Source organism: Lepisosteus platostomus, chromosome 25, assembly GCF_059453375.1.
Source record: "Lepisosteus platostomus isolate fLepPlt1 chromosome 25, fLepPlt1.hap1, whole genome shotgun sequence".
Taxonomy (NCBI): domain Eukaryota; kingdom Metazoa; phylum Chordata; class Actinopteri; order Semionotiformes; family Lepisosteidae; genus Lepisosteus; species Lepisosteus platostomus.
In genome coordinates this window covers 3,036,700-3,096,882 of record NC_142635.1, presented here as the reverse complement: position 1 = coordinate 3,096,882, position 60,183 = coordinate 3,036,700, and the positions used below count along the sequence as shown (strand labels likewise).

Here is a 60,183-nt window from a genome sequence, read left to right as displayed (position 1 = left end):
AACCCGTACGTGCGTGCACGTTCATCTGGTGCAGTATGTGATGCTCAAGTCCGCTGAATATTTAAAGGCGAGGTAAAAGCTCCGTGAAGCTGCCCCCCCTGCAGACAGCACAAACGATGAAACCCACCTCATTCGTTAGTGCTGCGTTTGTGCCCTTGAAAGTAGCATTTGTGCTGCTTTCGTTCCCGAGATATAGCGCCTTGGTTTTGTACGTAAAAGCACCGTGATTGCAAGATTTGTGGGTTTTATTTTCTAAGGCACGTTTTCCTCTTCTTTCCCTACCGTGACAGCTGATGCCAAACGCGTAACTGTGGGATACCATCGCGACAAGACCTCCGCAGCATGTCATGATAGGGACCCCATGCATATCGCATGTATATCGCGGCAGCGTATATCGCGAGTAGCGCCTTGCTTCCCTGCCACCCTGGCAACGCTCTCGCAACACAGGTCTCATATCAGGACATGAGATACCCAGATAGGGTGTTTTTAAGTCGGAATTCTTAGATGCTAAGTCGGAATTGCGAGATACCATAGCGCGTTTTTTTTTTTATTAGGGTATGTGATATTGGTGACAAATCTAATTCTCCTGCTCACACAAACGCACAGAAGACACCGATATTAAATGCAAAATCCACCGCCGCCGCCCACCCGGGCAAACAGGATCACACCTGAAGAGCTGTTCCTCTCGCACCGGTAACAGACGCTTGAACTCGGCAGACGGGTCACTGGGGGTTCAAAGTCGCCGTGCACGGTGACGTGATCACCGGGAAAACAAGGCGCTATATCTCGGCAACAAAAGCAGCACAAACGCTACTTTCAACGGCACAAACCGGCACAAGCGATGGAGACCGGTAAGGTTCCCCTACGACGTTGTAAAGGGGCTGAGAGATGTCACACACCCCAAAAAGTAGGCGCTATACCTCTGAAGCCCCGAGTGCAGTGCCAGCTGTCGGTCGCTCGGGTGGCTCCAGGGTCCTCCACCGGGACTGTGGGTGCTCACTCCACCTCGAACACAGGGCTCACTGTCCCCCTCCTCTCCCTACCTCTCTCCCCTTCGTCTCCTCTCCCTCCTGCTCTGCCCGACCCCCTCCTTTCCCTGTCCTCTTCCTCTCCCTGCTCCTTTTCCTGTCCTCCTCTCCTCTCCCTCCTGCTCTCCCTGTCCTCTTCCTCTCCCTGCTCCTTTTCCTGTCCTCCTCTCCTCTCCCTCCTCTCCCTGCTCCTCTCCCTACGCCTCCCTGTCCCTCTCCTCTCCCTCCTGCTCTGCTCGACCCCCTCCTTTCCCTGTCCCCCTCCTCTCCCTGCTCCTCTCCCTACTCCTCCCTGTCCACCTCCTCTCCCTGCTCCTCCCTGTCCCTCTTCTCTCCCCTCCCTGATCCTCTTCCTCTCCCTGCTCTTCTCCCTACTCCTCCCTGTCCACCTCCTCTCCTGTGCCCCTCCTCTCCCTGCTCCTCTCCCTGTCCCCCCCTTTCCCCTCCTCCTGCTCTCCCTTGCCCTCAGTCTCTCTCCCCTGCTGGCACTGTATCCTCTCTCCCACTGAGGTGCTGTTAATAATTGATGAGCCTCAGACTCTGAAAGGGTAACCACACCACAGTCGCTGCTATAATATCTCGCCTCTCTCCATCTGACTGTCTCCATCTGCGGCCGCTTGTCTGTCTCTCTGATAGCTCGTGCGTCTGTCTGTGATTGGTTGTGTGTGACTGTGTCGGTGTCTGTCTGATTTTTTTGTGTGTCTCTCTGCCTGATTGCTTGTGTGTGTCTGCCTGATTGCTTGTGTTAGTTTCTGGGTTTCTGTCTGCCTGATTGCTTGTGTGTGTCAGTGTGTGTCTGCCTGGTTGAGTGTATGTGTCTGCTGATTGTGTGTCAGTGTGTGTCTGCCTGGTTGAGTGTATGTGTCTGCTGATTGTGTGTCAGTGTGTGTCTGCCTGATTGATTGTGTGTGTCTGCCTGATATTGTGTGTCAGTGTGCGTCTGCCTGATTGCTGGTGTGTGTCAGTGTGCAGTGCATGTCTGCCTGATTGCTGGTGTGTGTCAGTGCGCAGTGCATGTCTGCCTGATTTCTGGTGTGTGTCAGTGTGCGTCTGCCTGATTGCCGGTGTGTGTCAGTGCGCAGTGCATGTCTGCCTGATTTCTGGTGTGTGTCAGTGTGCGTCTGCCTGATTGCCGGTGTGTGTCAGTGCGCAGTGCATGTCTGCCTGATTTCTGGTGTGTGTCAGTGTGCGTCTGCCTGATTGCTTGTGTGTCTGCCTGATTGCTGGTGTGTGTCAGTGCGCAGTGCATGTCTGCCTGATTGCCGGTGTGTGTCAGTGTGCAGTGCATGTCTGCCTGATTGCCGGTGTGTGTCAGTGCGCAGTGCATGTCTGCCTGATTGCCGGTGTGTGTCAGTGTGTGTCTGCCTGATTGCTGGTGTGTGTCAGTGTGCAGTGCATGTCTGCCTGATTGCCGGTGTGTGTCAGTGCGCAGTGCATGTCTGCCTGATTGCCGGTGTGTGTCAGTGCGCAGTGCATGTCTGCCTGATTGCCGGTGTGTGTCAGTGTGTGTCTGCCTGATTGCTGGTGTGTGTCAGTGTGCAGTGCATGTCTGCCTGATTGCCGGTGTGTGTCAGTGCGCAGTGCATGTCTGCCTGATTGCCGGTGTGTGTCAGTGTGCAGTGCATGTCTGCCTGATTGCCGGTGTGTGTCAGTGCGCAGTGCATGTCTGCCTGATTGCTGGTGTGTGTCAGTGCGCAGTGCATGTCTGCCTGATTGCTGGTGTGTGTCAGTGTGCGTCTGCCTGATTGCTGGTGTGTGTCAGTGCGCAGTGCATGTCTGCCTGATTGCTGGTGTGTGTCAGTGTGCGTCTGCCTGATTGCTGGTGTGTGTCAGTGCGCAGTGCATGTCTGCCTGATTGCTGGTGTGTGTCAGTGCGCAGTGCATGTCTGCCTGATTGCTGGTGTGTGTCAGTGTGCGTCTGCCTGATTGCTGGTGTGTGTCAGTGCGCAGTGCATGTCTGCCTGATTGCTGGTGTGTGTCAGTGTGCGTCTGCCTGATTGCTGGTGTGTGTCAGTGCGCAGTGCATGTCTGCCTGATTGCCGGTGTGTGTCAGTGCGCAGTGCATGTCTGCCTGATTGCCGGTGTGTGTCAGTGTGTGTCTGCCTGATTGCTGGTGTGTGTCAGTGTGCAGTGCATGTCTGCCTGATTGCCGGTGTGTGTCAGTGCGCAGTGCATGTCTGCCTGATTGCCGGTGTGTGTCAGTGCGCAGTGCATGTCTGCCTGATTGCCGGTGTGTGTCAGTGTGTGTCTGCCTGATTGCTGGTGTGTGTCAGTGTGCAGTGCATGTCTGCCTGATTGCCGGTGTGTGTCAGTGCGCAGTGCATGTCTGCCTGATTGCCGGTGTGTGTCAGTGTGCAGTGCATGTCTGCCTGATTGCCGGTGTGTGTCAGTGCGCAGTGCATGTCTGCCTGATTGCTGGTGTGTGTCAGTGCGCAGTGCATGTCTGCCTGATTGCTGGTGTGTGTCAGTGTGCGTCTGCCTGATTGCTGGTGTGTGTCAGTGCGCAGTGCATGTCTGCCTGATTGCTGGTGTGTGTCAGTGTGCGTCTGCCTGATTGCTGGTGTGTGTCAGTGCGCAGTGCATGTCTGCCTGATTGCTGGTGTGTGTCAGTGCGCAGTGCATGTCTGCCTGATTGCTGGTGTGTGTCAGTGTGCGTCTGCCTGATTGCTGGTGTGTGTCAGTGCGCAGTGCATGTCTGCCTGATTGCTGGTGTGTGTCAGTGTGCGTCTGCCTGATTGCTGGTGTGTGTCAGTGCGCAGTGCATGTCTGCCTGATTGCCGGTGTGTGTCAGTGCGCAGTGCATGTCTGCCTGATTGCTGGTGTGTGTCAGTGTTCGTCTGCCTGATTGCCGGTGTGTGTCAGTGCGCAGTGCATGTCTGCCTGATTGCCGGTGTGTGTCAGTGTGTGTCTGCCTGATTGCCGGTGTGTGTCAGTGCGCAGTGCATGTCTGCCTGATTGCTGGTGTGTGTCAGTGTTCGTCTGCCTGATTGCCGGTGTGTGTCAGTGCGCAGTGCATGTCTGCCTGATTGCCGGTGTGGGCCTGATTGCTGGTGGCGGCCCGTCTGTGTGTCTGTCCTCCAGCGACACCCCTCTGGCAGTGAAGGGGTTAACTCCAGCTGCTCCAGCCCCAGCATGAGGCAGGGAAGGAAATAGAAGGAGATGAAATGGCAGGGAGGCAGGGGGCAGCGCCGGGGGGAGAGCAGAGGAGAAGCGCTGAGGTTACCGGCGCAGTGACCAGCTCCGACAGCACGGCGCACACAGTGGCAGGCAGCCCCCGAGACATGGAGCAGGACAAGGCCAGAGACCAGCTCTTCTCACGGAAACGCAGCTTCACCTTCGGCGCTTATGGAGGGTGAGTCAGTTCACACAGTTCAGCTTTTTTCAGCGAAGCAAGATCACCCATCCCTCCTGTCCGGTTGAGTGTTCATTACTGGAGGATTCTCTGCAGTCTCCTCTCACTGTGTCTCCTGTCCGGTTGAGTGTTCATTACTGAAGGATTCTCTGCAGTCTCCTCTCACTGTGTCTCCTGTCCGGTTGAGTGTTCATTACTGGAGGATTCTCTGCAGTCTCCTCTCACTGTGTCTCCTGTCCGGTTGAGTGTTTATTACTGAAGGATTCTCTGCAGTCTCCTCTCACTGTGTCTCCTGTCCTGTTGAGTGTTTATTACTGAAGGATCCTCTGCAGTCTCCTCTCACTGTGTCTCCTGTCCTGTTGAGTGTTTATTACTGAAGGATCCTCTGCAGTCTCTCACTGTGTCTCCTGTCCTGTTGAGTGTTTATTACTGAAGGATCCTCTGCAGTCTCTCACTGTGTCTCCTGTCCTGTTGAGTGTTTATTACTGAAGTATTCTCTGCAGTCACCTCTCACTGTGTCTTCTGTCCGGTTGAGTGTTTATTACTGAAGGATTCTCTGCAGTCTCCTCTCACTGTGTCTCCTGTCCGGTTGAGTGTTTATTACTGAAGGATTCTCTGCAGTCTCCTCTCACTGTGTCTTCTGTCCGGTTGAGTGTTTATTACTGAAGGATTCTCTGCAGTCTCCTCTCACTGTGTCTCCTGTCCGGTTGAGTGTTTATTACTGAAGGATTCTCTGCAGTCTCATCTCACTGTGTCTCCTGTCCGGTTGAGTGTTCATTACTGAAGGATTCTCTGCAGTCTCCTCTCACTGTGTCTCCTGTCCGGTTGAGTGTTTATTACTGAAGGATCCTCTGCAGTCTCTCACTGTGTCTCCTGTCCTGTTGAGTGTTTATTACTGAAGGATTCTCTGCAGTCTCCTCTCACTGTGTCTTCTGTCCGGTTGAGTGTTTATTACTGAAGGATTCTCTGCAGTCTCCTCTCACTGTGTCTCCTGTCCGGTTGAGTGTTTATTACTGAAGGATCCTCTGCAGTCTCCTCTCACTGTGTCTCCTGTCCTGTTGAGTGTTTATTACTGAAGGATCCTCTGCAGTCTCCTCTCACTGCGTCTCCTGTCCGGTTGAGTGTTTATTACTGACGGATCCTCTGCAGTCTCCTCTCACTGTGTCTCCTGTCCGGTTGAGTGTTTATTACTGAAGGATCCTCTGTTATCTTTCTGTCTCATTGTCTCCTGTCCCGTATTATCATTATGATGCTTTATTCATTGCAATAACATAATACCAATTCACAAATCAATTACCTTACTAATTGCAGGGTTGACAAGTTCATCTGTCCAGCAGTCAACTGGTAAGACACTTATTTTATTCCATAAAGAGAGGATGACCGAGAGCATGCACGTACGTACCCATGTGTAATTAATAATGTGATATTCCGAATTTCACAGCAGACCGGAGACATTTGAACACAGTATTCTTGATATACTTGACTCCCCAACTAGTGAAAACAAATCACTACTGAGTGGAAATTTATCGCAGAAGGTAAAACAATCTCTTAACAGAATGTTGTATTTTTTATTAAAAATCTGTAACGGCACAAAGTGGTCTGACTTTCCGAGTCAGAGCGTCTGTGAGTCTGTGTCTCAGTGTGTCCAAGTCTGTGTGTCTGTCCACATCTGTGTCTCTGAGCTGTGTTTCCACCTTCCTCGATAATGTTTGAGAGGGAACTAGCTGCGTTCCCTCTCTTTTCTCCCCCTCTCTGTGAGTCCAGTATTAATGTACTGTAGCGCCTCTCCAGTCAGTCAGTCTGTCAATGTTGGTGAATTAGTGGACCTAGCGTCTCAAAAGCAGACTATATCTCTACTTTTTTCACTGATATTTCAATGCACTTTTGTTTCAGGCATCAGATCTGTTTGAGATCATTGAGAAATTACAGGTATTTTTAAAACATTTTCTTTCTCGGTGTTTTAGATGTGTCTTGAATGTCTGCATGAATCTGTGTGGATGGGGGTTCATTGAAAATTTCAAGGTAAGTGTGAGGAGTATCTCTAGGGTCTAAATTAGGGTCTGTATTAATCTCTGTGTGTGAGGAGTGTCTCTAGGGTCTGTATTAGGGTTTGTATTAATCTCAGTGTGTGAGGAGTGTCTCTAGGGTCTGTATGTCTGTGTGTGAGGAGTGTCTCTAGGGTCTATATTAGGGTCTGTATTAATCTCAGTGTGTGAGGAGTGTCTCTGGGGTCTGCATTAGGGTTTGTATTAATCTCAGTGTGTGAGGAGTGTCTCTAGGGTCTACTGTATATTAAGGCCTGTATTAATCTCTGTGTGTGAGGAGTGTCTCTGGGGTCTATATTAATCTCTGTGTGTGAGGAGTGTCTCTGGGGTCTGTATTAGGGTTTGTATTAATCTCTGTGTGTGAGGAGTGTCTCTAGGGTCTATATATGGGTCTACATTAATCTCATCATCAGTTCGTTTCGCTCTCTTAATTGATTAATCCTAATCTTCTGAAGCACACCTCCCATGAAATTGTCTCTATCCTCAGGGAAGCCGCTTAGACGAGCAGCGCTGTGAGTTTCCGCCCCCTTTCAAGGTAGCGACCCTGTCACTCCGTCGGTACCAGTACAGGCACGTCCGTCGTCACGGCTGTGTCGGCATGCACACTGCTGCCGCCCCTGTTGGTTGGTTCTGCGGGGGGCAGTAGCCCCCCCGAACACAATCTTGTGCGTGAGTGCGTGCGCGGGGCACGCGTGTCCCTCCTCCCTCTGTAACGCTCTGTGCGCGTCTGCAGTTCCTCAAGATCGGCGGCCCCCTTCCTCTGGTCTTGCCCCCCAAGGCTGGCGGATACTGGATCGAGCCACCGCCGTGCTGCGAGGGTGCGCCCCTTCCCCCGGGGCCCGAGACGGAGCCGGGCCCCTGTGACATCATGGACAGAGACCCCAGCGCCACCCTGTACAGAGACTCGTTCAGACACAAGGTCAGTGCGTGAGCCCCCAGTCCGTCTGAAAGGCTGGTTCGGGGGAACGTGAGCCAAGCTATAAAAAAACAAGAGGCGCCCGTTCGGTGGTGATCATCCAGCTGCTTCTCGAGAGAAGCCAGGGAATCGACTTCACCCACAGGGCGGGGCCAGCTTGCTGCACCCTCCCACAACCTTCTGTGGGAAGTAGTGCCCCCTGTCCCCTGATTGGAAGCGGCTCGTTCCACTCTCCCACACCTCTCTGTGTAAAGACGCGGCTCCCGTCCTCAGTTCTAAATGCACGCCGCTGGCGCTCCCTCTTCTGCCCTCTGGCTCGTGTGTCACTGTTCGTGCTGAAGAAGTCCGTCAGCACCTTTGAGGGTTCTGACTACTTCTGCATAATAACACACTTTATTTTTATATAGTGCCTTTCAGAGAGGCTTCTCAAAGCACTTTACAGAACAGCAACAAAAAAAAAAAAACACGTTGTGGTAGTAGATGGGGGTGGACTACAGTAGGAAAGCCAAGAGGCACACAGTACCAGTGAAATAAAAGCCCTTCTAAAAAAAGGGGTTTGTGTATTTGTCTCAGGTCCCCCATAATCTTCTCTGTTAAAGTCTAAACAGGCTCAGCTGTGCTAGTCTGTCAGCGCAGGGACAGTATACACACACACAGCGTTGATCTCTCTGCGTGCTGTACACTGTGCCTAGTATCTGCCTGTCAGTTTCATGATGGTTTACCCTTGTGGGCTGTGTTTATCGGACAGTGCCTCTCCGCTGTCGGCCTCTCAGGATCGCTGTGCTGATGTGCTGTCATGTGCTGCATGGCCCCGACGTTGTCCAGCTGGGTCGGTGTTAAATGCCCCCTCTGTTCCTCTTCCTCTCAGTATCATCAGTCCTTCACGGCGGTCGATCCCTCCCTCGGCTCCCTCATCCTCTCAGCGCGCGTGGACGAAGAGGACAGCGTGCACGTCATCCTGAGGTCGGCCCCCCCCCTCCTCGTCTCCCCGCCATCTGCCTGCAGTTCCCCAGCTGAGCCTGCTCCCCGTGAGGGGGCGCTCTTCTCTTCTCTTCTGTTCTTTTCTCACTGCGCGTGTGTCCATTTCTGTCTCTCCCCCTTCCCCCCCCCCCCAGGATGAAGGAGTGCAGCCTCCACGGCGTCTTCCACCTCTCCCTCTTCCCCGAGTTTCCCAGCGCGGGGCAGCTGGCCAAGGTCTCTCTCTCTCTCTGTCTCCCTCTCTCCTCAGAGTGGCAGTGGGTGCAGTAGGTGCTCATAATAAAAAAGAAAAAGAAAAATCCTGACACATCTGTAGCTCATTTCTGGACACTCCACTCAAAGTGCTTTACAGCTAATGGGGAATCCCATTCTCGCCACCAATGTGTCACCCCACCTTGGGCACAGTCAGGCACAGGGCCTTGTGAGCTTCAGCGTGCACGCAGGGTCTAACTAGGGACTGTGCAATAATAATAATTAATATTAGATTATTAGGGATTATTAGGAGGCCCTGACTGGTAAAGGCCAGGGGGAAATTTGGCCAGGACACCAGGGTTACACCCCTACTCTTTTCGAGTAGACGGCGCTATTTTGGTGCTGTAATGGCCCAGTGACCAGAAGATTAGCTGCTGGTGTACAGGTTGCTAGATCGCCTGCCACAGTAGATCAGCATGAGTAATTCCTAACGTTGGCAGCCGTCGCAGTAGTAGCAGCAGAGGGAGCTCTCGGGTCACAAGCAGTTTTCAACACGGCAGATTGTGGAGCCCGTCACAGGATCACAGTCGTGAAGTGCTGCTTTTGCTCTTTCGTATTTGCAGTTGCTTTGTGACTCAGTGACAGTATCGAAGTTCGAGGCAGTCAGTTACCCCAAGGTAAACCTCAATTTCTCTCTCCCTCATTGTCACTGTGCTGTAGTGTCCAGTCAGTCAGTGTCGCTGTGCTGTAGTGTCCAGTCAGTCAGTGTCTCTGTGCTGTAGTGTCCAGTCAGTCAGTCAGGGTCACTGTGCTGTAGTGTCCAGTCAGTCAGTCAGTGTCTCTGTGCTGTAGTGTCCAGTCAGTCAGTCAGGGTCACTGTGCTGTAGTGTCCAGTCAGTCAGTCAGTGTCGCTGTGTTGTAGTGTCCAGTCAGTCAGTGTCGCTGTGCTGTAGTGTCCAGTCAGTCAGTGTCTCTGTGCTGTAGTGTCCAGTCAGTCAGTCAGTGTCGCTGTGCTGTAGTGTCCAGTCAGTCAGTATAAATTTTCTCTTGTGCACAGCCAGCAGGTTTAATCTGCTGTATGATCCAGTCAGCTTAGGCCAGTTTTGTAGTGTCCAGTTGGTCAGGGGAGTCTGTATTAACTCCTCACTCGTCTCTCATAGGCACCAGAGCTGATTGCAGCGTTTGACGAGCACAGGATATCAGAAAACTTTAAATTCGGAGTGCTGTATCAGCGAGAGGGCCAGGTTGGGATGTTCCTCCATGCGCTTGTCTTTTCCATGACTGTGACTGTGTCTCCAGAATGCGTGGTCTGTCTGTATCTGCTTCTTTTAACAGGGGGCGCCCAACACCACAGCTCCACAGCTTTGTTAAATGTAGAGAAATATACCAGTTGGTGGGTGGCACAGTAGACCAGTAGTCTGCCTTGCTGCCTCGCAGCACTTTTTCCCTGGGGTTGATTTCTGGGGTGCTGTCTGTGTGGAGTTTGCATGTTCTCCCCATGTTTGCATGGGTTTCCTCTGAGTGCTCCAGCTTTTCCAGCTCTCTCACACAGTCCAGAAACACGCTGGTAGGGTTAATTGCCCTAAATTGGTCCTGCTGTGAGTGTGTCCGTGTGCCCTGTGATGGACTGGCATCCCTCCCAGGGTGTACCCTGCCTTGTGTGCTCGTTGCTTGCCAGGATAGGCTCCGGCTCCCCTGCGACCCGGGATTGGATGAAGCAGCTGGACAGCTCCCCACCCTGTCCAGAACGGAGCAGTCCCTCAGCGGTCCCTTAGATTGTCAGCGAGTTCAGTCTGTTGAATCTTTATTCACTCTGTCAGTATACATGTACTTGTCTGCCCACTGTGTCCGTTATACCAAATCCACTGCTAGTGGCGTTTTAAGATCGCGAGATTCTGTGATTAACGTGGCTCGTGCTCCCCGAGATCCTGGGATCTTGAATCTCGAGCAATGATAAAGACGCCGCATGTCATGTAGTTAATAATTATCTATGGGTGTATTTCCATTATGTAACACCCATACAGCCATTCCAACAAATGAACATTTTTTACACCAGAAGGCTGTAGTCTCTTGTCTGTCCACTTGCTTTTCTTTGAGCTCTGTCCTGCCCATCTGCCCCACTCCAGTTCTGCTCGTCACACTGTCCCGCTGTCTCTCTGTCTGACTCGGGTGGGATTGTGTGTTCCTCTGTGCCTCTGACTCTGCCTGCTTGTTCCCCCCTGGCTCACTGTCTCGCTGTCTTTCAGCTCTCAGAAGAGGCCATACTGGGTAACTGCGAAGAGAGTGAAGAATTCTTGGACTTTTTGTCCATTATGGGGGAGACGGTTTCCCTGTCTGGATTCACAGGGTGATGCAGTATAGTTGGATTTGTATTTCATCAGTTTTTATTGTTGCTTATATTATGTCTCTGATGTGTGACTTTAGGGTCTGTATTACAGTCTATTCATTTATGTATTTGTAAGTTTTTTTATTATTATCCATAAACTAATTAGGGTCTGCATTAATCTGTGTGTTAGGAGTTTATATTAGTGTCAATCTTAATCTTTGTGTGTGAGCAGTGTCTCTAGGGTCTGTATTAGGGTCTGTATTAATCTCTGTGTGTGAGGTGTGTCTCTGGGGTCTGTATTAGGGTCTGTATTAATCTCTGTGTGTGAGGTGTGTCTCTGGGGTCTGTATTAATCTCTGTGTGTGAGGAGTGTCTCTGGGGTCTGTATTAGGGTCTGTATTAATCTCTGTGTGTGAGGTGTGTCTCTGGGGTCTGTATTAGGGTCTATATTAATCTCTGTGTGTGAGGAGTGTCTCTAGGGTCTGTATTAGGGTCTGTATTAATCTCTAGAGTCTAAATTAACTCTCATCTCTCTTTTTCAGGTTTCGAGGTGGGCTTGACGTGAGCTATGGACAAACTGGAAGTCAATCTGTCTTCACATCCTTTCACGGCAGACAAGTTATGTTTCATGTGTCAACAAAACTTCCATTTACTGAGGGTGACTGTCAACAGGTCTGTACTTTTTCTTGTTTTTTTTCCTTTTTCTCTGTTTTATTTTTCTCATATTGCAATGTTTAATCTACAGAAGTGCCCAGGCAGGGAGTACATTTCCATTTCTCATTATCTCGTCTTCTTTTCCAGTTGCAGAGGAAGAGACATATTGGAAATGACATTGTCTCATTGGTCTACCAGGAAGGAGAAACTCCTTTCCTCCCTGACATCATCACGTCTCACTTCCTGCATGCTTTTGTTGTTGTCAGGAGAGTAGTGAGAAATAATGAGGAGATGTACCAGGTAAAGGGGTTGGGGTGTTAATATATGCCCAATATAAAGATTAAGTAAGACAACAACATTAATGCAATACTGCTGACTCAGAGGGAAAATGGTGTACCCTTGTATAGACCCCAGAGACACTCCTCACACACAGAGATTAATACAGACTCTAATACAGACCCTAGAGGCACACCTCACACATAAAGATGAATACAGTTCCTAATATAGACCCTAGAGACACTCCTCACACACAGAGATTAATATAGACCCTAATATAGACCCTAGAGACACTCCTCACACACAGAGATTAATACAGACCCTAATACAGACCCCAGAGACACTCCTCACACACAGAGATTAATACAGACCCTAGAGACACACCTCACACATAAAGATGAATACAGTTCCTAATATAGACACTAGAGACACTCCTCACACACAGAAAGTACTACAAACCCTAATATCGACCCTAACTGCTAACTGTACCGGCAAAACATTCCTAAGTGATTGAAAAGCCTTAGAGGAAGAAGGACAAGAAGGAGTTGCAATATTTTCTAGATTCTGACCTGTTTCTCCTGCCTCAGTGTGAATCACAGTGTGCACGGTGCTGTCTTGTTTCCGCAGGTGTCGGTGACCGCCCGAGAGGACGTGCCTCTCTTCGGGCCCCCCCTCCCCGACCCTCCCGTTTTCAAAGAGGTAGGGAGGTGGTTTAAAATGCAGATGAGCAATTGGAACAGAGCAATGGGTGGGGGGAGATGGACCAGCCTGGCAGCTTGTCCTGCCGCAATGAATAAGATGTTTAGGACAAGTGAAATTAACAGCAGAAAATGGCACAACAGTGAGGTTCAAGGGGAATAGGAGCAGGAGCCGGCTGACTGTTGTATGTCTCCGCTCTGGTGTAGAAATACTGTAGCATCAGCAGACAAAGCATGTACGCAGTTCACAGAGACCCTCACAACAGTAGATACCTACCGAGTGCACGACTCCGATCAGCACCTTTCCTGGGGGAAGAGTATTATCACGATCGCTGGAAAACGCTGCGGCTATTACTGGAGACTGGTACTGAAAATCAGCCGCAGAGGGGAAAGCAAGGAAAAGGCCAGGGATCCAGGAGTTCATCCTTCCTATTCTGACGAACAGGACATTGGTCCTGTACTGCTCTGCAGACTAGATATTGGCGCAGATGCTTTTCCTATCCATCAGACAGATGTGTGGGAAATGAGCTGGGCAGTCGAAGCCTTCTTGCCTTTCCTGGGAGGGGGAAAAGGCTAGGGACCCTCCTGAAAATCCCTCTTTCTGTCTCTCTCTGCAGCGCCACCGGCTGCGGGAGTTCCTCTTGATCAAACTCATCAACGCTGAGATCAGCTGCTACAGAGCCGAGCGGTTCCGCAGGCTGGAGGTCTGCCTGCATCTCTCTGTTTCTCTGTGTGTCTGCCTGTCCGTCCGGGTTTGGAAAAGTGTCTCTGTGTGTTTGTGCACGTGTCTGTTTATCTGTGTGTGTGTGTGTGTGTGTGTGTTATGTGTTTGTGTGCCTGCATCAGCACCGCTTAATCAGGGCAGTGTAACCATATGTTTTCTCATCCCTGTGTCGCCCCCCGTTACCCCTCTCTCAGGTTCGTACGCGCTCTTCTCTGCTCGAGAGCTTACAGTCTGATCTGTCAGCCAGATCCTGCTGCATGCTGGGAGCAGCCCCACCCTCTGCCTCCAATGGAGGGCCAGGAAGGGGAGAGAGTGGGGGGAGTGGAGGGGGGTTCATTGAAAACTTCAAGGTAAGTGTGAGGAGTGTCTCTAGGGTCTATATTAGGGTCTGTATTAATCTCTGTGTGTGAGGAGTGTCTCTAGGGTCTATATTAGGGTCTGTATTGATCTCTGTGTGTGAGGTGTGTCTCTAGGGTCTGTATTAGGGTCTGTATTAATCTCTGTGTGTGAGGTGTGTCTCTAGGGTCTGTATTAGGGTCTGTATTAATCTCTGTGTGTGAGGAGTGTCTCTAGGGTCTGTATTAGGGTCTGTATTAATCTCTGTGTGTGAGGTGTGTCTCTAGGGTCTGTATTAGGGTCTGTATTAATCTCTGTGTGTGAGGTGTGTCTCTGGGGTCTGTATTAGGGTCTATATTAATCTCTGTGTGTGAGGAGTGTCTCTAGGGTCTGTATTAGGGTCTGTATTAATCTCTGTGTGTGAGGTGTGTCTCTAGGGTCTATATTAGGGTCTGTATTGATCTCTGTGTGTGAGGTGTGTCTCTAGGGTCTATATTAGGGTCTGTATTAAAGTACACCATTTTCTCTCTTAGCCAGCAGTATTGTATTAGCATTATGGTCTATCTCAATCACCATTTTTCTCTGCCTCTTCCCATCAGAGAGCAATCAGGGTGCGCAGCCACTCATTTGATACTTTGGGGGGTCCCAGGAAGGTGTCAGGAGGGTCTCCCCAGAAACAGAAAGGACCCCAGATTTCTGTGAGAACCCATCTGTCTAACTTTGCTCACGCTTCGCTCATCTCATTCTGGCTGCCTCCTCCTCAGCAGGGCCCAGACTATACTGCCTGCTTCTGGCTCGGGTTTGTCAGACCCCTTCGCTCAGTTTTAATACACCTCGATACCTTGATTCTAGCTCCCTCAGACTTTCTGCTTTTTTCAGACAGTTTCAGCCTCTTTGGCCCTGGTAGACGAGGATTTAGGTTCGGGGCTGCTTCTGATTTAATCACAGACTGGGGCATCTCTGTCCCCAGGGGCCTCCTAAACACATAGGGAGCACTGGAGCGTCCTTGGGGTTTGTACATGAGGTGCTTCCCTCACTGAATTCTCAAGCGGGACCGTATGAAAAGGAGACTGGAGCCCAGGTCTGTGGAGGAGCTGGCGTCCTCTTGTGGCCAAGACAGGACCACCAGCTTCTTCCTGATACCATCTGGGTACAAGAGGGTTTCCACCACGTTAGGCCATCTCTCTCTCCCTCCATCTCTCCTTCCCAACTCGCTGCCGCCCTGTCGGTGTAAGATGAACGTGCTGAAAGTGTTCGGAAGGTCAGTCTGTATGGGTGTTAATCCCTCCCTCTCCTTTCCCTCTCTCCCCAGGCCTCGTCGGCTGCAGAGAAGGAGCTGGAAAGGTAAAAGGCAGGGAGACGCACTAACACTTGCTCCGAAGGACATGGACACACCCAGACTCCTGACACTGACTCCCGGACACCAAGATACACGCAGACTCACTCATGCAGACACATAGTGGCAGAACACCTCACGCCTCTGGCCAATCAAGCTGGAGACTTCTTGATTGGAGTTAAGAACATGAGTCTCTCTCTCTCTTTCTCAAGCACAGCCACAGGCTTTTATCTTTGGATATGAGCAACATGTCAATACAAAAACATACCTTGTTGTATGGGAGGTTAGTAACGGTTTGTGGCCATATATACAATACAAAATCAGACAGTTTAGCCAGTTTAACTGGGGTCAGCCTTGGCACTCCAAAGTCCCTGTTCCCACCCTATGTAGCCAAATCAGACACAAGATACAAAAACCCACACCACCGTTCATGAGACCCTGGCTGTCTGGAGCACAGAAACAAATCTTGCAGAGTTCCTGCAGAATAACGGTGAGACACAACATCATACTGTAACAAGCATGAATGCCCTCAAAGGACATCCTTGTAATGCGCCGACTTCTGTTTTTGCCCCTTCAGCGAACCGTCCAATCAGCAGCCAGGTCCCGGCGCCCCTGCGTCAACCCCACTGTCCAATGAGAGCAGCAGTCTCGAAGAGGTCAAAGGTCAAGGGGGCCCAGAGGAGGCAGTGTAGGCAGATTTGGACTGATCAACAGACAGTCAAATCCGGGTGGTGACATGCAGACAGGCTCTCTCTCGGACTTGGGCTGTGCTGGAGTGTGGGTAGTGTCCACGCACAGCTCTCCATTGACAGAAGCAATTTGTTTTATCACTGTCGGCTATATCTATATAAGGTTCCCAGGATGTTGCTAGATTTGAGCTAGATGTAAGTTTTAAGAGCTGCTGTTTCAGCAAAGTTGGTCTGCTTCGCCTTTTGTAGGTCTGCTAGTGTGAAATAATGCTTCGTCAGCTCCAATAAACACGGTCTGATCAATTCCACAGCAGTCCTGTTTCGACAACATTCTGTGTTTCGGAAGTTGTAATGGCTCTCAATTTTGCCTGCAAATAGTTCAGCCGCTCCAAAGTGACCGATGGCATCCTTTTGAAACTCTGTGGCCTGGTCAGCGGGAGTCTGCCTGCTGCCAGTTGGCTCTGGGATACTGGGCAGAGGGCAAGTTAACTGGGGGCACTGGAGCGCGCTCTTCAGGCACGATCGGTTGCTCCTGATCGCTCTGCAGCCCACTGTACAGTACAGCGTGAGAGTGCGACACCAGCACAGGGCAGGAGGCTGGAGGGCAGGCCAGAGGAGCATGATACAGGGCCGAGTATTTCATTACAGCACAGTGCAGGGACATTGCAGGGGCGGAGTGGTGGCTCTGTGGCTCAGGATCTGCGCCTGTGGCTGGAAGGTTGCCGGTTCAAATCCTGCGGCCAGCAGAGGAATCCTACTCTGTTGGGCCCCTGAGCAAGGCCCTGAACCCCAACTGCTGCAGGGGCGCTGTATAAATGGCCGACCATGCGCTCTGACCCCCAGCTTCTCTCTTCCTGTCTGTGTGTCCCATGGAGGTCAAGCTGGGGTCAGCGAAAAGACAAATTCCTCATAGAATAAATAGTTTTTGGCCAATAAAGTGATAAACAAAACTGCAGTAAAGTACAGTGTAACAGGGCAATAGGGCAGGCCAGTACAGTGCTACACAGTGTGCAAGAGTGTATTACAGAACGTCCTACCACACCCACACCATAGAGAGTACAGAACTCTGCCAGGGCGGAGCTCTTGGGCTGCTGAGCAGGGGAGTTCAGCCCTCTCCAGGGAGTGGATCTGGCTGAGAGGGTGCTGAGCCTGCGAGCAGGCAGGATAGATTCCCAGGAAACGGCAGTGTAGTGCTGCACCCTTTACACTGAATGACAACACAGTGTAAAATGTGGATTATACTGTGGAGCGGGAGTGTAATCAGTACATGGCAGTGTATTATACTGTAGTGCTGAAGAATCATAGGGAAGAGCATGGAACACAGTACACACACAGAACTCCAGTATAATACAGTACAGGACAGGCCTGTTCATTACACTACAATCGAGTACAGGACACTTCATGGTAGTATAATTCAATACACAGGATGTGTCAATCCAGAGTAGCATAGTTAAGGGGTTGCGGGTTCCAGTCCAGGCTGTGACTGAGATTACCTAAACAGTGGCACACCGCTGGTTGAGCCTGTTCATGCAGGGGAATTAGGGGCAGCTTTAGGGAGGCCTGCAATCTACTGTACTGTCAGAACTCACAGAACTGATTAAACCCGGTTTAGTAATTAAAAACAAAATCCAGGTAGATTCATCGATACTAGAAAGTATCCATTTTTATGACAGGATACGTAACTGAAGCAACCTGAACAGATTACCTTGAAGGTACAACAGCATTGTGCCATTTAAAAAATGTTTAAGAAATATTCTGTGTATTTCATATGGTGTAGTATTATAAATAGAACCTTGAGCACATAAAATATTATCTTAATTAAAGGTACAGTTACTAATAAGCACCCTGGGTCCTGGTTAGAAATATTGCATATTTAACACTTATGCAGTTGTTTAAATAATTAAACCAACTATGTATCTGAGATACTGAACACGTCAGGAGTTTGTGATCCCTTTGTGAAACTCAAAATAAAGCGCACAGTAATAAAACTTAGTTTTTTTTATTTACTGTAATAGATGGAACAACAGAATGTGAATGAGGTTGCAGTTGAGAGTTCCCTTTCAGCTGGTGGTCCATGATCTTCATCAATTACACCGGCCCCGGACGGAACCACACGCATTCCGGTGTGACTTCTCTTCGGAACGATAATACGAGTGCAACGGCGTCTGACGTAATGAAAAAGCGAAACTGCGGCTGGTGCCGCGCCATTTTGGCTCCGACATGCCCCTTATGTCCAAGGTTGACGGGGACGTTGCTTTTGAGCCGAAATGACGTCAGTTTTTACTTTTCGATAGGTGAAGGCATCTGAAATCGCGGTCGGACTCGGCAAGGAACTGATTTAAAGGGAAGAAAAGGCGGCACCACATAGTACGTTTCAACGGTAAAAATAACACATGACAGCAACAGTATAGTGTCAGTAGTCAAACAGCAACAGGGGGCTGGGACACAAGAGGCGGGGGGCGGGTCAGAAACTGGCTGAACTTGAACTCCGATGTTTCAATAACTTGTCAACCCGAGAGCCGCAGCAGAAGCGTGTGTCCGAGGGCCCGTCCGAAGGGTAAGTCAAGTCTCCGTCACCCTTCCCCCGGGTGAGTCCAGAGAAAGGCGGGGAGAGCGGGTTCGCTTGGCGCCTGCGGTGTTACGAACTCCGGATCCGTGGCGCCGGCTCGCCGTGAGACCCGACAGCCGCACCACCGCGGGCCGTGGAATCTCATTTCTGCACCGCCACACGGCCGCTTTGCAATAAAACCCCTGAACCCCCCCACCTCAAGGTGAAATAACAGAAGAGCCCATGTCCGCCCACTTTGCCTCTGCTCCAGGTCGGGGGGGTGGCCCCTTCAGGGGGGTCCTGGAGTTGGGAGCCCCAGTTCAGCGCGGGGGAGCGGGCGGGCCGCTGAACTGCGCAGCTCACGGGCGGCTCGAAGCCTCTTGAGGAGTCTCGGGGTGTCCGCTTCGAGTGGGCCCTGTCCATGGGGGAGGAGCGCCGTGTGAGCTGCAGATGCAGGTTAGACACCCCCAGGGCACCTTCAAGAACACATTCGGGGAAACTCCTGTACGTAATAATAATTGCTTACACTTATATAGCGCTTTTCTGGACACTCCACTCAAAGCGCTTTATAGGTAATGGGGATCCCCTCCACCCCCACCACCATAGTCCACAGATGTCCTGGATAGACTCAGCAGACTCCCTTTCTGTTTCAATGTCATGGGTAGATTTAAGGTAGGAAGAGAATATATATATATAATTAATCTGTTGGTAGTGGAGCGTTGATATCATATTCACAAAACTGTCTATCGCTGCTCCTTGCTTTAAAGCTAATAAAGAGGGAGATGCTGCATCATTCAGACTCCATTAAAAAAAAAAACAACAACTGAAAGAGAACAGGGCCAAAAGCAATTGATGTTATTTAAAAAAAATATATATATCTTTAACTTGTTGTGTTGTGATTTGTGATAACCCCTGGCAGTCTATTGTCGAGTGTTGTTCTTCTGTTCACTTGTCCTTTTTTTCCGGATTCCTTTCCTTCTCTGTATTTTTCTGATGTTCAATAAAAACTCGGATGAAAAACCAGCTCATTTAGGGGAAATCGGGGATCGTCTCCACAGCTCTGGGGGAAGTATTACAAGAACTGGTTGTTATTATCCTGATGGTTAATTTATTATGTTTGCAATGTCCTGTCTGCATCAGGCGGTGTTGTCTGTAGTACTGTGGATGTCCCGAGAGATCAGGGCGAATAATAATTCCAATGCTCATGTGCGGACGGCAATAAACTCTTCTCCTCTCAAGGCCAAGAGAAGTGCGGCCTTGTATCGGGGGCAAGTAACACTCCAAGAGGGGGTTTTCTGCGCAATGATTATGCTCAAATCAACATGCAGAACAAATCTGGCTGGCGTTCATGTCCCCTGAAAGGGTCAGCTGTGTTTTGGGCAAGCCATTGCATCAGCTACAACAGCATTGCTGGCCAGCCTGTTCCACACCTCCACCACCCTTTGTGTAAATGCTCTCGGGTTTAAACGCTCTTCCACGCCATCCCCACTTGTGGCCCCCCTGGTTTGAGTTCCACTGCTCGCCCTGAAGTAGCCCACTTCTTTGAACTGCTCCATCATTAGTGCTGCACTAGGAGATGGCTTTGGAGCAGGAAATGCATTTGCAGTAGCAGGTCTGCTGTGACAACTGTTAGGATCATTATGTTACAGTATTGAAGTTTAAAAAAAATAATAATGGTTTACAGACCTATAGGTGAGCATGAGGATTTTGAGGTCGACATGAAACCGGACGGGAAGCCAGTGCAGGGACTCCAGGATAGGAGTAATGTGATCACTTGCACTGGCCCTGGTCAGGATTCTGGCTGGCTGCCGAGATCTGGACGTACTGGAGTTTGTTAAAGCTGTTCTGTTCTCAACTTTCAGATGTCCAAAACCAAGAAGGTGGTCGAGTTGTTCTACGATGTTGTGTCGCCTTACTCCTGGCTAGGATTTGAGGTGAGTTAGTCTGCCCACCCGTCTGTCGTCTCAGTGTGTTTCCTTGAGCTGCAGTTGCCCGGACTGACTGTAGCGTTTGGTCTACCAGTGTTAATGTTTTGTAGTGATTGTACAGTCAGTGGTAATTCTTTAGCCAGTCAGTCAGTGTCGCTGTGCTGTAGTGTCCAGTCAGCCAGGGTCTCTGTGCTGTAGTGTCCAGTCAGTCAGCCAGGGTCTCTGTGCTGTAGTGTCCAGTCAGTCAGTCAGGGTCTCTGTGCTGTAGTGTCCAGTCAGTCAGTGTCTCTGTGCTGTAGTGTCCAGTCAGTCAGTCAGTGTCTCTGTGCTGTAGTGTCCAGTCAGTCAGGATCTCTGTGCTGTAGTGTCCAGTCAGTCAGTGTCCATACTAAATGCTTTCCCTCTCTGCAGGTTCTCTGTCGCTACAGAAATGTCTGGAATATTGACCTCAAGCTGCGGCCTGCTTATCTTGGAGGTGTTATGCAGGGATCAGGCAAGTAAAAGATCACCCCCAGTGACATTTCTGACACAAAACACGTACTCGATCCTGCCTCAGAGCTCCTGCACCTCAAAGAGCTGCTGGGGTGAGGTTGGGTGGGTTTCATTACTGGGGGGGGTTCTCAGCAAAATCAATTCGAAGAGGTAAGATCTGAGCTGGAGTGAAAGCCGAGACCTGGATCACACAGGCCTGTTTTAGGTGAATGCCAGGAAATAGCGAACAAAAGCTGTAGGGCAGCGATGGTCAGCCCAGGTCCTGGAGAGCCCCGGTCCATCAAGGTTTGTAGGTCACTATTGAAACAACAGATTCTAAAGACTGGCAGCAATTTCACTGTGATCAGCGAAATAGCGATTTGTCAAGTGATGTCATTTATAGATTATGTAGGTGTAACATACTCTTCAGCCCATACATACATCCATTTTCTAACATGACCCGACCCAGTTCAGGGGTCGTGGGGGAGACGAACCCTATCCCCGTAAGCAATGGGCACTAGGCAGGATACACCTTGGACGGGACACCAGTCCTTTCAGGGCAGACAGACACACACACACTCACACAAGGGCCAAATTACCCAGAACCAGCCTGTTCTTTGGACCGTGGGAGGACACCCACACCCAGTCTCTAGGATTGGAGCCCCCTGCTATAGAGAAATTGAACCATATGTTCCAGACGGACTTCACTTATCTGTAGTGTATCCGATGTTCTGATGTACTACATTTCCCATGTTGCTTTCAGAAGGATGCTGTTGATTTTGGGTGCTGCATTTTGGGTAATGTAGTTTCTCTCTCTCTTCAGGAAATAAGCCGCCAGGTGTGGTGGCCAATAAGTTCCTGTACATGACAAAGGATCTCAGTCGACTGGCTGAGTATTTTGAGATCCCCCTGCGGGCCCCAAGCGACCCCTTTGAGGCCATGTTCAAGAAAGGTCTGTTTCTCTTTTATCTTGTCCCTCCTCAATTATAGTAATAAAATAGTATTTAGGTAGTGTCTTTCATGACCGATTGAAGAGAGCTTTGGTTGGTCTGTCAGAATGTCAGGGAGTGTTCATTGTGAAGTGTTTGTTTTTCTTCCATGCGTTATTTCTGCACAGATCACAATCAGACTCGCTTTTATTCGCCAGTTCGTGCCAGGTACAGGCACATGCCTCAGCACGATTGGAACCTGCTCCACACAAAACTCACGCAGGTGCAAGAGAAGTATTAACATTACTGGAATCATTACATCAGACGACACACAAAAGATAGGGAGACGCAAAAACACAGGTCGCAATGTGTGCTCACAGTACAGTACCGATGTAATAATAATACCATCACTTTATTAACCCTTTACAATTTCTTGCGTGAGGAATTTGTCTTTTCGCACACCCCAGCTTGCTCTCCAGGAGACACACAGACAGGGAGAGAAGCTGGGGGTCAGAGCGCAGGGTCAGCCATTGTACAGCACCCCTGGAGCAGTTGGGGTTCAGGGCCTTGCTCAGGGGCCCAACGGAGTAGGATTCCTCTGCCGGCCGCGGGATTTGAACCGGCAACCTTCCAGCCACAGGCGCAGATCCTGAGCCACAGAGCCACCGCTCCGCCCAGATGTGCAGAACATGTAGACGTTACGGCATATATAAGACACAAGCACATTCAGATTTTACAGTACAGTGCAGATGTTCAAACAGTAGACATGACAGTACATGCAGGACACATGGCAAGTTGAGAGCATTGCGGAAGTACGGTCTGAGGAGTAAGGTGCAACTGTGTAAATATGTTGGGAAAATGTTCTTGTGCAACATGTATGAGCCAAGTTGGCAATAATACTAAGTCAGAGTTTCCCGGCTGAAATGGGGGGTTGTAGAGGGAGGACGCTGGTTAAGCAGAGTTGTCCCCGTGCCTGTGGGTTTTGGTTTTGATTGCCTGGAAGCGTTTTCCGGAGGGGAGCTTTTGAAGTCAGTGCTCTCCCGGGTGCCGGGTGGAAGGGATCTGCCGCGGTCTCGGCGCAGATACCAGTTCCCGAGCGCCAGTGATGGGATGTGTTTCCCCCCCGCCCCAGGCTCGCTCTCCGCCATGCGCTTCGTGACGGCGGTCTCTCGGACTCGCGCCACCTCGGTGGAGCCGGTGTCTCGCGAGCTGTGGCAGCGCATCTGGAGCCGGGACGAAGACATCACGGAGGCCGCCTCCCTGACCGAGGTTGGCGCTCGCCCTGTCTCCGCCTCCCTCGGATTTAACACAGCTGATCGCACCCAGGAACTCCAGCCCCTGCCTGAATCAGAACAGCTCCCAGTCCTACTGGGGGGGGAACCTCAATAGAGCTGCAGCCCAGTGTGTGATCTCAATAATAATCCAGTGTGTGATCTCCTGTCCCAGCCTGAGGAACAGACAGTGAGCCTGTCTCTCAATAATAATAATACAGTGTGTGATCTCCTGTCCCAGCCTGAGGAACAGACAGTGAGCCTGTCTCTCAATAATAATAATACAGTGTGTGATCTCCTGTCCCAGCCTGAGGAACAGACAGTGAGCCTGTCTCTCAATAATAATAATACAGTGTGTGATCTCCTGTCCCAGCCTGAGGAACAGACAGTGAGCCTGTCTCTCAATAATAATAATACAGTGTGTGATCTCCTGTCCCAGCCTGAGGAACAGACAGTGAGCCTGTCTCTCAATAATAATAATACAGTGTGTGATCTCCTGTCCCAGCCTGAGGAACAGTGAGCCTGTCTCCCAATAATAATAATACAGTGTGTGATCTCCTGTCCCAGCCTGAGGAACAGTGAGTCTGTCTCTCAATAATAATAATCCAGTGTGTGATCTCCTGTCCCAGCCTGAGGAACAGACAGTGAGCCTGTCTCTCAATAATAATAATACAGTGTGGGATCTCCTGTCACAGCCTGAGGAACAGACAGTGAGCCTGTCTCCCAATAATAATAATACAGTGTGTGATCTCCTGTCCCAGCCTGAGGAACAGACAGTGAGCCTGTCTCTCAATAATAATAATACAGTGTGTGATCTCCTGTCCCAGCCTGAGGAACAGTGAGTCTGTCTCTCAATAATAATAATCCAGTGTGTGATCTCCTGTCCCAGCCTGAGGAACAGACAGTGAGCCTGTCTCTCAATAATAATAATACAGTGTGGGATCTCCTGTCACAGCCTGAGGAACAGACAGTGAGCCTGTCTCTCAATAATAATAATACAGTGTGTGATCTCCTGTCCCAGCCTGAGGAACAGTGAGTCTGTCTCTCAATAATAATAATCCAGTATGTGACCTCCTGTCCCAGCCTGAGGAACAGTGAGCCTGTCTCTCAATAATAATAATACAGTGTGTGATCTCCTGTCCCAGCCTGAGGAACAATGAGAGTGAGACTCTAATTGAAAATAATAATAATGATGTTATTGTTCTGATTGTTCACTAATTGGTTATTGCTTTTGCAGTACTGTAATTCTCCAGCCACACTGAGAAATCTCTTTGAATTTGACCTTGCGTTTTACTGCCAGGCAGGGCTGAAGGCTGGGCTTTCTCCCAGAGCTGTGGAGGAGCTGCTACAGCTTGCCCGCACGCAGGAAGTGAAAGACGGGTTGAAGGCCGCGACACAGGAAGCACTTGATCACGGAGTGAGTTTGTCTCCTTCCCATTGGCTCATAAGTTGTCTTATGCAGAAGAGGGATGGGAAATGTAGTCATCCCTTGCCTTTCTTTCCCTCTCCTAGGCCTTTGGCTTCCCTCTGGCAGTGTGTCACGTTGAGGGGAAACCAGAGATTTTCTTCGGCTCCGATCGATTTGAGCTGATGGCGCACTGCATTGGTCAGCAATGACTTCTTTTCTGTCCCTTATCAGTTCCCATGCAGAGCTGGTGACGCTTGATCTTACTAGATTAATAATAATAATAATAATAATAATAATAATAATTGCTTACACTTATATAGCGCTTTTCTGGACACTCCACTCAAAGCGCTTTACAGGTAATGGGGACTCCCCTCCACAACCCCCAGTGTGCAGCCCCACCTAATTGAGGCTCCAGTCCTCTCCCCACACACCAGCTCTCAGTGGGGAGGAGAGCAGAGTGATGTAGCCAATTCACAGAGGGGGATTGTTAGGAGGCCATGATTGATAAAGGCCGCTGGGAAATATGGCCAGGACGCCGGGGTTACACCCCTACTCTTTTCGAGAAACGCCCTGGGATTTTTAATGACCACAGAGAGTCAGGACCTCGGTTTTACGTCTCATCCAAAGGACGGCGCCTGTTTAGAGTCTAGTGTCCCCGTCACTATACTGGGGCATTAGGACCCACATGGACCACAGGGTGAGCGCCCCCTGCTGGTCCCACTCACACCTCTTCCAGCAGCAACCTTAGTTTTTCCCAGGAGTCTCCCATCCAGGTACTGGCCAGGCTCACACCTGCTGAGCTTCAGTGGGGCTGCCAGTTGTGAGCTGCAGGGTGATATGGCTGCTGGAACGTTGCAGATTAGATTAGGGTTCTTTTTGGTATATGCTGCTCATAATCCTAGTGTTAAAGGGGAACTGCTGTCCCAGTTTCTCAGACTGGTTGTTACATCTCAGTAACAAAAGCTAATAAGCTCATTGACAGTATTCGGGAAGGTTTACCAATTCCCAATTAAGCCCGAAACCGTGAACTGTGTAAAAGTACTGTAACCCGCCAAGTTGTTGCCAAAACCCTTGTCCTGCCACGGGCGAGAGTGAGAGTCTGCGAGAATTGTGCCGTGAAGCGGCCCTTCCTGCTCACTAGTCCCTGTGCTGACTGATGTCTTGTGATGGACGAGCAGACAAGTGCAGGTGGTGCAGCAGATATTCCCCCTCAGACGTGTTCCCACGTGATCTGCGTGCAGAGTCAACAAGGCAGGAGTATCTGCCTGCAGAACCGTCTGGAGGGCGAGAGCAGTATTTCTCCTGGGTGAAAAGAGCTGGACTCACAAGCCTGCTTGTCTACAGTGTCACAGGGCCGCTTCACCTCACTGGAAGTCCTGTTGCCTCGTTCCGAATCACAGAACATGGCGCTGCGCCGACCTGGAAATGTAGTCTGTTTTGTGATGTCAATTGGGGGTTTTACAAGTTACTGTGTGCGTTTTACTTTCATTGCGGTCGGAAATGCGCTCATCTCAGCCCCGAAATGTAAAGAGCAGCCCTGCAGTTCCTCTTGAAGGAGTTTGCTGGTGGCGGGGGGAGTGTGGGAGAACCTGGTAACCATCGTTACCAGGACCCTGAGGGCAGTGCAGGAGGGACGAGGGTGGGGAGGGAAGGGTCTCTGCAGTGTATGAGGCTGTACTGTTGCCACGGCAGGTGTTGCGCGCGGCGTAGGGCCTGAGCTCAGCGGCCTGCTATCCCTCTCTGTTCCAGGTGAGGAGTGGATGGGCCCCAACCCCAGCAAGCTCGCAGCGAAGATGTGAGGACAGAGCGCTGACCCCCCGAGCCCCCGAAAGACACAATAAAAGTGCCCGATCTGCCCGACCCGTGCTGTCGTCATTTCTCTCGCCCCTGTCTGGGGGGGGGGGGCAGTCCTGCCTGGGAGGGCCGGAGAAAGGCCCAGAGAGGGGGAGAGACACGGGCCGAGTGCTCCTTCAGAGAGAGGGGGGAGATCTGTCCTTCCTGAGAGAGAGAGGGAGGGCGACAGAAGAGGAGGGCGGGGTGGGGAAAGAGGAGGAAGAAGAGAGAGGAAGCGCAGGCAGGAGGGGATCGCGGGAGGAAGGGCCAGGAAGACCTAGCGCCGAATGAAAAGCCAGGGACGGGCCAAGAAAGGAACGTCAAGCTCGCCGACCTCCAGTGAGCTGGACTGTGAAGTGAAGGTCTTCCGAAAGGGGAAAAAGGAGCACCTGGAGCTGGTAGGGACTCGTTGGGCGGGCGCCCGCAAAGTCGGGGGCTTTTCTCCAGGATACATTGCTTGCAGGGACAGATCACTTCCTGCTGAAGGGAGCGTGGGAATTGTAGTCTTTTTCGGGGCCTCGTGTAACTCTTAACTCTATGAGTGAAACCTCTGGGGAGTTTGGGGGGAGTTTGTACAAATGCAGAGGGGGTAGTACAGGACTCTACACACCAGAGAAAGATGGGGGAGGGTTACTTTAGAAGTACTGAGCGACTGACAGTGCAGTCCTCCACTTGCTGTATAGAGAGATGCTTGTGACAAAATGGACAGTGCAGTATCTTATAATGTACAGAGAGGGGGATATCAATACAGAGGCACGGAGTGGCTGCACAGAGCAGTACTCTAACACTAACAGGCGGAGCTGTGGCTCTGTGGCTCAAGATCTGCGCCTGTGGCTGGAAGGTTGCTGGTTCAAATCCCGCGGCCGGCAGAGGAATCCTACTCTGTTGGGCCCCTGAGCAGGGCCCTGAACCCCCAGCTGCTCCAGGGGCGCCGTATAATTGGCTGACCCTGCGCTCTGACCCCCAGCCTCTCTCCCTGTCTGTGTGTCTCCTGGAGAGCAAGCTGGGGTCTGTGAAAAGACAAATTCCTAATGCAAGAAATTGTATCTGGCCAATAAAGTGAGCTTATCTTATCTTACACTGAGGAAGCAGGAGGGAGGGGACCGGAGAACGAGTCTGGCAGCTAGTCTTTCTGGTCTAGTCACAAATGGAGACCCATGCTTTGGTGAGAAACACGGGGCCAAAATATCAGGGATTCTTGGCATAGAGGAAGAAAGAGACAAAAATAGAGTGGATAGACCAGTTCTGCTTTTCAGACAGAGAGAGGAGTGGGGTTTGTGTGTGTGTGGAGTTAATACACACTGCATAGAGAAAAACAGTGCACCGAGAGAGAGGGGTTCATACAGACACACTGACTGGACACTCCAGTACATGAACACTGCACTGAGAGAGAGAGGGGTTCATACACACACACTGACTGGACACTCCAGTACATGAACACTGCACTGAGAGAGAGAGGGGTTCATACACACACACTGACTGGACACTCCAGTACATGAACACTGCACTGAGAGAGAGAGGGGTTAATACAGACACACTGACTGGACACTCCAGTACATGAACACTGCACTGAGAGAGAGAGGGGTTAATACAGACACACTGACTGGACACTCCAGTACATGAACACTGCACTGAGAGAGAGAGGTTCATACAGACACACTGACTGGAGACTCCAGTACATGAACACTGCACCGAGAGAGAGGGGTTCATACACACACACTGACTGGACACTCCAGTACATGAACACTGCACTGAGAGAGAGGGGTTCATACAGACACACTGACTGGACACTCCAGTACATGAACACTGCACTGAGAGAGAGAGGGGTTCATACACACACACTGACTGGACACTCCAGTACATGAACACTGCACTGAGAGAGAGGGGTTCATACAGACACACTGACTGGACACTCCAGTACATGAACACTGCACTGAGAGAGAGAGGGGTTCATACAGACACACTGACTGGACACTCCAGCACATGAACACTGCACCGAGAGAGAGAGGGGTTCATACAGACACACTGACTGGACACTCCAGTACATGAACACTGCACTGAGAGAGAGAGGGGTTAATACAGACACACTGACTGGACACTCCAGTACATGAACACTGCACTGAGAGAGAGAGGGGTTCATACAGACACACTGACTGGACACTCCAGTACATTAACACTGCACTGAGAGAGAGGGGTTAATACAGACACACTGACTGGACACTCCAGTACATGAACACTGCACTGAGAGAGAGAGGGGTTAATACAGACACACTGACTGACTGGACACTCCAGTACATTAACACTGCACTGAGAGAGAGAGGGGTTAATACAGACACACTGACTGGACACTCCAGTACATGAACACTGCACTGAGACCGGGAAGGAGAGGGATATGAGCAGGTGGAAGGTGGGGCTCTTGAAGGAGGGGTGTGACAACAGCAGACAGAGAGCTCTGTTCTCACCGCAGGGACGCAGAAAGAGCCTTGTCAGTGCTGACGGGGCAGCAGCACAGCCGGCAGGAGCGGGCAGATCGAGAGACTGCCACGCCTGGAGGACAGCGGGACGGCTCCCTAGAGGGGTGGGCATCAGCTGGGCAGGTCCACCGGGCCCCCGACGGCGCGGATCGCGGGTAACTTGTGAAGAAGTGGTGGCCTGAGGAAGCACAGGGCAGGCGAGCGCTCCTGCGTGTGTGTGTGTGCGTAGGCGTGTGTGTCCAGAGTCCAGTGGGGCTCGCTGTCTCTCTGTGTTGCTCTTTGATGAGCCTGCGTGTCTCCGACTTTGCGATTGGCTTTCGGCTATGCTAGCCTGTCCCTGACTGCCTGTCTCCTGGTGAGTCTGTCCCTGACTGTCTCCTGGTGAGTCTGTCCCTGACTGTCTGTCTCCTGGTGAGTCTGTCCCTGACTGTCTGTCTCCTGGTGAGTCTGTCCCTGACTGTCTGTCTAGCCTGTCCCTGACTGCCTGTCTCCTGGTGAGTCTGTCCCTGACTGCCTGTCTCCTGGTGAGTCTGTCCCTGACTGCCTGTCTAGTCTGTCCCTGACTGTCTGTCTCCTGGTGAGTCTGTCCCTGACTGTCTGTTTCCTGGTGAGTCTGTCCCTGACTGCCTGTCTCCTGGTGAGTCTGTCCCTGACTGTCTGTCTCCTGGGGAGTCTGTCCCTGACTGCCTGTCTCCTAGTGAGTCTGTCCCTGACTGCCTGTCTCCTGGTGAGTCTGTCCCTGACTGTCTGTCTCCTGGTGAGTCTGTCCCTGACTGCCTCTCTCCTAGTGAGTCTGTGCCTGATTGTCTGTCTCCTGGTGAGTCTCTCCTTGTGTGTCTGTGTCTCTGTGAGTCTGTCCCTGACTGCCTGTCCCTGTCTGTCTCTCAGTGACCTGGTCTGCGGCTCTGCTCTGTCCTCAGTGCCAGCACTGCGCGTGCGGGGCAGTGTGTTTGCTAATTAGAGCTAATCAGGTCTGTCAGTTTGTGGCGTGAGCACAGAGCCTGTATTTGTACAGTGTGTGTGTTTGTGTACCGTTCCTGTGTTAATGGCTGTGTGGGTCGGTGAGCTATGCTGTCAGACTTGTTCAGTCGCCACCACTGACGCAACCGGCCTGAAAAACACCTTGACCGACTGGTTTACCCAGAGAGGCAGGGAGCAGGAGGGAGGAGAGGGTTGGCACAGCACAGGACGGACACCCTGACAGACTGTAACCCACTTTCTCTATTGTAGTTGGAACCCGAGCTGCGGAGGTCGGCAGCGTTGCTAATAACAGACACACCCCGATATCACCTGACAGTCCCCCATCTGGACTGAGAGGGAGAGTGGCTCTGTGTCTGTCTGCAACACCAGTGTATCCTGTACCTGTGTGTACCTGTCTCTCTGCATGACCGTAAGCCTGTGTGTGTCTGTACCTGTCTCTCTGTATCTCCGTACAGCCTGTGTGTGTGTGTACCTGTCTCTCTGTATCTCCGTACAGCCTGTGTGTGTGTGTACCTGTCTCTCTGTATGTCCGTACAGCCTGTGTGTGTGTGTAGTTGTCTCTCTGTATGTCCGTACAGCCTGTGTGTGTGTGTAGTTGTCTCTCTGTATGTCCGTACAGTCTGTGTGTGTGTGTAGTTGTCTCTCTGCACGACCATAAGCCTGTGTGTGTACCTGTCTCTCTGTATGTCCGTACAGCCTGTGTGTGTACCTGTCTCTCTGTATGTCCGTACAGCCTGTGTGTGTGTGTGTCTGTCTCTGTTTTTTTTTTACTGCCTGTCGGTATGTGTGCAACTCTTACATTGGCTTGGGTGTGATCACTGTGTGCAGAAGGTGTAAGTTTGCTCAGTGTGTTTGATAGTGTGTGTATCTCCAACAACCTTTATTTTATATTTAATACAGTGTGTGTATCTCCAGCAACCTCATTAAGTCACTGGCAAGGAGAAGCAGCTAATCAATGTAAAAGCTGCATTAGCACAGCAGTGACATCATTTGACATCACAAAAGCTGTCTTAAAACATATTTTGAGCATTGCCTCGCATAAACCGACCTATTTAATTGGACTGTACTTTTTCTGTACTTCAGTTTAGTATAATTGTTTTCTGTTTATTGTGCTCTTGTTGCGCAAGTCATTTGAAGTGTGTCCCAGCCTAAAAGAAATGTCGCAGTTATTACTCATCTCAGTAGTAATATTGTCGACACCGACAGTTCAGTCCTAACGATATATAACACAAAGTCTTGATTCCGCAGAAATGTCGTCGCTGTCTGAAGCCGACAATCAGTGCAAGCCAGGAGATGCCATCTGCAGTAAGTCACGCCAGTCAGAGAGTTCTGAGAGCCTCACCCTGTTATTCTGGGTTCGGGCTCTGTCACCGCCTCGGGGCGGTGGTGATGAACTACAATTACCACAATGCACTGCGGCGCACGGCAGAGGGTCCCGGCCCGCTCGGTTCTCGGGCCCTCTCTGGGCCAGCGGGTGGTGAATGTGGCCATGCCTGGGCCGCAGTGTCCCTGCCCAGCCCTGACAGAGACCGCGCCGAACCCGGCGTCTCTCCCCCGTCCTGACGGAGCATCAGAGCTCCGACCCGAGAGGACGCGGATTCAGATCCCGGAAGGGGCCCAGCATGCATGGCCGTCTCCATGGACTTTACATTTGCTGTTCTTTTGCACTTGTTCGTTGGGCCTCCTCCGGTCAAGAGCAGGTAGCGGCACACTCAAGCCCCAGAAAGCAGGGCCGCCCTGATGGCGTGCTGTGATGTTGGTGCTGCTTGGCAGGAGATCGTGATCAAAGAGCAGACAGGCAGTGACCCCAGAGACATGGTCAGTCAGTGTCTCTGTGCTGTAGTGTCCAGTCAGTCAGTGTCTCTGTGCTGTAGTGTCCAGTCAGTCAGTGTCTCTGTGCTGTAGTGTCCAGTCAGTCAGTCAGTGTCACTGTGCTGTAGTGTCCAGTCAGTCAGGGTCTCTGTGCTGTAGTGTCCAGTCAGTCAGTCAGTGTCTCTGTGCTGTAGTGTCCAGTCAGTCAACATGTACATTTTCACTGCCCCTGCAGATATCCGGGTCTACGAGCAGGAGGTGATTATAGTGCCGGTTCTCCTGCTGGCCAGCTTCCTGGTGACCTTCGTGTTCATCCTTCTGATGAAGTACTGCCCCGAGCGAGTGGACCGTCTGCGGCCGCAGGGGGGCCTGTCGCACCGGTCCCGCCCCCGGAGCCGGGCGACCCTGCGCGGCATCGAGGGTGACCGGCCTCTCCTCCGCTTTCCTCCCCCCTTCCTGTCCCTCCCGTCCCCTTCCCTGTCCTCCTCCGCGCCGCAGTCCGTGACGTTGCGCCGGGGGACTGAGAGTGGCTGTTCTGCCCCCCCTCTCTGCAGCGCCCCCTGGCCTGGACCCCCTGGAGAACGAGTACATCGCCCTTGGGGGCTACTCCTCCCCGGTGTCCCCCTCGCACGCCTCGGACTCTGCTTCCTCTTCCGCTGCATCCCAACTCACCGAGCTGCCCGCCCAGCGCCTGCCAGAGTCCTTCCACGAGATATCCGCTCTCCCGCTCTCCTTCTGTCTGAAGACGAGCCTGGTCTCCCTCTACCGGGCCCGCATGGACAACAGGGACGTGGTGCTCCGAGTGCTGAAAGGTAGGAAGTGGACTCCGTTTCCCATGCCCCCCTCGACGCCCCTCCCGCCATCCGTCGTCCCGGTGCAGCGTGGGATTTGTAGTGTTGCTCTCAGGATGCTACGGTGGGGTCTTGACGTCTGTGAATTTCACGTTTGCGGATTCGCTTGTTGGCGATGAGGTCTGGCCAGCGGGGTCTTGCATGGAAGAAGAGCAGGGCTGGATGAAGCCGAGCTGCAGGTGAATTACAGCTTTCAAATTAGTGGCACAATAGACCGGGATCTAGCGAGTGAGTGAGCCTCTCCAATGCCACCTGCCCAGCTGCCCACTACCCGGCATCTGCATCTCAGCCTGGTCTTGTGTCTGTATTGTAATGAAGGCTCCTGGTTATGTTGGCGGCGTGGGGAAGGACAGGCTGGAGACAACTTTACAGGCTCACCGACAACTCCATAGCCCTTATTATTACAGTGGGGCATGTTAATCGAGGAGGCAGAGAGGGAAAGTGCAGGCATCCGCTAGACCCAGAGGAGGGATTCATGTTGTTTATTTTAACATTGCTATAGGTTCATGGCTGCTGTTCTTTTCTTATAGTTCATTCTTGTTATTTAAATTAACTTAAAGCCAATGCGTTATTCCCTTTATTATCATATAAGGGAGGGATACTTATGCCTTTAACCATACATACTATATACTCGGTTGTATGTGAATTTGGTTGTTCAAGTCAGTTCTCTGTACCTAACCCTGGCAAACGTCAAGACCCTACTGTACACGAGCGAGTGTTGCATTTGAGGCGTCAGTGTTGGGGTTTTTAGGACTACATTACCCATGAGCGCCTGCTCCTCCCTTTATTTTCATAGACGGCTGCTGGCTAACTGTGCAGTATGGGCTTTTTTTACTGGCCGAGTTTATTTTAGCCCTTCAACAAAAGGCGGTAGTCGTGTCCCTCGATTCAACAGCATGTAGCGGCACCTCCTTAAAATCGATCCAACGTTCCTAGATGTCGCTGTTTAGTGTTTGCAGCGTCCACCAGCACAATTTGTTTCTGAACACCAGGTGAGTTTACCGCTCTGGGGCTGAAACTCCTGTTGTGCGGTGCTAAAAAGAGCCGTTGAGATTTTGTCAGGCGCCCAGTGTTATGGTGGGGTGGTCCGCGCTGGTTGACGTCGCAAAGGTGGATTGTGGGATGTTTCTGAACGGTGAGAGGTCTCTCCTTCTGTTAGACTCGGCCAGTCCCTCGGAGTCCCATAACTTCATCGAGTTTGCCCGGTTCCTGTCCCGCCTGGGGAAGCACCCCAATCTGGTGGAGCTCCTGGGGGTGGTGTCTCTGCGTGTCCCCCTCATCACCGTCACCGAAGAGCTGGAGCACAGGGACCTGCTGGGCTTCCTGTGGAGGTGCAGACAGGTACTGCTCGACTACATTTCCCATCAACACCTGCTGTTGTGGATAAAGGACACTTTTGCATTATAGTAGAATTGGCATAACTAGTTAGTGTGGACTTACTGTAAGAGGCTTATTGTGAAATGAAGTTTATTTTGATAGAATAAAAAGTGCCATGATGCGTGATGGGATATGCATTGTTTTCTCAGACAGCTGGCTGGGGGGTGTTTGTTACCGGTGTCGACAATAGCAAAGACATTCTGGACTACATTTCCCATGATCACTCACCCATTGTTCTCAGCCTTACTATTGATACCTGTGAAACAGTTTTTATTGTATTTCTAGGATAATCTGAGTCTGGATAAGCCCTGTGATCTGACTGAGAAAAGACTCTTTATCATGGCCAGACAAGTAGCATCTGCACTGGTGAGTCCAACTGTGTGCTTGTCCCTGTGCAGTTTGTGTCTTTCAGCCTTAACCGTCTGACTTTCTCATCAATCAGTGTGTCTGTTTGAACCCCTTTTTTTCTCAGTGCAGTGTTCATGTACTGGAGTGTCCAGTCAGTGTGTCTGTAAGAACCCCTTTTTTTCTCAGTGCAGTGTTCATGTACTGGAGTGTCCAGTCAGTGTGTCTGTAAGAACCCCTTTTTTTCTCAGTGCAGTGTTCATGTACTGGAGTGTCCAGTCAGTGTGTCTGTATGAACCCCTCTCTCTCTCAGTGCAGTGTTCATGTACTGGAGTGTCCAGTCAGTGTGTCTGTATGAACCCCTCTCTCTCTCAGTGCAGTGTTCATGTACTGGAGTGTCCAGCCAGTGTGTCTGTATGAACCCCTCTCTCTCTCTCAGTGCAGTGTTCATGTACTGGAGTGTCCAGTCAGTGTGTCTGTATGAACCCCTCTCTCTCAGTGCAGTGTTCATGTACTGGAGTGTCCAGTCAGTCAGTGTGTCTGTATGAACCCCTCTCTCTCAGTGCAGTGTTAATGTACTGGAGTGTCCAGTCAGTCAGTGTGTCTGTATGAACCCCTCTCTCTCAGTGCAGTGTTAGTGTACTGGAGTGTCCAGTTAGTGTGTCTGTATTAACCCCTCTCTCTCGGTGCAGTGTTAGTGTACTGGAGTGTCCAGTCAGTCATGGTGCGTGTCTCCATTGTCTCTTAGGAGTTTCTGCACAACAAGGGCTATCTCCACGGTAATGTGGCAGCTCACAGCATCCTGATTGGAGGAGATCTCACCGCCAAGCTGTGGGGTCTGGGTACCTCTTTCAGAGCATCCATGAAGGGCGCCATGCCAACGGGAGACGAGGCGGGGCTGAGGAAGTGGCAGGCCCCCGAACGTTTGGCCAAGAGGCCCGCCAGCACAAGCAGCGATGTGTGAGTGTGGTGCTTTTCCATCACCCTCCAGAGTCAGACACTCTGCAGGCCCTTGTATCATTAACAGAGCCCTGTAGTACAGTACAGAGTGGTCTGTAGGGAATAGAGCCCTGTAGTACAGTACAGAGTGGTCTGTAGGGAATAGAGCCCTGTAGTACAGTACAGAGTGGTCTGTAGGTAATAGAGCCCTGTAGTACAGTACAGAGTGGTCTGTAGGGAATAGAGCCCTGTAGTACAGTACAGAGTGGTCTGTAGGTAATAGAGCCCTGTAGTACAGTACAGAGTGGTCTGTAGGTAATAGAGCCCTATATACTACAGTACAGAGTGATCTATATGTAATAGAGTCCTATAGTACAGTAAGGAGTTGTCTGTAGGTAATAAGAGCCCTATACTACAGTACAGAGTGGTCTGTAGGTAATAGAGCCCTATATACTACAGTACAGAGTAATCTATTGGTAATAGAGCCTTATATACTACGGTACAGAGTGGTCCGAACAGGTATAGGATGAGACTAAAATATTTCTTCATTTATTACTGTAAGAAGATTTTATACTGCTGTGCTTTACTGTTTCAGGTGGTCGTTCGGTATTCTTCTTTTCGAGATGATCACACTGGGTGAGTTTGGCATTCTTGCCCACTATCTCTTCATGTCTCCCCTTTTTACCCTTAATGTCACTTTTTCACATGTCTGATCAGTGTCACTGTGCTGTAGTGTCCAGTCAGTCAGGGTCTCTGTGCTGTAGTGTCCAGTCAGTCAGTCAGTGTCTCTGTGCTGTAGTGTCCAGTCTGTCAGTGTCTCTGTGCTGTAGTGTCCAGTCAGTCAGTCAGTGTCTCTGTGCTGTAGTGTCCAGTCTGTCAGTGTCTCTGTGCTGTAGTGTCCAGTCAGTCAGTCAGTGTCTCTGTTTCTCTCTCAGGTGATCCTCCCTTCCCTGAGGTTCCTGTCTCAGAGCTGCTTCAGTTCCTGCAGTGAGATAAAACCCTGAAGAAACCAGTCAACTGCAGCAGCTCCCTGTAAGACCACTGACCGCCTCCCCTCCCGAGGAGGGGCTTGATGATGCCAGGCTTGTGTCCCCAAACAGGGAGGGGTACGTGTACCTGCTCGCTGTCACAAAACTTCCCCTCTCTCTCACCCAGGTATTCCATCATGAAGTCGTGTTGCCAGTGGCGACAGCAGGATCGGCCACAATTGGCCGAAGTTCTCCGCAGGCTCCAGTCGGGAGAGAAGCAGGCCAACGACAGGACGGTGCTTAGGGTGCCCGAGCCAATCAGCATCTCGAAATACCTCCGGGAGGCGGGATATGGGGATTCCGACAACTACACTGTCTTTTGATTGGCAGCTGGGCTGTGCTGTCCAGTCAGTAGCCAAGGCACGAAAGCCGGACAGACAGAAAGACAGATGCGCCGCACACCTCGAGCTCTGTAGCGCTACAGTGATGTCACTGCTGTCAGAGACAGGCGGCTCCATACGGACGAGGACTGTTTGTGCCCGTTACTCAGCGCTGTGCCTGCCCATGGCTCGACAGCATACTTCACCTCTGTCTCTTCTCTCGTTTGCTGTACTGTACAGCTCTTCTGCTGTCTGATACATCCCAGTGTCCAGCTGTTGGCCGTTTTTCACTGGATTTCCCAGAGCTCTCAACCTGTTCCCTGTGCAGGAAGACTGTACTGTTTCACTGCACTTTACACTGTGTGGCTGCTCCCTTTATTGTGTAAAACTTCCCTGTTCTGTATATATTTACTGTATGACTATTCACTAAATGACTGTTCACTGTGCCTGTTCACGGTCTGTTTCCTGTAGTTTCCTGGACTATATGATCGTAACCATTTCCAATACCACTCTTCACTGTATTACAGTGTATTCTGTACACTGTTGTTCACTGCACTGTATTACAGCATCGTTCAGTTCATCGTTCTTCGTGCCCTGGGTCTGTCCAGTATGTCCCAGTCTCAGTGCTGTGAGTCTGTCCAGTATGTCCCAGTCTCAGTGCTGTGAGTCTGTCCAGTATGTCCCAGCCTCAGTGACGTGGGTCTGTCCAGTAAGTCCCAGCCTCAGTGACGTGGGTCTGTCCAGTATGTCCCAGTCTCAGTGCTGTGAGTCTGTCCAGTATGTCCCAGCCTCAGTGCTGTGAGTCTGTCCAGTATGTCCCAACCTCAGTGCTGTGAGTCTGTCCAGTATGTCCCAGTCTCAGTGCCCTGGGTCTGTCCAGTAAGTCTGGGTGTGCTCAGCTCCCATGTCTGTCAGGCTGTTGTCTCCGGCCTGTCTCTGTGGCCAGCTCGTCCTGGCACCGCCCAGTCCTCAAACCCCCCCCCCCCTCCAGAACAGGGCATCCTGGGAGTCCCGGGGCGAGCGTTGGCGTCAGTGTTGGTGCAGCTCGGATCCGGCCGGGCGCACCACAGACGTTCAGCAACCAGACGCGGTACAAGAACTCGACGGCCTGTTTATTGGCCTCTGTGGCGTTGCGTTACAAAATCCGCTCGCGTACATATTCACAGTATTTACAGACGCCCGGCCCGCCCCCGCCGGGGAACGGCCTGGCCGCGTGCCTCCGGCGCCGTCTCGCCGGCTGCCCCTGTGCGCCCCGGCCCGGCCTCCGGGTCTCTCTCCTCTGCCCCGGCCCGCGGCCCTCAGGCTCCATACACGCTCTCGTCGCTGTAAGCCACGTACAGGAAGAGGTCCTCAGCGCGGTGGTCCTGCGGGGGGGGGAGGACAGAGGGTCAGCGCAGGGCCACGGCTGGGGAGTTGGGGTACAATCAACCCGATCCTCCAGCTCCTCCCTGGAACGTGACAGCTGCCAGTGGGGAGAAGGTGCACCCCAGTGGGACAGGCAGACCCAGTCCCCCCCTTTATCTGCTGGAATACTGATGAATAATTCCCCACACGGACACAGCTCTTCTCTGGACACCCCACTCCAAGCACAGGGCCTTGTGAGCTTCAGCGTGCACGCTGGGACTACCTAGGGCCTGCGCAATAATAATAATTCAGAATTGCTGACACTTATGTAGCTATGAATTGGCTCCATCACTCTGCTCTCCTCCCCACTGAGAGCTGCTGTGTGGGGAGAGGACTGGAGCATCATCCAGGTGGGGCTGCACACTGGTGGTGGTGGAGGGGATCCCCATTACCTGTACAGCGCTTTGAGTGGAGTGTCCAGAAAAGCGCTATATAAGTGTAAGCAATTATTATTATTATTATTATTATTATGTAGCGCTTTTCTAGACACTCCACTCAAAGCGCTTTACAGGTAATAGTACCAGTGTGCAGCCCCACCTGGATGATGCTCCAGTCCTCTCACACACACCAGCTCTCAGTGGGGAGGAGAGCAGAGAGATGGAGCCAGTTCAGAGAGGGGGGTTATTAGGAGGCCGTGACTGGTAAAGGCCAGGGGGGAATTTGGCCAGGATGCCGGGGTAACACCCCTACTCTTCTTGATAGACGCCCCAAGATTTTTAATGACCACAGACAGTCAGGACCTCGGTTTTACGTCTCATCTGAAGGACAGCGCCTGTTTACAGTCTAGTGTCCCCGTCACTATATTGGGGCATTAGGACCCACATGGACTGCAGGGTGAGCGCCCCCTGCTGGCCCCACTAACACCTCTTCCAGCAGCAGCCTTAGTTGACCACCCATCCAGGCAGTGAGCAGGCTCACACCTGCCCAGCGTGGCGGAGAGAGAGCTGTCGGGACGTCGGACCGACCCGGGAGCGGACTGACCTGGTAGATCTGGGCCAGCGTGGCGCCGGAGGGGGGCAGGGCGTTGTCGACGAAGAAGAACAGCGCCTCCTCCGGCCGCAGGGAGATCCGCTGCCGGATCAGGAAGCAGAACTGCCCCACTGCGGGAGAGACGGACAGGGGGTGGGCCGGCTGTCGCGGGACAGGAGGCTGCTGGGGCCTCTTTCCCTTGTTAAACCCCCGCCCCCCCCGCCCTCCCTCCTGGTCTACCTGTCAAGTCGCTGGGGACGAGGTATTTCTTCTTCTGCAGATCGGGAACCCGCGCCCTGGCCACTCGCTCCACGATGATCTGCAAAGGCACCATTGGCGCGCCGTTACCCACGGGCCAACGCCCATCACCCGCAACAAGCGCCGCAGGGAAAGGACACAGAATAACGAATCATTCCCTTTCCAGCTCATGGGGAATCCCACTGCTGCCACCAATGTGTCACCCCACCTGCATGAGGCTCCAGTCCTCTCCCCACACACCAGCTCTCAGTGGGGAGGAGAGCAGGGTGATGGAGCCAGTTCAGAGAGGGGGGTAATTAGGAGGCCATGATGGGTAAAGGCCAGGGGGCAATTGGGCCTGTAACACCCCTAGAGAAATCTGGCAAAAGCAGGGTGCTGCACAGACACTGACGTGCGCAGGTGTGACGGGGGGGTTGCGTGTTCAGAGCCCCCCGAGGAACGCTGCTGCTGTAGAGGAGCAGGATCTGTCACCCAGATCAAATCTCGCTCAAAGGACCGGGCTGTGCAGACAATACCCGCGCTCGTCGGTACGGATCGGGAGAAAGGCAGCGCTGACAGACAAGACGGACAGACTCACCGGTATTTTGTCCGGGTGTTTTTCTCTGATCCTCTGTCCCTCTGCTCTCCTGACCGGCAGGGGCACGGACCGCTGGTAGCGACTGCCCATCTGCCGAGGGGGGAGCGTGGGCGTGGGAGAGAGAGAGAGGATAAACTCCATCAACACACACACGCACCGGCGCAGACCGCAGCTCCGCTTGTTGGCGTTCGCGTTTGAGCGCCTCGCTGCCGCCAAGGGAAAAAAAAACCCTCGCCCTGGTCTCGTAATCACACAAAATGTTACGTGGTCAACTTCATCGCTCAGTGCACAGCGTGACAGGTTGCGCAGTACAGCCGGTGACGTAAGCGCTGCTTCGTTAGGCGAGTGTGTTCCCCCGTGGCGGCAGCAATGCGCTTCCGTACCCCTGGGGGGACCCTTCCGCCCGATGGCGCTGTCCGGGAGGACTGAGAGGTGAAACGGACGCGCACCCGTGTGAACTCCCAGCTGGAACTGCGATACAAACGAGGCTGGAGCAGCTGGCAGATTTAAACCGGGTTGGCGGGGGAGCATCGTTCTGAAACACCGGATCGTCACAGTCAGGCGTTTCGATAGAAATGCTCCCTTGACCACAGTCTACGGCAATACTAACGGATGAGCGTCCGTGATGGTGATTAAGAGTTACCTACATGGTTGCGGTCCCTCACACGGCGAGCAACGGCGCGTTATAATGACCCGAGGTAAGGGGATATCTTCCCTGCACTTGCGGACAGAACGGTATACGGCACGGTACGGTATAGCAAGCTATGGAGAGCCGTGATCAGCTGGAATAAACCCGAGAGCGTACACTTCACCGCCGTACAGGGGGGGCTCGGAGCGAGGCAGCAGCGTGGGACAGGAGTCAGGGGTCCCGGACTCCCAATCGGAGTGGGTCGGGGGGTCAGATCCCGGGTAGGACCCCCTTTTTTTTCGGGGTCTGTAAGAAGCCTGCCAGCGTTCAGGCGCCGGGATCGCCACTAGGGGGCGCGCCGTGCCACTGGTGAGAGCCACAGTCACGGGTTTGAGCCCCGCAGACACCCGGGCGTGAGCGCTCAGCCTCTCGGCCCTCCACATCGCCCCGATCGACGGGCACGCAGGGCGCACGGCCGACAGGCTGACGGGTCCAGACTCCGCTGGGAGTGAAGAGCAGACGCCAGGCGCCCGATGGAGCCGACATCGCATCACGGCACCGATCACTACAGCGCTTAGGGAAACGCTCTTACCTTGCAAACAGAACTGCAGAGTCCCGCAAATAGCCGAAAAGCGGTGTTATTAGTACTAACAGCGATAACGCTGACAGATGAGAAGATCCACACGCCTACCACACACCCTGTCAAATCCGTGCTAAAAGATGTCGACCTGCCTGCGTTTTACACAACAAGCTCTGATCCCGCCCTTTCCTTGGGCTTGTAACCAATAACCGGACCGGGCCGCAACATGACAGCGCAGCAGCCAATCGGAATGGGCAGGGGCCGTGGCCGACGTTTGTTGACAATGCTTCTACTGGCTAAGGGCGTTCGACTTCCCACCTCCCCGACGACGCTCCAGCCAATCGCGGTGCCGTTCGATGTCCTTTGGGGGCGGAGGGGCAGTCTTCCAATCAGAGGGAAACGGGAGGAGGGGCCGGTAATTGACAGGCCGGCCGGGCAATGGCGATGCGGACACGTCGACAGGGGGCGGGGCGAGGAGTCCTGCAGTACGTGCGGAGTGTGTCTGATTGTGGGCCGACGGCAGACCCGTGAACTCGCCCTTTTGGGACTGTCTGTGCGCCAGCGGTGTCCTGCGCTGAACTGCACGCCTGGGCCAGCGTGAATGAGTCAGGGACAGACGCTGCGTTTCAGGAGACCGGACTGTTTTATGCTGCGCTAAGGTTCTGCACTGTATTATGCTGCGTGGGAGTGGACTGGGCTAGATTGCATTACACTGGGTCAGCGGGGGCTCAGAATCACGATTTAATTTATTGTCCACCTATAGTGCAAAGTTTCCTGTGGCTTCAATTAAACAACAATAAAACGTTTTATATACAGAGTACATTAAGTGGATGTCATATGAATAAAACCCCACACAACGCAGTACGAACCCCTGAGATCCACGCGTGTGGAGCTGCATTCATACTGGACATGCACGGTGAGAGCAGCGCTGAAGGGGCTCAGTTTGACAGATACACAGGCTCGGTGTTGAGGAACAATTATTTTGAAAAAAGGTTTACTAGGTGCTTTAAAAATGAAAGGGTTGTGGAAACGGCTTTAAAGAAGTAACGTGTGTAGTAACTATATATTACGTGGTTTCCTTTCAACGTATTACCGATCGCAAAAACGCGACCCCCTGCACCACCTCGTCTTGTATCTGTCACGGGATCACCTTTTTAAAGCGGCTTCCCCCCGCTCTGTGGCTCAGGATCTGCGCCTGTGGCTGGAAGGTTGCCGGTTCAAATCCCACAGCCGGCAGAAGAATCCTACTCCGTTGGGCCCCTGAGCAGGGCCCTGAACCCCAACTGCTCCAGGGGCGCCGTACAATGGCCGACCCTGCGCTCTGACCCCCCAGCTTCTCTCCCTGTCTGTGTGTCTCCTGGAGAGCAAGCTGGGGTCTGTGAAAAGACACATTCCTAATGCAAGAAGTGATTATCCCGTTTATATACTGTAACGCCCTCGCCTGGTGGTGAGGAGGAAGCGCTCGTAGTATCGCTGGGCATGCTGGGAGTGGTAGCCGGGGAGAGTCTGAGGGTCAGCACGATGACCAGCGGCTGACCCTACCTGTGTAAATAATGTCCTAGTAGTTCTAGTGCCCTGTGTAGTCTTATAAGAGTATAGCGTGTTAAGTAATTACCACCCTAAAGATGTGGCTAATTGTTTGTTCTGAAAAGAACTTGTAAACGCTGCTATAATATACATGCTATATCACACTCCCACGAAGGCTCCACAGCGGGAACAGTGTTTGTTCTCTTCTCTTTTCAGCTTTAAATAAACATTTACTTCTTCCTTTCGTATAGATATATTTCTTTAGAGATAGATAAGACTTTATTGATCCCGAGGGGACACTGAGGTGTGGGACGGGTTTAGTCATGCTTTAAGATATAGATGATACTGTATTAATCCCGTAGGGAAATTGATGAAAGCTCGTAGCGATTGCTGGATTTGAACACCCCACCTCACGCTTACACAGTCCTGTAAATCGGTCGCTTAAGCCGTGACGCCACCAAGGCAAGTTTAATGGTCAGAGGACGGAAGAAAGTTCGCCCGGACCGCGATCGGCTGTTAAGCGTGCGTTTCATCCGTTAGGAAAAAACGGCAGCCATAGTGCACCAGAACGCTCCCCACACACCAGCCAGTTCAGAGAGGGGGGTTATTAGGAGGCCATGATTGGTAAGGGCCAATGGGAAATTTGGCCAGGACGCCGGGGTTACACCCCAACTCTTTTTGAGAAACGCCCTGGGATTTTTAATGACCACAGGGAGTCAGGACCTCAGTTTTACGTCTCATCTGAAGGACAGCACCTGTTTACAGTATAGTGTCCCTGTCACTATACTGGGGCATTAGGACCCACATGAGCCGCAGGGTGAGCGCCCCCTGCTGGCCCCACTAACACCTCTTCCAGCAGCAACCTTAGTTTTTCCCAGGAGTCTCCCATCCAGGTACTGACCAGGCTCACACCTGCTGAGCTCCAGTGGGCTGCTAGTTGTGAGCTGCAGGGTGATATGGCTGCTGGTTGGTCTGGACTCCATAAGAGTCTGGACTCCAGGTGTGTGTCTGTATACAGTGTGTCCAGTAAGAGTCAGGACTCCAGGTGTGTGTGTGTGTGTATACAGTGTGTCCAGTAAGAGTCTGGACTCCAGGTGTGTGTGTGTGTATACAGTGTGTCCAGTAAGAGTCTGGACTCCAGGTGTGTGTGTGTGTATACAGTGTGTCCAGTAAGAGTCTGGACTCCAGGTGTGTGTGTGTATATACAGTGTGTCCAGTAAGAGTCTGGACTCCAGGTGTGTGTGTGTGTATACAGTGTGTCCAGTAAGAATCTGGACTCCAGGTGTGTGTGTGTATACAGTGTGTCCAGTAAAAGTCTGGACTCCAGGTGTGTGTGTGTATACAGTGTGTCCAGTAAGAGTCTGGACTCCAGGTGTGTGTGTGTGTATACAGTGTGTTCAGTAAGAGTCTGGACTCCAGGTGTGTGTGTGTGTATACAGTGTGTTCAGTAAGAGTCTGGACTCCAGGTGTGTGTGTATACAGTGTGTCCAGTAAGAGTCTGGACTCCAGGTGTGTGTGTGTATACAGTGTGTCCAGTAAAAGTCTGGACTCCAGGTGTGTGTGTGTATACAGTGTGTCCAGTAAGAGTCTAGACTCCAGGTGTGTGTGTGTATGCAGTGTGTCCAGTAAGAGTCTGGACTCCAGGTGTGTGTGTGTGTATACAGTGTGTCCCATAAGGGTCTGAGGGCGTGTCCCTCACCAATAGAACCATACCTGCCAGCAGGGATCTCTGACAGCCAAGAAAACTACACAGTGAGTGTTTGGGGAGTCTTGGTTACATTCAGCTGGTGACCTTTCTGGTGGAGCTATTTGGGAACCTGAAGACGAGACCTACTAACTTAACATTTTTATTAGCCCTTGAAAAAATACAGCCCACAGGGAAAATAAAAAAAAAGGACAGCCTAAACATACATAGCTGTTAATCCACACTTTAGAAGATACATTATAGACAGTCGCAGTTCATTACAGACCAAGGAATATACATTAATACTAATATAGGCTTCCCACATAATATATTATTTCAGGTATTGCACTAGAATTCTTATACTGCTTCACCCTGCGCTCTCCTTTCTTTCTTCTTAACTGCTCAGGGATTCTCTGTGATCTCCTCTCCTCTCCCTGTGTCTCCTGTTCTGTGTGTTTATTACTGAGGGATTCTCTGTGATTTCCTCTCCTCTCGCCGTGTCTCCTGTTCTGTGGTGTGTCTTTATTACTGAGGGATTCTCTGTGATCTCTCCTCTCACTGTGTCTCCTGTTCTGTGGTCGCTTTACTGCTGAGGGATTCTCTGTGATCTCCTCTCCTCTCGCTGTGTCTCCTGTTCTGTGGTGTGTCTTTACTGCTGAGGGATTCTCTGTGATCTCCTCTCCTCTCACTGTGTCTCCTGTTCTGTGGTGTGTCTTTATTGCTGAGGGATTCTCTTTGATCTCTCCTCTCACTGTGTCTCCTGTTCTGTGGTGTGTCTTTATTGCTGAGGGATTCTCTGTGATCTCTCCTCTCGCTGTGTCTCCTGTTCTGTGGTGTGTCTTTATTGCTGAGGGATTCTCTGTGATCTCTCCTCTCGCTGTGTCTCCTGTCCTGTGATGTGTCTCACTGCTGAGGGGTTGTCCTTTGCCACTGTGAGCCGGCTGGCCTGGCCTGGGTCAGGGCCTGGTGCCCTTGCAGGTTGCCGTGGTGACCTTCTGTGTGTCCAGCAGGTTGAGCTCCCGGGCGTGGCGGCTGGAGATCAGCTCCACGTGCGACAGGGGGAACCAGCCGCGCTCGCAGTCCGACAGCCTGGTGCCCTCCACCCACCCTGGAACGACAGGGACAGAAGTTCAGACGCAATCCTTAACTCTAAGGGTGGTTGGTGTCTGGAGCAGGCTGACAGAGAAACCCGCCCATCATAAGCAGACAGACAGGTTTAATGGGCGAAATGTTCTCGTAGTCCCCTCTTAGGTTCCTATGCTGTCTTCTCCTGCATCGTTGCCTCACTGCCTCACCCCCTCATGCCCTGCCTCACCCCATGTCTCACGCCCTGCCTCACCATCGCTGCTCTGTTGGTGCACCAGAAGCACGTCGGCCTTCTCCAGCGTCAGTTCATCTGGCTGCTGAGAGACGTAGGACCTAAGGCACTGCACCTGGGGAGAGTCTGGAAAGCGCAGAGAGACCTTTACGCGCTGGGAATGCAAACTGTGCTTCAGCCAGGAAGAAAAAACAAACAGTGCACAGCTTCCAGGTACCACCACCAGATTCCAGATCATCACCACCGCCAGGGAGAGAGCACTCCAACAACACAGACCGTACAACACTGCCTCATCCACTGGGACAAACTGGGATGCTACCAGAGGAGAGCACATACTGCCCCAGTCTCTGTATCTGAGCAGGGCGAGAACAAGGAGATGCAAAATACAGACTTAGTGGCCCCAGCCTGGACGTAGAAATTGGACACAGGCTGACATGGCTGTCCAGAGAGGACAGGCTCAGTGCCGATAAAGCTGGAGAGGAAGAGAGGGAGGCTATTAGAGACCCGGACTGTTGGGGTGCAGTGTCCATTAACGCTGCACCAGGAGACAAACCTTGTGCTGTGGTGAAGTCGATCTCGGGGTGGGGCTGAGAAAGGGCTGAGATCCAGCGCAGTTTATTGCTCCTGAGAAGAAATTGTGTCACTTTGAAATGTAAAGCCTAATAGCAATCGATAGATTTACAGTTCGTGGTGACTTTCACTAATGTCTCCTTCCCCCTCTTTCTCTCCTGCCCCTTTTCCCCCTTTCCCTGATCTCTCTCATCGTGTTGCCTTTCTCTCCTACTCTTGCCCCTGTTCCCTTTATCTTGCCAACTCCACCCCTTGCACTTATGCCATCTCTCTTCTCATCTCTCTCCATCTTTGTCCTCTTCTCTTGACAGCAGTGCTCTGCTCTGTCTCACTGTCTCTCTGGGGTCTTTCCTCAGCAGCAGTGCTCTGCTCTGTCTCTCTGTCTCACTGAGGGTCGTTCCTCAGCAGCAGTGCTTTGCTCCGTCCCTCTGTCTCACTGGGGATTGGTCCTGAGCAGGAGTGCTCAGCTCTGTCCCTCTGTCTTACTGTGTGTCGGTCCTGAGCAGCAGGGCCTTGCTGTGGCCCTCGCTGGTCTGCGCCAGGTGAAGTCTGAACAGGTTCTTCTGCAGCGAGTGCAGCTTCACTCTGCAGTTCTCCACTCGCACCTGGGACACCGGGGCGTACTCAAACACCAAGAGCCTGCCCCCTCTGAGGAAGGAAGAGAGAGAGAGAGGCAGGAGACAATCAGTGTGCGTATGATGCCAGATCGCGAATTAGCAGTGCTGTGAGCAACACTATTTTTATATTTTTCAGGATTAGAAATTATCAGCATTGATGAGTGCATTTCAAACCACAGTAAAGGTAAAATGCACACAGCAACTTGTAATACCTTCGATTTACATAATAAAATAGTGGACATTTCCAGGTCGGCACAGCGCCATGTTCAGTGATTCTGAACAAGGCAGCAAGTCTTCTGGTGAAGTGAGGCAGCTCTATCACTCTGTAAACAAGCAGGCTTGTGACTCCAGCTCATTTAATCCAGGAGAAATACTGCTCATGACTTCTCTGCTGCACAACCTGTACTTATTTGCTTGCACATCACAGTACACCAGTTATTACAGGGACTAGTGAGCAGGAAGGGCTGATTCATGTCACAATTCTCACAAGCGCTCGCTGGTGAGACCAGGGGTTTGTGACAAACGCGGCCATGTTCAGTACTTTCACAAGGTTCGCGAGTTAGTACGAGCATGCCCTGTGAACTGGGTGGCCCGCTGGCACAGGGGTTCGGATTGCTGGCGTGCAGTGCTGGGGCCCTGGGTGTGATCCTGGCCCTGAGAGGCTGTGTCTGTGGCATGGTTGGGCGGTCGCGCCGGTCACTCACTCGCGGGGATGGGACAGCAGGATGTAGTCGTTGAAGAGGTGCAGGTACACATCCCTCTCCGTCTCCTTCAGGGCAAAGTCCCTCAGCTCTGTCACCAAGCCCTCGCGCACCAGCTGGCGGGACTGCGACACCAGAGGGAGAGTCTGACAGAGAGAGTCAGATTAGTGTATAACTCACTACAGCACAGTGACCCTGACTGACTGACTGGACACTACAGCACAGAGACACTGACTGACTGACTGGACACTACAGCACAGAGACACTGACTGACTGACTGGACACTACAGCACAGTGACCCTGACTGACTGACTGGACACTGCAGCTCAGAGACACTGACTGACTGACTGGACACTGCAGCACAGTGACCCTGACTGACTGACTGGACACTACAGCACAGAGACACTGACTGACTGACTGGACACTACAGCACAGTGACCCTGACTGACTGACTGGACACTGCAGCACAGTGACCCTGACTGACTGACTGGACACTACAGCACAGAGACACTGACTGACTGACTGGACACTACAGCACAGTGACCCTGACTGACTGACTGGACACTACAGCACAGAGACACTGACTGACTGACTGGACACTACAGCACAGAGACACTGGCTGCTTTCTATTAGTATCTGTAATAATATTCAAAGGCACATCAGAGATTAATGGAAATTCCAGAACAGAAATTGTATGGATTGCTGGCTGAACAATTTTTGCTAGACATTTCAGAATGCCTGGAAATCGGGCAAATGTAAAACCCAGGGTCTCTGAAGGAAGAAAAAAGCACCATATCCCATTTCTCCTTGCAGTGTGGCACTACAATGAGAGGAAATAGGGTTTTTGTATCTTTTTGTTGTGTCTGGGAATTGTAGTTCCAGCAGTCCTTGTGGTCCTGCACTGTCACAACGGGGAGCTGGCGGGCTTCGTACCCGGCACTCGAACTCCACCCTGGCGCTGAGGGACACCAGGTTCTCGATGCTCTTCATCTGCCTGATGCTGTTGTTGCTCTCCTGGATGAGCTGAGAGAGAGGGAGAAAGGGCGAAATTAAACCCCGGTGCTCACTGGGCTGGCAGCGCGTTACACGCATGGCTGGCTTCTTTCAGGAAACAAACGGGGGAGACACTTGGGTCAGTTGGTGTAGTATCGGCTTGGTGGACCCCGCGACCCCATGACCTCTTCTCGTTTGTACCCCTTTCGTGTGCTGTTATGTGGACCTTGCACGCAGACTGACCTTCTCCAAAGACTTCAGGGCCCTGCTGGCCTGGAACTCTTCGGCAGAGTTGTGCGGCGTCCTCTTCAGGATATTCTGAATAAGAGGGGAAGTAAAGCAGACCTTCATACTGTACGTCTGACGGGGGATTCATGGCCACAAAATGCGGTAATTTCCAATGATTTCAAGTCCTGGAATCAGCCTTAAAAGTTACATTTAGGGCAGTCGGTTGTGCTCAGATGCAGTCTTGCCAGGAAAGGTTTTTCTTATAAAAGCTCCAAGCGGGGAATAAAAAACGGAAAAACCAGAGTAAACCATGGACACTACTTATACTGAAAGCATATACTTTGCCTATAGTTCAGGTGGGGAGCTGCATCAGAATGCTTAGGCTGAAAAGGAACAAGTAATAGGTTTATTCCGAAGACCCAAGAGTCCCAGGGATGAGGGAGAGAGGTGAAGAGATCAAAGACCCAAGACTCTCAGGGATGAGGGAGGGATGTGTAGAGATCAAAGACCCAAGACTCCCAGGGATGAGGGAGGGAGGTGTAGAGACCAAAGACCCAAGACTCCCAGGGATGAGGGAGGGAGGTGTAGAGACCGAAGACTCGAGAGTCCCCACAGATGAGGGAGAAGGTGGGATAATGACCTGTGACTCAAGAATCACAACCACAAAAAGAGATGGCGATGTACTTTGGCTCTTGTCTCCAAGAGGAGGACCATAACAGAGTGCCAGTGCCACCCTGGCCTGGAGTAACTGGAGCCCATTAGTCCAGTAGGCGTAATATTGGTCAAGCAGCTGGCTGTGGCTGGTGACTGACTGAATTCACCCCCGGCACTGAGCGAAAAACACTCATACCTGCACCAGCAGCTTGAGCCGGGTGATTCTCTGGAAAGGGAGGATGAGGAAGGAGCGAAGAGGGAGTCTCTGGCACATCGGATTTCTCTCCAGCTTCTCCACAACGCGCTGAAATCCCGGGCACGACTCCCTGAGAGGAAGGGGAGGGGAATCAGACAGGGGCACTAACGTAGTTTTTTTGCCAAGGCTTCTGGGTAACCGTCGAGACGCAAGGGGTGCCGGTACAGAGGGAGAGGAGGGTGGGCCGAGGGGCAAAGGGATGACTGGGCGGGGGAAGGGCAGAGACAGCGGCACAGAAGAAGGGTTCGAGAGCCTGAAACACTGACATGAGCCTCTGGAAGGTCTTCTCCTGGTAGGACTGGTTGGTGAGGTACGGCACGTACACCTGCCGGAACCACGGGCAGTGGCGCTCGATGATGTCGCAGACCGTGAAGTTGAGAATGTCCTGCTCCACCCGCTCCTCCAGCTCGGCAAGGAACCTGAGGCGGAGGAAGAGCAGAGCGAGAGGGAGGGAGATTTCAGGACTCGGGAACAACACGTCCCATGACACTCTGCACTGTGAATGCCAACAGTCAGGATGTCCACCTGCGACAATGTAGGTGTCGTTACCGCCAGCGTTCAGTAAATATGTCCATTGGTATATACAATTAGTAACTGGTAAAGTGCTTTAAAAGGATTTAATAGTCTTAAATACAGTATGTTTCAATCTACCAAGTAAGATTAAATGAGGAAAAAAAGACGTGTTTTCCTCACCCTGCAGGTACAGTATAAGTAGCGAAGGTTTCTCACCTTTTCACTTTCTGTAAGTCAGTCTTTATTGCTAAAACTGTCATGAATGGACAAACATAAAACTGCTTTTACCACAGGGCTGTATATCAGAAGAGTCTTTTACAAATGGGGCTCCCTCCTCTCTAAAGAGTTAAAACGCTTCATTCCCTGCTGGTGACTGAGCGCGGGCTGCTGTGTGCTGTGAACCGTCTAGACCCTCATCTCCCCCTGACACCCACCTGTGGCTGACCGCCCGGACTTCACTCAGCCTGGAGAACAGCCAGTTCCTGTCCTGCGCGCTCAGCAGGGCCCCCAGCTGGCTAGAGTGCTGGAAGTGGTCAACGGCGATGTCCAGACTGCGGGCGTAGGAGGCCTCCGAGCTCACCACCTCAAATTGCACCTGGGCGAGAGAGGGGACAGGAGTGGGTGACCGCCGCCCGGCCATGGAGACGGGCCCCGCGGTGGGGACAGGCTCCGGGGGCCACATCCTGGCCTTTGAGATTGACTGAAGCGGGCAGACCCAGCTTCCCAGAGAGCAGTCTCTGGCAGGTCCCCCTAATGTGGGATCTCCCATGATGCCGGCATGAGGCTCATGGGCGTCGCCAGGAAAGCTCTCCCGCCTTGTGGGCAACTGAAATGACGAGAGACCTAGAGCGGTAGCCCAGGTGATGCATTTTGTCTCCATAGCATCAAGATGGGGATGCTGGGTGCACCGGTTTTACACACCCCGGTTCTCGAGAACAGAAGAGGAAGGGGGGCGACGCCAAGCCTGCCATCGCAAAGCACGACGGCCGCCATTCGGTTGAAGGAGCGGGCTTCGCGCCGCGCGCCGCAGGAACGGAGAGACTCGGCCGCTCACCTCCTGCAGCCTGCGGCGGTCCTGGCCGAAGCCACTCAGGGCCGCGCTGTCCCGCACCCCGGGCAGCTCCTGCCACAGAGACGGGGAGCTGGCGAAGGAGAGCGACAGGCGGGGCGAGGGGGACGGGGAGCGGGCCGCGGACGCGGAGGGAGAGGGAGCCAGGGGCAGGGCGAGGAAGTGCGTTGGCGGCGGCAGGGGCAGGGGCCGGCTCTGGATCCGCTGCACCTCCTGGGGGGTGTGCTCCTCGGAGAGCGTGTCCGAACGAGACTGGCGCTGGATCTCCCTGTCCAGGACCACTTCTCTGTACTGCTGGTAGAGCTGGGAGTCTGGCAGAGAGGGAGGGGGTGAGAGGAATGGAGAAGGATGAGGGAGGGGGTGAAAGGAATGGAGAAGGATGAGGGAGGGGTTGAGAGGAATAGAGAAGGATGAGGAAGGGGGTGAGAGGAATCGGGAGGGATGAGGGAGGGGGTGAGAGGAATCGGGAGGGATGAGGGAGGGGGTGAGAGGAATGGGGAAGGATGAGGGAGGGGTGAGAGGAATGGGGAAGGATGAGGGAGGGGGTGAGAGGAATGGAGAAGGATGAGGGAGGGGGTGTGAGGAATGGGGAAGGATGAGGGAGGGGGTGAGAGGAATAGAGAAGGATGAGGGAGGGGGTGAGAGGAATGGGGAAGGATGAGGGAGGGGGTGAGAGGAATGGGGAAGGATGAGGGAGGGGGTGAGAGGAATGGGGAAGGATGAGGGAGGGGGTGAGAGGAATGGGGAAGGATGAGGGAGGGGGTGAGAGGAATAGAGAAGGATGAGGGAGGGGGATGATCAGAGAGAAGTTTTAGTACAGGCGAAACACATCTTCAGATGTAGTGAATATGACCAGTGTCAGACTGGACAGCACAGGGTACTGATGCTTCAGTGAGAGCCGGTATGATGGACAGAGGAACAACAGTCTAGATGCTGAAGCGACTTACAGGACTGGAAGAATTTAGAATTCCTCTTCCGCAAATGTCCAGCCACATGTTTCAAAGCCATTTGCCTGGCAGACAGAGAGATGGATCAAACCACAGTTCCTCTGGAAAATGTCAGTTTACTAATCTGCTCTGTTGTTGGGTGTCTTAGCGTAACTGGCAGTTAAAAAAATTAGTGTCAGTTAGTGCAGTCAGTCAGTCTTGTATTGTCCCTCCTGACTCACCGTAGATCCACCTCTGACAAGCTGATGCTTAACTCGTCGTCATCATCTGAACACAAAATCACAGAAATGAGTTAATATTGAGATTGACCCACTGGTATGAATTTTCACAAACTCTAAAAACCATAGAAGTGCATCATTATTCTTTCCAAATCTCCACTGAACGGCGCTGTGACTTGCATCCCGTGCAGTGACCCTTGTAGTAGTAATAGTGAAAAAGATGTCGTAGTGATGGTCACAGTGGAGGTGTTAGTAATGTTTGGAGGAGCAGCGGTTTAGCTGCTTCTGTGAACTACAGGTTGTGGGTGGCCTGTACAGGGGAGAGGGTCCCACATGATCACATCACTGTTGTCATTTCTGTGCCATGTCTGGTCAGGTCCGGGCAGGGATTCGACACAGCGTCCTCTCTCTCACCTGACGTGTTGAACACCCGGGTCCTGCGATCCCGTCTTCGGTTCTCCCCCTCCTCCTCGTCCCTCCCCTCGCTGCTCTCCGTGATGCTCCACCTCTCTCGGTCCCGCTCCGTCGTCTTCCGGAAGCCCCTCCGCCTCACCCGGGCTTGCTGTCCCTGGTCCCTGAAGCTGCCGTTCTCCCCCTCGGCCCGCTCCGCCGCCCAGGGGTGCTGCTCGTTGCTGGGGCTCTCTAAGGAGTTGGGGCAGCTGTTGGCCTTGACGAGGGGCGTCTTGGAGAGGCACAGGTTGGTCTCCGACTCGCTTTCGCTGTCGGCCCTTACGACCATGTCTCTGTCGTTCTCGATCTCCACCCGTAATGGTGCTCCCGTCTGTGGCTCTCTCTCTGTCCGTCTCTCCGCATTTCCCGACATTTCGCCATCCGTGCCCGACTCTTGCTCATGCTGTGTGTCTCTCTGTCCTATTTCTCGTATCTCCCCATCATTCCCTGCTGGGATCTGTCTTCCTGTCCCTCCCTCTGGCCCCTCCTCACCCTGTACCCCCCATCCTCCTTCTGTCCCCTCATTTCCCTCTCTCTCCCCTCTGTCTCTTAATGGCTGGTATTCCAGAGAGATTCTCCTTCCCCTCCCGTCTTCAGTCTCTCCTGGTCCTCTGACCTCCTGCTCCTCTCCTCCCGTGCTCTTCCCACTCTGCAAGGTCTCTCCCCCTTCCTCTCCTGTTCCGCCACCTCCACCAGTTTCTTCACCCTGAGAGATGATAGCAAAGTCCTCCAGACTGCTCGAGTCCGGCAGCTGGGAATTCGCTTCAGTGTCTCTCTCGCTCTGTTCTGCAGAAGAGGCAGAATCCACACCGGTATCGTGTCCATTTTTCGGGTCGGGCAGCCGGGAATTAGCCTCTCCCTCCCCTGTAGATGCCTCTCCCTGCAACTCAGAATCTCTCCGTTTCTGCTCCTCGGTCTGTGAAAGTCTGTGATAACCAGAGTCAGACCCCTCATAGTCATCGCCACTCTCGCTGTCCCTGCCAGCCTGCAGGTTTTGGGTAGGAGTTCCCAAATTTTCTACATTCGGACTAAGACTGGCAACGCTTGGTTCAGCATTTCTGGAAAGAGTTTCACTATCCCCCTCCTCGTTTTGGGGGTTATTGTCGTTCCATCCTTCAGACCCATTCTCTGCACTGGGTGGATCCATTTCTATGGGCTTTTCAGCAGCAGGGATTAGAGTCTGAAAATGAGTCTCACTCTCTCCATCTGCGTTGCTGGCTGCTGAGTTTTCATAGTTGATCTCAGTCTCTGCCGTGGGCTCTGAACTTTCTGTGCTGCTCTCCGTCTCCCTGCTAGGTTCCAAACTTCTAACATGTGCATCTTCCTTGCTATTTCTGGAAAGTTGCGAAATGTCTGAATTAATTTCCGTATCTGTATCTCCGCCTCCTAACTCAGTGTGTGGGAGATCAGTGTGCGTTTCCTTCCACATGTTGGTGGAGTAGTTTTCACTCTCATTTTGTCTGATTAATTCAACATTTTCTGAATATATTTCAGCCTCTCTCTCTTGGGTGGGCTCTGTGTATTCGTCACAAAGGTGATCCTCTGTCTCTCTCTTAGACTCAGTATTTTCTGAGTAAATGTCATGCTCCCTCTGTCTCTCAGAGTCAGAATAAAGTTCTGTCTCTGTGGTTGTGTCAATGGTTTCAGAATATGTTCCATAGTTTTTGGTAAGATGCAAATCTTGTGTTGATGTTTCAATCCCACTTCCCACACCAATTTCCCCCTGTAATTCATTACTGTGCTTGTCATCCAAAAGTTCTGGGTGCAAATGAACATTTTCCATTATTGCCCTTCTTGTTGTGGACGTTTGTCTAACATTCTCAGTATCCCAGGATTCCTCTACTTCTCCCTGGCTGCCTGAGCCGAGGGCAACTGCAAGGAAAAAAGACATCAGTGACACTTAAACTCTCCTGTTTTATGATATACGTATATACATTTGTTATGTTTTCGGTCATCAAACAGATTAAACAGCCTTAAATTGATTAAATGTAATTTAATGACATAATGCAAGGGGTTAATCTGAAATGAAATGTACAGTTTATGGTACTTGGATTAATTTAAATGGTTAAGATCTAGTCCAGTCCAGCTGTATGCATGAAAGAATTACCAGTAGCTTAAGAAAACTACATTGCTTACTCCATTTCCAAGTGTTTTCATGTGTAATTTGTTCATGGTGAAGTAGTTTTTCAGTGTCAGTCAGTGTTCCTGTGCTGTAGTGTTCAGGCAGTGTGTCTGTATTAACACCACCTTCTCTCTCACCCTCTGCATCAGTCGGCGGTCGATGCTCCCTCTCCAGCCCTGTGCCTTGGGGCAGGTTCTGTCCAATCACACAGAACACCCTGACTCTGGGGCGACGTGTATCTCCCACTTGATCCACGTTCTCTTTCTCTCCCTCCCCCCCCTCTCTCTCCTGCCACCCCTGCTGCACTGTGTCTGTCTCACCCCAAGGCCAGCCTTCCTCCCTGCCCTCGCCCTCTCCCCCCTCCTCGGGTCCTCTCTCTGTGTGCCGCCGCCTTCTCTCGTTCTCGGTCCCCCCCTTGTGGGCTGTCTCTACCTCCCTCGGCCTCTCTTCCTCCCTCTCCTCGGTCTGCTCTCTCTCAGAGAGGCAATCCCAGTATTCGGTAGGCTGTCTCATCACGTGACTGGCTGCCCCGTCACCTCCCTGAGCTCTGGCCACTTCCAGGAATTCCTTGCAGTCCTCGAACTCCTCCCCCTCTCCCCCGCTGGAGACGGTGACGAAGCCGTCCTCCCCAGACAGCTGGTCTCTGGGGGTCCGGACTCTCTCGCCTTCGCTTTCCTGCTCCCTCTCTCCCCAGCTCCCTCTGTCGCTCTCTCCCCCTCTCCCTTCTTCCTCCCAGCCCTCTCCCACACTCTCTCCGTCCCCCTCCCCCTCGGGCTCTCGGACGACATCCCCCTCGCTCCTCCAGCCTCTTGGGATCTCCTCCCCCCTGCGCCGTTCTCCTTCGCTGTCTCCCTCACTCCTGCTGTGTCTCCCTCCCGCTCTCTGCCTCCCCCTTTCGACCTCTCCCTCCCGCGCCCCCCCGCGCTCCTCCTCCGGTTCTCGCTCCTCTCTCCTCCTCGCCCTCCCCTCCCCTCCCCTCTCCCCCGCTGTCACTCGCTCCCTCGGCGGGAGCTCAGCCCGGTCCTCCAGCAGCCAGGTCTGCCTCTTCCTCTCCCAGTCTCCCCTGTGTCTCTCCCAGTCGGCCCTCTCCCTCTCCCGCCCGACGTGATCCGCCTCCTTCCCTTTCTCCCTGTTCCTCCTCCTCTCCTCCTCGCGGTACTCCCGGTCTCGCTCTCGCCTCCTCTCCCTTTCCCTCAGCCGGCGCTCGTATTCCGCTTCCGCCTCCCCCAGCCTCACCCCTCTCTCTCGTTCCCTGCGGCGCTCTGCCTCTCCCCCCGTCTCTCTTTCGCCCGGTGCCAAGCGGTCCTTTCTCTCTCTGCGTCTCTCCCCCTGTTTCTCGTCCTCCCTCTCTCCGTCTCGTGGCTGGTCCTTCACCCCCTCTCTGTCCCTCGCGTAGAGTTCCGACCCTCGGTCTCTGTCCCTCGCTCTCTGTGGCTCCCGAGGAGGCCTCCCTCCCTCCCCCTGCCTCAGCCTCTCCCTTATTCCCTCCGTCCCTTTCTGTCTCGCTGTCTCTTCCCCCCGCTGTCTTCCTGCCTCGCTGTTCCTCTCTCGCCTCCTCTCCCCCTCTCTCCCACTGTCTCTCCCCTCTTCCTCCATCCTCCCCTGTCTCTCCAGTCGCCTCTCGCCCTCCCTTCCCTTGTCTGCTCTCCTTTTCTCTGCCCGCGGATAGGTGCCTGCCTGCCTTGCCTCCCTCTGCCCCTCCGTCTCCCTGTCTCGCAGCCCCTCTCTGTCCATGGTGGTGGCCCCTCTTCCGTTCCAGCTCATCGCGTCTGCTCTCTCTCTCTCTGCCTGCCTCCTCCCCTCTCTCCACGACTCCTTTCCCCTGGCCTGCAGATCAGCCGCCCTCTCCTTCTCTCTCTGTCTCCTCCGCTTCTCCCTCTCTCTCTCATCGTCCGCCATCCCTCCTCTGTCTCTCGTGCGATGGGAAGTCTCTCCCTTCCTGTCTCCTGGTCTGCCCGCCTCTCTCTCTCTCTGGCCCTCTCCCACTCTTTCTACCTCCCTCTCCTTCCTCCTCTGCCACTCCCGGTCTCTCTGTCTCTCTGTCGAAAGCTGTAGCTCTCTTTGCAGCTCCTCCTTTCTGAGCTTGGCCCCTCCTCTGGGGCTCGGTTCTCGGCTGGTGGACTTCTGGGTGTCATCCTTGGCAGCATCCTGGTTGGTGGACAACCTGGGTATGAGCCACATGAGCCTTCTGGTACCCATAATGACATCCTTTAGCATACCTGCAGGATAAGGGAGAAAACTTATTTCCTGTCCTTACATGGATCATAGGGCACAGCTAAGATGGATTTATATAGATGCTACAACACCTAAAACAGGGAGATTAATACAGACCCTAATATAGACCCTAGAGACACACCTCACACACAGAGATCAATACAGTTCCTAATACAGACCCTAGAGACACTTCTCACACACACAGATTAATATAGACTCTTATTATAGATCATACATTAGATTTGTATTTATATTGAGCTTTTCATGTCAGAGCAGTTTTAACCCTCCACTGAAGGGCAGCTCCCCCTGGGTGACACAGAGCAGACCCACTCCACAGCCGATCAGAGGGAGTAGTGAGAAATCCGATCCAATTAATTGAGCAAACAACATTTCAGAGTCAAATGTATATGAAACAGGAAAAAGGACATTTTTCCTTTATGCAATCCTTCACCTCACATCGTAATATGCGAAATGTTAGCAACTTTCCCCTTAAATTGTTTGTTCTTCTGTGATCGATTTAGCTAAAGTGGTGCAATATAATCTTGTTATTTTTATTTATTCTTCTATGATCTATTTAGCTATAATGGCACGTCAGAGTTCTTTCCTCCTCTTGAAATGTGAAATGTAAAAGCACGTCTCTCGTGCGTTGTGTGTTCTTAAAATGCTGATTTAGTCCCGAGTTCCCTCTCCCACCTCCCCCTGGAAGAGCAGAAGTCCCTCTGCACCTGGAGGATTGATCTGAAAGCAGGGTGGAGGAGGGATAGACTCGTTCAGGGATGCCACTGAGCAGCCTGACTCTTCTGGGGGCTTCTCCTTTTCCCTCCACACTTATGTGCACATCCTAGAAACTGAACCCCAGCCTCCTGCAGAAAGCCCATAACAAATTCTCGAAAGTTCTTCAATTGCATTTTAGGGATTTGCAGCTGTATTGCATTGCAGCTAGATGGGCAGCTGTATATTTCAGTTGCGTACAAGCAAATTTTTGATCACATGCTTATACACCTAAGTTGTCTATCGGACACCCATAGACTTCATGCACCAACGCTGTTTCTTGTGCACTGATGCTGCCCAGTACTGGTCACCTGACAACACGACCTGTCTCTTGTGCACTGATGCTGTCCAGTACTGGTCACCTGACAACACGACCTGTCTCTTGTGCACTGATGCTGTCCTGTACTGATCACCTGACAACATCACCTGTCTCTTGTGCACTGATGCTGTCCAGTACTGGTCACCTGACAACACGACCTGTCTCTTGTGCACTAATGCTGTCCTGTACTGGTCACCTGACAACACGACCTTTCTCTTGTGCACTGATGCTGTCCAGTACTGGTCACCTGACAACACGACCTGTCTCTTGTGCACTGAAGCTGTCCAGTACTGGTCACCTGACAACACGATCTGTCTCTTGTGCACTGATGCTGTCCTGTACTGGTCACCTGACAACACGACCTGTCTCTTGTGCACTGATGCTGTCCTGTACTGGTAACCTGACAACACGACCTGTCTCTTGTGCACTGAAGCTGTCCAGTACTGGTCACCTGACAACACGACCTGTCTCTTGTGCACTGATGCTTTGCAGTGGTGGGCACATGATAATGTGGTCTCAGGCTCATACACCTAAGATGCCCAGTGCCAGCTGTTGGCCATCTGCCACAATAGCACGATCACACACTCACACAGCATGTATATTGTTCATATTGTTGTAGTTTTTCTCACAGTTCCTGGATTAATCACTCCACTTGCCTCCACTAACCATTCAGCTTGTTAATTAGTGGAATACCTCCATGGATTAGTTTGACAGGTGTGTCTTCAAAACAAGGCCCTTCTTGCAATGCAGAACTGTAATATAAAGGTTGTATGGCCTCTTTATAGACAAACTGGAATGTGCTAAAATATTGGAGGAATATATTCCCCAGGTAAATATATCCCAAGCCACTTTTCGGCAATCTTAACGACTCACAAATGTGCACATCTGTGAGTCCCCGCTGAGCTGAATACTTCAGTAAATTCACTTGTTAATATGGACCCTAGAGACACACCTAACACAGAGAAATACAGACCCTAATGTAGGCCCTAAGGCACACAGCCAAAAGAGAGCAATACAGACCCAAAAGTCACATCTACCAAATGCAGTTTAATAACAACAGTAATACAGACCATAGAGACACATCTAATAACTGCAGTTTAATAACAACAGTAACATAGACCATAGAGACACATCTAATAACTGCGGTTTAATAACAACAGTAACATAGACCATAGAGACACATCTAATAACTGCAGTTTATTAAACAACAGTAACATAGATCATAGAGACACATCTAATAAGTATGGTTTCGTAACAACAGTAATACAGGCCCCAGAGACACATCTAATAGCTGCAGTTTAATAACAACAGGAGCTTAGATCATGGAGACACATCTAGTAGCTGCAGTTTAATATCACTAGTAATGCAGACCCCAGAGACACATCTGACAGATCGGAGACCCTAAAATAACCCATGAACGTAGTACACGTGAGCCTGTCATGATCACTGCGCCGTGGGGAAGGCGAGTGTGTGCGGTCCGAGCGGTGTGGAGGGTAAGCAGACCTTGTTGTTCAGCCGGCCTCTCGGCCCCGGGTGAGGCGCGGGCTGGGCTCACCTGAGCAAGAAGCGTCGGGAGGCCTGTGTCCCTCTCTGCCCTCTCCTCCCGTCCGGGACGGCGCGGCGCGGCCCCCCCCCCCTCGCTATCCGCGGCCGGCCCGCGCCCAGCGCCGGCGCATCCCTGTCCGGGAGCCCCCAGGAAGACGGCAGCAGCAACAGAAACGGCCTTGCGGTGGGCTCTCAGGGCATGGAGTCCACCTCCCCGTCTCTTCTCCCTGCCTCTCCTCTGGCGCTCTCTCTCTGCGGGTTTGTGTGCGCAGACACACCCTCCTCCTCCTCCCCCTCCCTCCTGGTGTTTGTTCTTCCAAATTCCCCAACAAGCCTGGACTTACATATCCACTCACCTCTCCGGCTGTCACCCTCCCCCGCGCCTCTCGAGCTCCCTGTTTGTGTCTTTGCTCCAGGGCTGGGGGTGGGAGCGGGGGGGTGGGGGGGAGGGAGGGCTTCGCTCCCTTTTTCTCGGTCTCTGCCTCTCGTACTCCCTCTTGGCGTTGGGCGTCCCGTGTGCCACTGCCTCCGTCTTGACCTCCCCTGGCCAAACTCTCTCTCTCTCTCTCCCCTTGCTACCTCATTCCGCGTCTCTCTCTCTCTTCCTCTATCTTCGCATTCCTCTCTCTCCCCCCCACCCCCGGTCCTGCACAGGAAGTGTACCTGCCTGCTGGGCTCTGATTGGCCAACGGAGACACGCAGACAGGTACAGACTGGCCCCTCGTTGTGTGTATGTCTGTGTGTGTGTGAGAGAGAGAGAGAGAGGCGTGGAGATGGACCGAGATACATCAACCGCAGCAGTTAGAAAATTTGCCTGGAGAGGATGAGGGCGATGCAGCGGATGCAAAGTAGCCGAGCAGGAGAAACCGCGGGCGCGGGGAGAAGAAAATGCGGTTTCGCCACAATCGCTAGGCAAAGAGGGGGGCCAATGGCCTCTACTGCAGCCTTAATGTTCTCACCACAGACTAGGATTCAGGCAGCTCAAG

General features: G+C 52.2%; 5 protein-coding genes across 9 annotated transcripts; 3 read left to right on the top strand and 2 right to left on the bottom strand.

The window, feature by feature from the left end:
• Positions 1-580: 580 nt before the first annotated feature.
• On the top strand, positions 581-17,538 carry rap1gapl (RAP1 GTPase activating protein-like). The gene is made up of 20 exons (XM_088619404.1): positions 581-851; positions 4,110-4,380; positions 5,692-5,724; positions 5,822-5,915; positions 6,274-6,309; positions 6,913-6,960; positions 7,159-7,344; positions 8,210-8,304; positions 8,457-8,535; positions 9,135-9,188; positions 9,672-9,755; positions 10,758-10,858; positions 11,380-11,509; positions 11,639-11,791; positions 12,395-12,466; positions 13,083-13,169; positions 13,384-13,539; positions 14,125-14,223; positions 14,838-14,869; positions 15,439-17,538. The coding sequence occupies exons 2-20, from the start codon at positions 4,193-4,195 to the stop codon at positions 15,551-15,553; spliced, it is 1,842 nt and encodes a 613-aa protein (XP_088475530.1). The 5' UTR covers positions 581-851; positions 4,110-4,192; the 3' UTR covers positions 15,554-17,538.
• Positions 17,539-17,763: 225 nt separating this feature from the next.
• LOC148640625 (glutathione S-transferase kappa 1-like) lies at positions 17,764-25,965 on the top strand. 3 transcript variants are annotated; one of them, XM_088619409.1, is made up of 8 exons: positions 17,764-17,917; positions 19,961-20,032; positions 20,438-20,519; positions 21,321-21,449; positions 22,559-22,695; positions 23,998-24,114; positions 24,210-24,303; positions 25,855-25,965. In XM_088619409.1, exons 2-8 carry the CDS (start codon positions 19,961-19,963, stop codon positions 25,902-25,904), a joined length of 681 nt encoding a protein of 226 aa, XP_088475535.1. In that variant the 5' UTR covers positions 17,764-17,917; the 3' UTR covers positions 25,905-25,965. The 3 variants fall into 3 exon arrangements, with proteins under 3 accessions (XP_088475535.1, XP_088475536.1, XP_088475534.1); XM_088619410.1 differs by having other exon boundaries at positions 17,773-17,930; XM_088619408.1 differs by lacking the exon at positions 17,764-17,917 and adding an exon at positions 17,937-18,107.
• A 1,697-nt stretch (positions 25,966-27,662) lies between these two features.
• styk1b (STY kinase 1b) lies at positions 27,663-36,511 on the top strand. Its single transcript, XM_088619407.1, has 10 exons — positions 27,663-28,567; positions 30,642-30,698; positions 31,441-31,626; positions 31,760-32,017; positions 33,216-33,397; positions 33,719-33,799; positions 34,527-34,738; positions 35,313-35,353; positions 35,653-35,749; positions 35,873-36,511. Exons 2-9 carry the CDS (start codon positions 30,644-30,646, stop codon positions 35,706-35,708), a joined length of 1,071 nt encoding a protein of 356 aa, XP_088475533.1. The 5' UTR covers positions 27,663-28,567; positions 30,642-30,643; the 3' UTR covers positions 35,709-35,749; positions 35,873-36,511.
• A 645-nt stretch (positions 36,512-37,156) lies between these two features.
• LOC148640623 (gamma-aminobutyric acid receptor-associated protein-like 1) lies at positions 37,157-40,665 on the bottom strand. Its single transcript, XM_088619411.1, has 5 exons — positions 40,494-40,665; positions 39,274-39,363; positions 38,679-38,757; positions 38,451-38,569; positions 37,157-37,429 (listed from the first exon to the last, which is right to left on the bottom strand). The coding sequence occupies exons 2-5, from the start codon at positions 39,361-39,363 to the stop codon at positions 37,364-37,366; spliced, it is 354 nt and encodes a 117-aa protein (XP_088475537.1). The 5' UTR covers positions 40,494-40,665; the 3' UTR covers positions 37,157-37,363.
• A 3,174-nt stretch (positions 40,666-43,839) lies between these two features.
• Positions 43,840-59,846, bottom strand: arhgef5 (Rho guanine nucleotide exchange factor 5). Of its 3 annotated transcripts, none has more exons than XM_088619902.1 (16): positions 59,208-59,845; positions 54,486-56,567; positions 52,191-54,098; positions 51,780-51,825; positions 51,559-51,623; positions 50,597-50,922; positions 49,977-50,137; positions 49,296-49,448; positions 48,970-49,099; positions 48,135-48,209; positions 47,832-47,921; positions 46,902-47,044; positions 46,067-46,228; positions 45,564-45,634; positions 45,032-45,136; positions 43,840-44,800 (listed from the first exon to the last, which is right to left on the bottom strand). In XM_088619902.1, exons 2-16 carry the CDS (start codon positions 56,563-56,565, stop codon positions 44,649-44,651), a joined length of 5,667 nt encoding a protein of 1,888 aa, XP_088476028.1. In that variant the 5' UTR covers positions 56,566-56,567; positions 59,208-59,845; the 3' UTR covers positions 43,840-44,648. The 3 variants fall into 3 exon arrangements, 2 of the variants coding, with proteins under 2 accessions (XP_088476028.1, XP_088476029.1); XM_088619903.1 differs by having other exon boundaries at positions 59,554-59,839; XR_015930385.1 differs by lacking the exon at positions 45,564-45,634 and having other exon boundaries at positions 44,660-44,800; positions 59,208-59,846.
• Positions 59,847-60,183: the final 337 nt, after the last annotated feature.

What these genes read in the sequence shown, in the direction of transcription:
- rap1gapl (XM_088619404.1), top strand. Translation starts at nt 4,193, where the DNA reads ATGGCAGGGAGGCAGGGGGCAGCGCCGGGGGGAGAGCAGAGGAGAAGC. An exon ending in AGATCATTGAGAAATTACAG is followed by an intron (nt 6,310 to 6,912) that starts GTATTTTTAAAA and finishes CTCTATCCTCAG; the next exon opens with GGAAGCCGCTTAGACGAGCA. An exon ending in GCGCGGGGCAGCTGGCCAAG is followed by an intron (nt 8,536 to 9,134) that starts GTCTCTCTCTCT and finishes TCGTATTTGCAG; the next exon opens with TTGCTTTGTGACTCAGTGAC.
- arhgef5 (XM_088619902.1), bottom strand. Translation starts at nt 56,565, where the DNA reads ATGCTAAAGGATGTCATTATGGGTACCAGAAGGCTCATGTGGCTCATA. An exon ending in ACCGCCGACTGATGCAGAGG is followed by an intron (nt 54,099 to 54,485) that starts GTGAGAGAGAAG and finishes TTTTCCTTGCAG; the next exon opens with TTGCCCTCGGCTCAGGCAGC. An exon ending in CTGCTGTCCCATCCCCGCGA is followed by an intron (nt 46,229 to 46,901) that starts GTGAGTGACCGG and finishes TTCCTTCCTCAG; the next exon opens with AGGGGGCAGGCTCTTGGTGT.
- styk1b (XM_088619407.1), top strand. Translation starts at nt 30,644, where the DNA reads ATGTCGTCGCTGTCTGAAGCCGACAATCAGTGCAAGCCAGGAGATGCC. An exon ending in TCCTGTGGAGGTGCAGACAG is followed by an intron (nt 33,398 to 33,718) that starts GTACTGCTCGAC and finishes TTGTATTTCTAG; the next exon opens with GATAATCTGAGTCTGGATAA. An exon ending in TTTCGAGATGATCACACTGG is followed by an intron (nt 35,354 to 35,652) that starts GTGAGTTTGGCA and finishes TTTCTCTCTCAG; the next exon opens with GTGATCCTCCCTTCCCTGAG.
- LOC148640625 (XM_088619409.1), top strand. Translation starts at nt 19,961, where the DNA reads ATGTCCAAAACCAAGAAGGTGGTCGAGTTGTTCTACGATGTTGTGTCG. An exon ending in AGGTGTTATGCAGGGATCAG is followed by an intron (nt 20,520 to 21,320) that starts GCAAGTAAAAGA and finishes CTCTCTCTTCAG; the next exon opens with GAAATAAGCCGCCAGGTGTG. An exon ending in GCTGATGGCGCACTGCATTG is followed by an intron (nt 24,304 to 25,854) that starts GTCAGCAATGAC and finishes TCTCTGTTCCAG; the next exon opens with GTGAGGAGTGGATGGGCCCC.
- LOC148640623 (XM_088619411.1), bottom strand. Translation starts at nt 39,363, where the DNA reads ATGGGCAGTCGCTACCAGCGGTCCGTGCCCCTGCCGGTCAGGAGAGCA. An exon ending in CGTCCCCAGCGACTTGACAG is followed by an intron (nt 38,570 to 38,678) that starts GTAGACCAGGAG and finishes TCTCTCCCGCAG; the next exon opens with TGGGGCAGTTCTGCTTCCTG. An exon ending in CGCTGGCCCAGATCTACCAG is followed by an intron (nt 37,430 to 38,450) that starts GTCAGTCCGCTC and finishes CCCCCCCCGCAG; the next exon opens with GACCACCGCGCTGAGGACCT.